The sequence below is a fragment of the Nicotiana sylvestris genome, chromosome 4 (genome assembly GCF_000393655.2).
Source record: "Nicotiana sylvestris chromosome 4, ASM39365v2, whole genome shotgun sequence".
NCBI lineage: Eukaryota > Viridiplantae > Streptophyta > Magnoliopsida > Solanales > Solanaceae > Nicotiana > Nicotiana sylvestris.
In genome coordinates this window covers 65,869,157-65,941,245 of record NC_091060.1, presented here as the reverse complement: position 1 = coordinate 65,941,245, position 72,089 = coordinate 65,869,157, and the positions used below count along the sequence as shown (strand labels likewise).

General features: G+C 40.5%; 3 protein-coding genes, 1 long non-coding RNA gene, 1 other non-coding gene and 1 pseudogene across 5 annotated transcripts; 4 read left to right on the top strand and 2 right to left on the bottom strand.

Annotated features, from left to right (window-relative positions):
- The first annotated feature begins 809 nt into the window (after nucleotides 1–809).
- Nucleotides 810–1,501, top strand: LOC138889009 (uncharacterized). Its single transcript, XR_011406552.1, has 3 exons — nucleotides 810–1,094; nucleotides 1,180–1,233; nucleotides 1,302–1,501. It is a non-coding gene; the product is annotated as an uncharacterized lncRNA (long non-coding RNA).
- Nucleotides 1,502–20,797: 19,296 nt separating this feature from the next.
- On the top strand, nucleotides 20,798–25,035 carry LOC104244007 (benzaldehyde dehydrogenase, mitochondrial-like; annotated as a pseudogene).
- Nucleotides 25,036–30,166: 5,131 nt separating this feature from the next.
- Nucleotides 30,167–33,413, bottom strand: LOC138889636 (uncharacterized). The gene is made up of 5 exons (XM_070172970.1): nucleotides 33,139–33,413; nucleotides 32,936–33,030; nucleotides 31,878–32,025; nucleotides 31,252–31,677; nucleotides 30,167–30,170 (listed from the first exon to the last, which is right to left on the bottom strand). The coding sequence occupies exons 1-5, from the start codon at nucleotides 33,411–33,413 to the stop codon at nucleotides 30,167–30,169; spliced, it is 948 nt and encodes a 315-aa protein (XP_070029071.1).
- Nucleotides 33,414–33,958: 545 nt separating this feature from the next.
- On the bottom strand, nucleotides 33,959–35,162 carry LOC138889635 (uncharacterized). Its single transcript, XM_070172969.1, has 3 exons — nucleotides 34,723–35,162; nucleotides 34,093–34,617; nucleotides 33,959–34,007 (listed from the first exon to the last, which is right to left on the bottom strand). Exons 1-3 carry the CDS (start codon nucleotides 35,160–35,162, stop codon nucleotides 33,959–33,961), a joined length of 1,014 nt encoding a protein of 337 aa, XP_070029070.1.
- A 962-nt stretch (nucleotides 35,163–36,124) lies between these two features.
- On the top strand, nucleotides 36,125–36,231 carry LOC138890939 (small nucleolar RNA R71). Its single transcript, XR_011407302.1, has one exon. It is a non-coding gene; the product is annotated as a small nucleolar RNA R71 (small nucleolar RNA).
- Nucleotides 36,232–46,764: 10,533 nt separating this feature from the next.
- LOC138889634 (uncharacterized) lies at nucleotides 46,765–49,311 on the top strand. Its single transcript, XM_070172967.1, has 3 exons — nucleotides 46,765–46,927; nucleotides 47,727–48,394; nucleotides 48,919–49,311. Exons 1-3 carry the CDS (start codon nucleotides 46,765–46,767, stop codon nucleotides 49,309–49,311), a joined length of 1,224 nt encoding a protein of 407 aa, XP_070029068.1.
- The last annotated feature ends 22,778 nt before the right edge of the window (nucleotides 49,312–72,089 follow it).

Sequence of the window (72,089 nt, the reverse complement as noted above, 5' to 3'; positions counted from 1 at the left end):
TACTAACGGTTTGTGTTATTATTTTGATAGTTCATCTGGACGCCGTACAACGAAGAGCTGATAGGTACCCTGCCAGCGTATTGCACGCACGGTCGCCATATTTGGAGGGCTTCCGTCCCTCTCACGTGCCTCGATATTGTTGAGCATCATGCCTCAAAGCGAGTATTTCGTCATTTTGGATTTTCGCAGTCTATACCGACTCAGCCTGCATGGGATCCTTTATATTATGAGAGGGATGATAGGATGAGAGTGGACGACACATTTATTGAGTGGCTGACAGCGCAGTTGGGTATTTGGGACAGCCGATGGGACTTGATCCCAGCTCCGCAACACTTTCCTATCGAAGTTTATATGGCATGGTACCGCATTGTTTCCCGACTTTTTATCGGGAACCCAGTTCATCAGGTAGATGGTCGGTACGTCTCATACGCCGGGAGACATGAGGCTCTGGTATGTTTTCTGTTATTATCAATTACATTAATAGTAATTTCTAGTCAAATACGTAGTTTATATTAAAAACTTTTGTGCAGGCGATTGGATTGCATACCGTATATCGTATGGGGCAGCAGATGCAGAGTTATGTCCACGACCCTGTGATCATGCATGACTATAGTCGTCGCTTAATGGATGTGGCTGCCCAGACACTGCAGCGAGGCCGATCGGATCAGCGTTTGGCACACCAGCCAGATTATGTTGACCCAGCCACATACCAGCGAGGTCGTGGTATGCCACGGGGTGGTGGCCGACGAGCTGCTGCTGCTCCACGACGACCTGCTGGTGTTGGACGACGTGGTCGTGGGCGGAGAGGAGGTCCCCAGCAAGGGGGCTTTGAGGCTCCTGCTGATGATGTTGCTGCTGATATGGGAGGTGGCATGCATGAGACCGACATGCCGTCTTACAGCCTTGGCATTTATGACACTCCAGGGACGTCGCAGGTGACCCCATCGGGTCAATTCTTGATCATGGGCTCGGATTTTCAAGGAGTGGAGTTGGGTAGATATTTCCCTGGCCCATCTACCACTGATGAGTCTTGACCGATCCGAGATTTTGATAGTGGGCACCGACTGAGTTATGGCAGCTCATCACATGCGCAGGTATGAGTTTATTAGTATTAATTTTATTACTGTTTTTACTATAACTTATTTATTTTGTTTTAACTTTATTAATTTACTTTTTTAGGCTTCATGCGATGCTGCGACAGATGACTACATTCAGGATCCAGACACGATTATGGTAAGACAATATAAATTTTTGTGAATTGTTATGTAGTTTTCTATACTAAGTTTGATATTATTATGTAGCCTTCTACTGGACCTGACAGCACCACCGATACATGTCATCCTGTGCCGCATCCGGCCATAAGGAGACGACTTGATGATGATGATCCTGATAGCGTACCCGGGCGGCAGGGGATGCGCCTCAGGCCAACGGCTACTTTGAGACACACCGGATGCGGGACACATTGATTCGGTCTTCCATATTTTTGTTTTTTTGGTGTAAATAATATTTTTGTATACATTAACAACAATATTTAGTCGAATATTACACGCCAATGCTCCATCCTCAGTTGTCATTTATTCTTCGCTCCAACCACTTAAATCGTTCTTCCATTTGTTCTTTTTCTTCTTCTAACTCTTTCACTCTCGCCTTCACCTCCGCAAGTTCCCGTTTATATTTTTCGTTGCGTTCCTTGTGTGCTTCACAATTCCATTCTGCTCTCCATTTTTTATCTTCCACCTCCTTCAGTTTCTCCCTCATTTCTGTAATAATTCTATCTCCCTCCTTTTGTATTCTATGCTGGTATAACAACATATTATGAAATTCCTGTAATCTATCCCTGTAGCTTTCCTGATAACATGGTTCCTCAGCCCATTCATCAAATTCACAAGTAGGTTCGTCGGGTTGCTTGTACAACTTGTTCATACAGCACCAATAGCGGCGTCCAACGTTAGCACCTTCCCACCCACAATCCATCATGCATGGTTTTCCACATAAGCAAATTGGTGGACGACCAGGTTGAGCCATTTGTGAACTATTTGCTTATAATAAAAACCTTACTTACTTTTAATGAAATATTTCTTGGGGGAAATTTTTAGCACACAAAATAACTACAATGACCCCATTATTTATAGGCTAAACAAGACACATATAGCGCCATATCTAATGGCGCTATATTAGATAGCGCCATATCTAATGGCGCCATATCATGATGTTGACGAGACGACTTTATGTCAGCCGGTCACACATATCTAATGGCGCCATATCATGATGTTTTCAGCTTTTTCAGTTCGACAAGACAAGACACACATAGCGCCATATGTATATTTTGTGTATTAAATATCGTGATAGCGACAAGACAACACACATAATAAATATACCGATAATTATATTAAATTATTATTTAAATAGGTAAAAAGGGAAAGTACAAATCATAATTAACAAACAAGAAAATATTATTTCATAAATACTTAAATCGTATACATAACAACTAATTATTACAACATGAACTCATGGGTAGTTAGGTACAATAGAAGAACACCCGCCCTGAGCTTGATTATTGTTGCCACCCAAAGGACATTTTCTACGGTCGTGGCCTGTTTGCGAGCATATACCACATTTGCGTGCATATACGATATCACTAACATCCATTTGGTTCCGTATACGCGTTCTCTTCTGCACCTGTCTTTTACGCAAATAGGACTTGTTACACACCATTTTAAATGGTTCTGGGGGCCAGTAATGCTCAGAACCCACTGGTTGCAACTGACCACTATATGTGTTTAGGTATTTGGAAACACTATATTGTTGATCAATATAGTTGGTCTCCGCATAACCAACACGTTGAAAACACTTGATGGCATGTGAACAAGGCATGTGGTAGATTGACCATTTCCCACATGAGCATAACCTTGTGGATTCATTTACAGTATGTACATTATTACCCCGATTATTATGGATAGCGGTGCGAACTTCAAAAATACCTCGTTCGTTATCATATTGCAAAAAGGAATGCCAATGTGCTCGCCGTCTGTATTTCTCTAATCTCTTCATAGGCACTGGCATAAATTCAACACCCCTTTCCATCAATTCCGTTGCAGCTGCAGACCGTTGTACAAACCTCTCCGCCATCTGCTTGAACGACATACGCACCATGGCTGTGACGGGCAATCCTCTTGCCGACTTTAATAACCCGTTGAAGGATTCTGACACGTTTGTAGTAAGAATTCCCCAGCGTCTGCCACCATCTGCATGCAACGTCCACTTTTCAGGATCATGTCGCATTAACCAACGATATGCTGCATCGTCTTCTTGCCTGATAGAATCCATATGCCTCCGGAATTTATGTTGTTGGTGGTCTGTTGCTGCCATCCACATCAAATCATGTAGATCTTTTTTGGGATGTGCCTTCTTGAAATTGGCCTTAAAGTGCCTCACACAGTAACGGTGGTATGCATAAGGTTCTTGCCAGGCAGGAAGGTTCTCCACAGAACTTAATATACCCCCGTGCCGATCAGATATTAGACAAATACCTGAACGATGTTTGACAACGTGCTCTTTCAAGTGGTTCAAAAACATTGTCCACGTCTCTGTGCTTTCATTTGCACAAATAGCAAAGGCTAGAGGAAATATCTGTCCATTAGCATCCACTGCCACGGCTATCAATAGCTTGATATCGTACTTTCCATAGACATGAGTTCCGTCTATGGATATTACGGGCCGGCAATACGGAAAACCATCAATTGCTGGCTTAAACGCCCAGAACACGTAATTGAATATATATTCTGGTTTACCCGGACTCCGCTCAAGCTTCCATTCAATAACTGTTCCGGGGTTAAAGTGCTGCAGTGCAGCCATGTAGCTAGGCAGATCTGCAAATGACTTATCCCAGTTACCATAGACTATTTCAAACGCTCTTTTGCGCCCAAGATATGCCTTTCTTTTAGTAATTGTGTGGCCATATTCCTGGTAGACTGCTGTAATGCACTCTTTGATTTTATACCTTATGGACGCTTCGATGTGCGGAATAAGTACAAGAGATATCAAGTCAATATCCAAGTTGAAGTGATTCCCGTTGAAAGTGTCCATTTCGCATGTGTGGGTGGGAATGTATTTACCCACTTTCCACATACCTGTTTTCTTCTTCGACGCACGCAACATCCAATTACATGGCCAAAACCACCTGCGGCAAATAGCCTTGTATACCGTCGGACTTGACTCCGATACCTGCATCTCACGACACTCTTTAACATTGTGCATTTTACAAGCCCTGCTTACGCGTGCTTTATCAGGAAAAAGCATCCCCTTTGCAAGCACCGTTGGTCTAGACTCATCCCACATTGCTGTTCGGATTTTATCAAATTCCCTTGTGAGAGCTTCCACATCCGGCACGGCTGGAAAGTTATCAATATAAGGAATCTCCCTTGAATGAAACGGCACTTCAGACTCGTTCACTTTCGTCTATGGGGGGCTCTCTTCAAATCGGGTCCTTCCTCCTCGTCCTCTTCATCACCATCCTCACGAGCAAATGGTGTCTCGTCTACCGATTCATCGGCATTGTTATCGTAATCGCTGTTCTCTTCCTCACTCTGTTCATCTGCCAGATCCTGATATAATACGTCGTTTTCGGGCAATTGAGTGAGTACGGGTAGTTCAACTTGCTCGTTTTCACTGCACATTTCAACAAAAATATAAGCTACTAAATTAATAAATGCTTTATATATGGCTGTAGCTTTTCACTTACAAGTTGTAATGTGATGACATTCCATGATGGACGTTTTCAGTTAGGTGATGACTACCGGATGGGCCACTTGTAAAATTCATATCCGGCCGGTACCCCTATTAAATAAATGAGCGTTAAAATTAATTCAATACGCAAAAATATACATAATTAACACAAATGAAATTGAAGTTTACCACTCTTCTTGTGAATTATGGAAAGCAGGGTATAAAATATTTTCTCGCTGCTCATTCGCCGACGGTGATAAATTTAAATCAAGAAAAATTCTTTCATCTGGAACATGTCCGGCAAAAACTGATCCAGAATAACCACCCGATGACTGGGGGTTATCTCTACTACGCACAACCTCATTTTTTGGAACGTCTTCGACCTTCACGTACATCTCCAACATTGTGATTACAAGAAATTCCCGGCATTCGTCCGGAGTCCTCAAGAAATCACTCAAAGTGTCATCATCGTCGATGTTAAACTCTGAGTAAAAAGCAACCCCTTGCGGCGTAACGGAATACGGATATCTTCCGGTTACTTTGAGTATCACTGAACGTTTTCTCACACTCATTTTTTTGCATAACAACGATATCAATGTTTCGTACTCCATTGAAAGTGGCAATTTAACATTACACTTAGCAGGTAAACTGTAGCTCACAGAGTTATTCTCCATCACAACCTCACTCCCCCAGTATAATGATACTCTTATTCTATGTTCTTCAGACATAATGAAAAAATGCTGGAGAATTTAACGACAATAGAAACCAACAAGAGTTAAAAAAATTTTTGAATGAAGTTGTGGCGATTCTACGATGTTTATATAGAAAATGGCTAGCCGGGTTTTTTTTTTTTTTGTATATAGCGCCACAAAAAGTGGCTTTATACGCATTTAAATTATTGAACCCAGAAATTATTGGTGGGGGTCAGGTAATAAGGCATATAGCGCCACTATTAATGGCGCTATGTAAGGTTTGTCAGTATAACGCCACTAATAGTGGCGCTATACAGTAACGGTACAGTTAACGTTACTGTATAGCGCCACTATTAGTGGCGTTATATATAGTTTGGTAACTTTTTTTTTTACACTTATTTGAGTATTTTGAGTAAAAATAAACCATATTTTGGTTCCGCACTCTATAAATATCTATTGTATTGTAATTTATAAATATTACTTAAACTTTTTCACAATTTTATCTTTTAACGTATTATTTTAAATTTGGACTTAACATTCTTCAATGGTAAATAAATTTATAGCCCATAAACGTAGTAACTCAAACAAAGATCAAATCAATACTAATGCTAACAAAAGAAATTCAATTCAATACTAGGAATAATGATAGTGTTGGATATCTAATTTTTAGTGTCATTTGGTTTATAATGAAAATGCATAACTTAGTTTATCCTTTTTTTAGTGCTTAGTTATGTAATTAATAGTACTTATTAGCTATACTTATTTTAGCATAACCTATATAGTATTTTTAGATTATGTTATTATGACTTATTAATTAGCAATATTTGCTTTAAGTAATTTCATTATCTTTGTTATTGAATATTTTAGTATAATGCTATGACTTATCTCATATTATTGTGTTATTTTCTTGGAAAAGACATTATATAGTTGTATCTTACTAGGACTAAAGAAATATTTAGAGCTCAAGTTACATATTTTGTGCTATGAAGACTTTACCGGAAAAAAAATTAAAAATTCGAAGAAAATCAAAAAAACCAGAGAAAAACCGAGATTGAAAAACCCGACTTTGTTAGTTTGGTTTGGTTTGGTTTATAGATTTAAGGGAAAAGGGCCAAAATTGTACCTCTACTATTGAAAATTAGTCACGTTAATACGCGTTTCTACTTTCCATCCAAAAGCATACCTGATGTTAGTAAAGTATATAAATTTGTCCCTAACCCTAACAGATTTCCTATGTGGCACCGGGGACCACAAAATAACTTGCCAAATAGGCAAATTTTGACCCGTTTATTTTAGAAACCTGCCCCACTAAAATTTGCCTAAAAGATGGTGGTGTTAAGAGTTGTTCAAGGAGGAATCAGGTGAAATTTAAACCATTGCTAGTGACTGCCATTGCTGGCGCTGAAAGCTTTGAAGGTCCACTAAATAAATTGCTGCAGATTTTCTTTTTTTTTCTTATTCAAATATTATATTATATTTTTATCTAAACCTAAAGCAAAACCAACGAAAAATCCACCATGCCTCCACCTCTGTTCATCTTAATCATTCAGTCTAAAATTTACCACCTTCACCTTCACCCATCACCATAAAAAGGAAAACAACCAGTTACCTCTCATTACTTTCGAGGGGCCAAGACTATTCCCAAAAATTTCACTTCTCCCTCATTTATGAGACCAACCCTCACCATCTCTATTATCTAAAATTATTTTCAAAGGAGTAGAGATACCCCTTCTGTCCGATAGAATTTCTCTTTCACATCCCCTATCGAAAGTTATCACAAGAAAAAGGATGAAAGTGGAACGACCTCTGTTGAGGTTTTCAGTTTGGGCATCAGTTGGGGGTCTTCTTCTTTTTTGTTGATTAAGGCTGGGAGTTGTTGATTATCCGATGTACAGGTGAATTGATGGCAGATGGCTGGCGTTGTAATGGAGTTCCACCAGTGGGTTTTTTTTGGATGATTGTTGGAGGATAGGTCACTGCTATGTCTAAAAGATGGTGGTGTTAGAGTTGTTCAAGGAGGAATCAGGTGTTTGGAAGGTTCTGATTTTTTAGGCTGTTTCACGTGGTACTCCGTTAGGCAAGTTATTTTGTGGTCCCCGGTGCCACATAGGAAATCTGTCAGGGTTAGGGACAAATTTATATACGTTACTAACGGCAGGTATGCTTTTGGATGGAAAGTAGAAACGGGTATTAACGTGACTAATTTTCAATAGTAGAGGTACAATTTTGTCCCTTTTTCCTAGATTTAAAAATCCGACACCATTAGTTTGGTAAGGTAATTGAAAAATTCGAACCAACCCAATATATATATATATATAAAAAACCCTAAGCTGGCGCATAATATACTAAATTAACTTTTCCAAACTCTGATTTCCATCGGATCAATTCGCTCCCATTTTAGTGAGATATCTCACATCACATGCTTGAAGTAAATTTCTCTTCTAGCATAATGCCTTTCCGTTGAATGTGTAGGTCTACATAAAAATGTAAATTTAAAACGCAAATCCCAATACCAATCACTAGCCTATAAACTAATTGAGATCGAGGGACTAGACCACATAAATCATCTCTCTCTCTCTTTTTTATTAATTTTCAAGTCGATCTTTTAATTTTTACCTGCACAAGTAAGCAAATTATCTCTCTCATTATTTTATTATAGCATATCTTGACGAAAGAGGTAGGTTTATGATCAATTTTACTTAGCTTGTTTCCTTTTTGTGATAAAGGCTTACATAGTTGTGCACTCGAACAAACTCCGAGTTCAAAACTTATTTAAAGGCTTGGAGGATGAAACAGTGTCGTCTTACTCGGAACTCCAAATATATATGCCTTATTCTAATACAAAGTTTTCGTCACTTCAAGAAAGTTTAATAAATAAAATGTTAAATTTGAAATTGACACCAATTTGGGGTCTATTTTATTGCCCCTTCTGGCCTTTCGTTGATTGAAACGTTAAAAGAACGGTGTCTCCAAGTTTATATTATCTTCACTCCTTTTTCTTGTTCGAGGCTCAGTGGAATTGTTATTAGGGTTACTCTTATTTTTAAAAGCAAACGGATAATGCTACTTGATTGTGAATTATAATACAGGATTCTTAAGTTAGAAGTGCATATCTTTTCATTATACGTATCGTTTTTCTTACATAGAAAAATCAAAAGATCAGATGCCATGGAGCCGGTGCTGCGGTTCCAAATCTTCAAAACTCAAATGATATTTATATATATCAAAAATAAAAGAAAACAAAATGCAAAAGATGACAAGTACTAGAACATCCACAAGTACAATTTGAGGGAATGATGTATACACCATATTCTTAATAGTTTATGGAAATATTAATTAAGCTCAAGAGTAATCAAACAAAACCATAAATAGGGGTTGGAGAAAAAGTAAAAGTCTGTTCTTTGTTATGTAGTGTACACATAGACATTAAAGATTAAGATAATCAAACATTACGCCTTTATCTTGTACAGCTCATGAACTTGAACTCTAAAATTTTAGCTTGGTCAATCAATGACCATTGAAGACTCTTCTGATGTAAAAAGTTTCAATGGCAGGATCTTTCATGGGTGACATGATTGCATAAGGATGTCACCAGCAGAACCTTCACAGCTTCACCATCCTGGGTGATCTGTTCATCTGTGGGAAAAAGATCTGTTCACTGATATGAAAAAAGAAAAAGAAATAGAAAAACCAAGTTCTCTTCACTGACTCGCTCCTTAGACTCTCAGCAGTGTTTTGTTTATTCATATTGTATTATGGGGTAAAATTGGTTAGTAATAGATGGACAAATGGCAGAATGACACGTGGAACTAAAGACAGGTGGGACGTGAGTTGGTAAACAGCTGGCACCGGTTGTAAGCATGCAATCGGTGCTAAACGAATCTCGAAGACAGAGTAGCCGGTAACAAAGATTCAAAGCATTGTCATCGGATAGCATTCAATGAGCAGCCGTTACAGAGAATATCTGCATTTATAGCCAATCGTTATGCAGCCATCAATGACGGTTTTATTCTCGTTCAAGAGAAGCTTGATTTTGGGATGTTGTCTCCCTGAATAGAGCTATAAATAGGAGGATTAGCATCCAATATTGTAGAGACGAAACATTTTGTACACAAAAAAGCTATACTCTGCTCTTATTTGATAATATTTCTCAGTCGTTGTTCTTGAATATTGTTCTCGCTTTTGCCACCGGAGAGGCTAAATTCATACCCATGCTTGTGTTTCCCTTAATTTTATTTTGTATTATTATTTCTATTATTATTCATTTCATACTTTATCATGAAATCGATTCATTTGTCTATAAATTATGTGACAAATTCAATTGAACGTTATACAGATAAACAGTTTGGCGCCCACCGTGGGGCATAGACAATTGTGTAATTGCTTTGATCCATTCTTTTGTTACTAACAAGTTTTGATTTTCTCCTCAGTAAAAGAAAAATCGGATATGGCAGCTAATGATGTCAACAATGTCTACAATGTTGGAGCACACAATGAACATGAAGATGAGTTCCAGCGTGATGATTCAGCGAGCGAAACTCGCAACGAATGAGATGAGAAACCCCAGTACGCGAAGGCCAGTATCCTCGATATGTGAAGGGCCCAACTCCTGATGATGCAGAGAATGATCACGTTGTTGAAATAATCAAAATATTGACACAACAACAAAAAGCGATTATGGATTACCTCTTAAGGAAAGATCATATGATGACGGAGTTGAAGTATGCATTATCGGGTGCTTCAAATAATACTAATGGAAGGGCTCTGGTTTCTCCCAGTGTTCCCGAAAATCAAATGGCTCAAAGAACCGATAACAATACTCCAATTGACGAGGTCGGTTTCGACGAGGCCAGAGGGACCGGTAGTAGATCTAGGAACAACAACTTAAATGACCCTTTCAAAACTGAGCTCATGAGATTCATGAGAGAAATGAATGAACGAATGGATTAGAATGCAAAAGAGTTTCATACTCGAATGGATCAGATCCTGGGTATGCCGCTAGTGTTAAAGGGTCCAGATTCAAAGAAGTATATGCAGCTGCAGTTTAAACCAAGTGCGACACTGGAGTTGATCCTGAAAAGGTTTAAGATGTCAGATATAACAAAATACGATGGGACTTCAGATACACAAGAACGCATCACGACCTACACTATGGCAGTGAAGGAAAACAACTTGGCCTAGCATGAGATTGAATCGGTTTTGTTGAAGAAGTTTGGAGAAACCTTTACGAAGGGTATCTTAACTTGGTATTCCTCTTACCTGATCATTCTATTGATTCTTTAGAAATGCTTGCAGATTCATTTACCAAAGCTCATGCTGAAGCAAGGAAGGTCCAGGCCAGGAAGGCGGATATATTCAGAATTTCTCAAGGAGAACCCGCGTTGTTGCGAGAGTTCGTGATCCGGTTTCAGAAAGAAAGGATGCTATTACCAGCTGTACCGGACGAGTGGGCACAGAAGCTTTTACAAAGGGTCTCAATCCGCTAAGTTCTAATGCCTCCCGGAAATTGAAAGAGAGCTTGCTCGAGTTTGGCAACCACATGGGCAGATGTTCACAATCGCTACGAGTCAAAAATAAGAATAGAAGATGATCAACTTGGTTCCTCGATGTCCTCTAAAGGACAGAATCATGATCAAAATCAGGATAAATTCAAAAATAATTTTGATATGGATAGTAGACCCACTAGAAGTCGTTTTCAGCCTTATGAGAGGGTCGATGGGCATGGCAATAAAGGATTTGGGTCATTGGATAGGTCCACTTTCGATAGAAAGACGGATTGTGGTCAGAGTAGCATATCATTGCAGGAGAAAAAGGTGTCGGGGTCCTGAGACTCAGCGTCTCACAGGTTATCCGATTACAACTTTAATATCAGCCTGGTAGAATTGGTGTCGGCGATGAGGAATATTAAAGAAGCTAGGTTCCATAAACCAATCCGATCGAATCCTAGCCAAAGAGACCCCAATCTATGGTGTGAATTCCATGGGACTCACGGCCATAGCACTAGGGACTGCCGACATCTTCATGAAGAGGTGGCGATATTTTTGAAGAATGGTCACCATAGAGTTTTTCAGCGACCGCACCAAGAACAACTATGGAAGAAACCGGGATAATGCAGAATCATCAATACCGATAGTATGGTTACCTCAGATGACAATCAACACGATCTTTGAAAGAAACGAAGTAAATAGGGTGACATTTTCGGCAACAAAAAAAGATGAAGATATCAATAACTCATGTCAAGAGGATCTGAGAGATTTTAGAAGATCAAGGATGTTGATGGACTTCTCCTACCACACAACAACGATTTGGTAATTTCTCTTAATATTTTAGATTTAAAATTAAATATGTGTTGGTGGATCCAGGAAGATCGGCCAATCTCATATAATGGAGAGTTTTAGAGCAAGCGAAGCTGACCGGAAACATAGTTCCGACAACAAGCTCTTGGCCGGGTTCAACTTAACAAGTGTCACGACACGAGGGGAACTTTTGCTATCCGCACACGCTGAAGGAGTAACGAAGACCTCTTTGTTCGAAGTGGTACATGGAGACATGAGTTATAATGTAATCCTTGGAAGACCATGGATACATGTGATGAAGGTTGTGTGCTCAACCTATCATTAATTGTTGAAGTTTCCGACACCAGAAGGGAACAAGCAGATCAGAGGAGAATAGAGGAGATCAACCGGCTAAGAGGGAGATGAACGCAGTAACCATTTCCAGTAGCAAGGGCAAAGAAACCAGCAAACAACAATTACAGCAACTGGTGCCTTCTCCCATCCCAATTGAAGATGATAAATATAAGGAGTCATCAGAATTATATGAAGTACCTAGGTCTTTCTAGGTATTGGAGGAGATAGATACGACCAAGTCAACCGTATAAGAGCTCAAAATAGTGGCTTTCTTTGAAGATTTTCTAGAAAGAAAATTTCATTTAGAAACGGGGTTGAGTCCCGAACTCAGGTTAAAACTTATGGATTTTCTTAAATTTAATGTTGATTGCTTTTCATGGTCGCATTCAGATATGACAGGCATTCCTTTGGAGGTGGCGGTCCACAAACTAAGTATGGATCCAAACTTCACTTCGGTAAGGCAAAAACAACGACCGATAGTAGAGGTCAGAAACAGGTTTGTTAACGAAGAGGTAACCCGATTACTTAACATCGGTTCAATTCGAGAAGTAAAGTACCCGCCATGGCTAGATAACGTAGTAGTAGTGCCTAAAAAGAATAACAAATTTAAGATGTGTGTAGATTATAAGGATTTAAATAAGGTGTGCCCCAAAGACTCTTTCCCATTGCCAAACATTGATCAAATGATCGATGCTATGATCGGGCACGAGTTAATGAGTTTTCTTGACGCGTATTCCGGGTATAATCAAATTAGGATGAACCCGGAAGATCAAGAGAAGACTTCTTTCATCACAAATATTAGCACATATTGCTATAATGTGTTCGTTTGGGCTTAAAAATGCCGGAGCCACTTATCAGAGGCTTGTTAATAAGATGATTGAGAAATAGATAGGTAATATGATGGAAGTTTATATTGACGACATGTTAGTTAAATCTCTTAATGTAGGAGATTAGCTAAAACATCTCCAAGAGACATTTGACATTTTGAGGAAGTACAACATGAAGCTCAACTCGGAGAAGTGTGCCTTCAGAGTGGGTTCTAGTAAGTTCCTGGGATTTTTGACCTCTCAAAGAGGAATTAAGGTAAACCCCAATAAAATCGAAGCCATCGAGGATATCCCAAACCAGCTGACAAGCGTGAAGATAGTACAGAGGTTGACCAGTAGGTTGGCGGTTTTAAGCAGCTTCATCTCGAGATCTTCAGAAAAGTGCCATCACTTCTTTTCGCTTTTGAAAAAGAAGAAAGACTTTGTATGGACTCTGGAATGCCAACATGCACTGAAAGACCTAAAAAGGTACTTATCTAGCCCTCCGTTATAGTCAAAATCGGGAGAAGGTGAGCAACTGTTGATTTATCTGGCAGTCTCGAAAGTAGCGATAAGTGTTGTCTAGGTCAGGAAAGAAAAAGGTACGCAATTTCCCTTTGATTACGTTAGTAAAATATTATCAGGAGCAGAGATACGCTATCTGCACCTTGAAAAACTGGCCATAGCTCTCGTACTTGCCTCTCAAAAGCTTAGGACTCATTTTCAATGCCATCCAATAGCCGTTGTGACAACCTTTCCCGTAAGGAATATCCTTCATAAGCCTAAGTTGTCAAAACATTTCGCTAAGTGGCCACTCGAAGTTACCAAACTCAACATTGAATACAAGCCCAAAAGTGCAATTAAGTCACAAGTTCTGGCCGACTTCATGACCGATTTTAGTTCGAGATTAATGCCTTTAGCTTCTAAAGAAGTAGTGTTGGTATTTGGAATGGTATCAGGAGTTTGGACCTTGTTTACAGATGGAGCCTCCAACGTAAAATGGTCCGATCTTGGGGTAGTTTTAATCAATTTTTCGGGGGAAATCCTAAGGCAGGCCATTAGAACTATACCATTAACTAACAATAAAGTCAAGTACAAGGCTTTGGTTGCAGGGCTTGAACTAGCTCAGGGACTGGGTTTCTAGGTCATCGAGATAAAATACGACTCACAGCTGGTGGTAAACTAAGTGTATGGAATTTTTTACACCAAGGAGGAGCACATGCAACAGTACTTGAACAAGGTTCAAGCATTACTTGTACAGTTCTGATAATGGTCAATCATCCACATTTTAAGGGAGGAAAATATGGAGGTAGACGCATTGGCTAATTTGGGTTCATCCACAGAGATGAAAGGGTCTGATTCCGGTTCGGTCGTTTAATTATTGTATTCAGTGTTGGATGTGGACGACTATTGTGAAGTTAATTCAACCAACTTAATCTGGAATTGGAGGAACGAGTTCATTGAATATCTAAGACATGGAAAACTACCCTAAGACCCAAAAGCATCCTAAGCACTATGGACCAAGATGGCCCGTTACTGTCTTATGAATATACAGTTATCACGAGGTCATTTCAATAACCATTGGCTCGGTGTCTAGGGTCCTCGAAGTCTGACTACGTGATGAAGAAAGTTCATGAAAGAGTATGCGGGAACTATTCCGGTGCAGACCCATTGGTTCTCAAGTTAGTCAGAGCTGGCTACTATTGGCCCCAGATGGAGCAAGACACGAAGACATTTGTACAAAAGTGCGATAAATTTCAACACCATGCACAGTTAGTGCATCAACCGGCAAAACTTTTGCATTAGGTGGTATCACCATGACCATTCATGAAATGGGGGATGGACATAGTCGGTTCCTTGCCATAGGGACCTGGTAAGGTAAAATTTCATTTGGTTTTAACTGATTATTTTACTAAATGGGTTGAAGCAGGTGCTTACCAAAAGATTTGAGAACGAGAGGTGATCAATTTTTTATGTGACCACATCGTCTGTAGATTCGGAATACCAAAAAAAAATTCTTGTGACAACGGGCCACAGTTCATAGGTTCCAAAGTCACAAAGTTTTTGGAAGGATTGAAGATCAAATGAATTACATCTTCACCATACAACCTTAGTACTAATGGATAGCCGAAGTCAACCAATAAGGTAATTATTCAAAACCTTAAAAAGAAGTTAGAGAATGCTAAAGGTAGGTGTCCAGATGAGCTACTGGGTGTGTTATGGGCATACCGAACCATGGTAAAGTCGAACACGGGTGAAACACCTTTTTCACTTTTATACGGTTCAGATGCGTTGATACCGGTGGAAGTGGGGGGAACCGACCTTAAGATTTTCCCGAGCAAATGAAGAAATAAAAAATGAGGCACTGTTGGTTAAGCTAGATTTGCTGGAAGAGAATCAGGATCTGGCATATGTGAGGATGGTGACACAAAAGCAAATGATGGAAAGATACTACAATCGGAGAGAAAATTTCCAATATTTTGAAGTTGGGGATTTGGTATTGATTAAAGTCACTCAAAGCACTCGGGAAGTTAACGTCGGGAAGCTGGGATCGACATAGGAAGGACCTTACCGAATTTCAGCTATAATAGGTAAAGGTTCATACGAATTGAAAAAATAAGATGGAGTTAAATTGCCAAGAAATTGGAATGTGACTCACCTCAAAGGTATTACTGCTGAAGATTCTTGCTGGTACTGAAAGTATGTGTTGCATTATTTTTTCTTTAGGCCAGTTTTTCTCTCAATTAGGTTTTTCTGGCAAGGGTTTTAACGAGGTAGTGATGTAAAGCATACTACGAAGGAAGGATCATCGGCAAGCTGGTGAATCAACAACTGAAATCTCTATTGCCTTCACTTTAGCATGAGTATAGACAGCTTTGTGTGGATTAACTCGTATGCCAATCACCTGTGGATGGTTAAATAAACTTTGGCTCGATAACATAAATCATCTCCCAAGACTCTCATTGTTTCTATTGGTCTCTAGGAACAGATTATTTACCCATCCACAAGTTGTTTCCATTAATGAGGAAGCAATGCAAAAACACATTACGAAGGAAGGGTCATCAGTGAATGCAAGACTTCCAATGTCCAAATTCTTATACTTGGCCATCGAACACCAGGGGGGATAATACATGATAAGGTACTAAAAGTGTTACGAAGACCGGGGATGGTTAGAACCAGGATCAATGTCTTATCAGGACCGGGGACTGCATGATCAGTCCCGTAGAAATAAGTTGTACAAGTTAGCCACATGTATTGGCAACTTTATTTACTTAAAAAAATGAATATGTAAATGTACTTTTAAAGACAAAGAGAATAAATCAAAGTCCTTTTATTTTTATCTTATTTCTTTTCCAAATGGTAAGTTAATTTATTTTATCATTTGAAAGTTAACAAAAACTTCAAATGCTTGTTATGAAATGAACAGGAGACATCCTCTTCAAGAGCACTGTAAACATAAGGGCCCTCTCTTATGATACCCTCATAGTAAAGGGTTGATTCTGGAAGTGTTTATGCCGGAATCAAAAGCTATCAGATGTGAAAAGATTCCCGAAGCTTTGTCAGTTTAATGAATAAGAATATATTTTGCACAACACTTAAGCAAAGGGTATCTTTTATTAATTTAAAGGCCAAACTTAGTAAGAAAGTTTTGACATAATTAATTCTTGCTACTAGAACCAGAAGGGAGAGAAGAGTCTTCATTTGCTTTATCATAAGAGGATTGTTCCGCTTCCGGTTCGAGGCCTTCATCTTCTTTAGTTTGTCCCTCGGTTTCCGAATACTCGGAGTTAGTATTCGAAGAATCAGAAGAACCGGGCTGAGCAGGGAGGTTCTCATGAGCAGTTGTCTCCAGCTCCTGGGCCTTGGCAATACATTCATCAATGTTAGCAATGCCCTCTTCATCCTTCTCCATGGTATTCCTCTACGTATGATAAATGACATATGTTTTCTCGAAGACGATGAATCCTCTTGGTCTTAGAGTTTAGCTTGGAGTTTTTCAATCTTGGATGAATATTTTCATTATCAGCTTTCATAATGCTAATTTTGGAGTTGAGCTCGACATTGGTTCTTGAATGGAATTAATTCTGATCCATGACCCTTTTGAGTCTTTACTCCATCCTCTCCTTCTTCTCCTTGGAAGCAGTGGCCTCCTCGGTTTCAGAGCGTAAGTTAGCCTCCAAGTTATTAACTTGTTCTATGAAGGTAGACTCACGCTTGGCAACAACAATCACTATATCATGAAGTTCAACCCACTTAGTCGTTGCTTCCTTAAGGTTTTTGTGTAGCTAGGAAGATTTCTAGATATGAGCCATCCTATATTGTCCGGACTACTGCAACAGAGCTTGAGGTTATCGGTTTAAGAAATTTTTGCCTCCAGCACAAGGAGACTTGGCAAGCTGATTCCTTTCAGTCGAAAGTTGATCTCGTTCTGAAGTAAGCTCTTGCTTATCCGGAATAAACCTTTACAGGACCTCGGAAGCAAGAAGGTTGGCCTGAAAAAGGTTATGTATAAAGTTATTAAAGCAAAGTACCAATTAAAATAGGGTAGAAGGAAATTATAGTGCTACCTGTGTCGAGCAATACATGTTGTTGTTTATCAAAAACTCCGCAGAAAGAGAGTCCATCTTTCTCCAATCTTTCTATGAGGCCAATGGCTTCAGATAATTGGTAAGCTCCACCATCTTGAAAGGTATATGGCACTCCTTCAAAATAGAAAGAATGGCACTTTGTTTTTCATGAGGGTCTTGAGAGGGTGACGAATAAGTATTTCCCATGTTTCCATGGTCGAGTGACGGTGGATAAGGGGCATTTCCTGCTTTTTCAGCTGGGGCCGGTGGAGAAGAAACAACTGGTGTAGGTGGAGAAGAAGTTGTTATCAGTTCAGAAAATAGCGGTAGAGGGATGTTAGGAATTGAACTCCTCTAACCAGAAACAACTCTAGGGATTAGAAAATGGGATGAGCATTTTCGAATATGTCCATTTCTCCCCGGAGTTCTAGGATGTTCTCTGGTGGGGGAGTTTGAAGCTCTCCCGGTTGAGCATCCGGTTGAGCTGATGAATATCTTTTCCTTCTTTGAAGGGGAGCCTCTTCATCATCATCTTCTTCTTTGTTATCTAGGACCATTATGGTCGGTCCGGTTGGTATTTTGTTCCCTTTCTTCTCCTGAGTCCCCACCGAAGAGATATGTTTTCTCTTTGGTTTTTTATCCTTGGGTTGGGGATTGCGAGAGGAGGCACCTTCACCAGAAGGTAGAGAGGATTCACTAGTTCTCCTCCGTTAAGGGCATTTTACAACACTCGTTGAGCTTCCACGGGGTCATCGGGAGCCTCGATATCGGGGCAAATAACGAATCCCTTTGGAAGTCCTATGTAGTACAGAAAGAGAAGTCAGTGAACTGTTTCTAAGCTATCTAGTAAGATAGGAGGAAGAAAGGAAGAATATTTATTTACCATGATTTTTGGCTTTTCACCCATATTTGGGAGCCATCTCTTTCCACCTTTGGGATTTTGGCATAGTGATATCCAGAATTTTCTATACCCATCGGTTATCCCGAACCCGTGGAGGATCTAGTGAGTGGCAGGAATGAAGAAAATAAAAGTTAGCAAATAAAGAAACTTTATTTTTACAAGGAAAGGAAACAAATACCCGAAAAACTTACGAAAAAGATTCCATGATTCAGGAAAAGTTGGTGCTGTGGTCGGGATGATGTCTCTAGTAGCGATGATAATGAACTGTTCCACCACCCACGATCATTGTCTTCGTCAATGCTGGTAAGTAGGGCATGATGACCGTATTTGTTAAGATTGTGCACACCCCCACGAAAAATCTTTGGGGAGTAGAGGTTCATCATATGTGCGAGAGTTAGAGTTTTCCCGGTCTCAGAGAACAATTGGCGGAGGCAAGCCACTGTACGCCACACATAAGGGCCTATTTGTGCCAAACAGACTTGGTACCAGTGACAAAACTCTAAGATTATTGGGTCAGTACATTCACACAATCCTAAAGTGAAAGGTCCTAAAGTGAAAGAATATGTATAAACATATGTGAAATCTGGCTTGGTGAAGGTAAATCTTTCTACTTCATTATGGGTGAGGATTTCAACATCGTTCCAATTACATTCCTCCTTCACGACAGGGACGCTAGGAGCACGAGTGTAAGAAGGGTACCTATGAACATGCCAGAACCTGTTGCTTTTGGAACTTACAGGTGGTTTTTATTCTTGAAGGTCAGATTTCGTACTAAGTTTAAGAGGTATGATGGAGTTAACGATAAGAGGTTCAGACTTGACTTCGACTTCCTTTCTTTTGGTTTTCTTTGGGTCACCTCTAAAGAAAAGGCTAGAAATTTCAAGGGCGGCAGTGTTTGAAGACATGTTTATGAAGAAAAATTTACTGAGAGAGTTGAATGTTGCAGAAGAGCTTTATGGAGATTCAAAGAAGAAGAAGGATTTGTGAAAGTAATCAGTTAAAATGAGGTGTAATGGAGAAGTTATAGACGTCAAAAATTGTGTTCATGATTAACTCAAAATCTGGTGAAAATATTTGCTGAATCACAGAGCAACACGTGTTCGGGTCAATAATACGAAAAGACGTGCATCCTTTCAAGTGTTAGAGGTCGTTCAGGAACATTCCCGCCAAGAAAGTAACTCTTATCTTCTTCCCGGTAACACTAAGTTGCGTCACCGAAAAGTAGCGTAACTATCTGTATGGGATAAAATTAGTTAGTAACAGTTGGGCAAATGACAGAATGACATGTGGAACTAAAGACATGTGGGATGTGAGTCAACAAACGGCTGGCACCGAATGTAAGCATGCAAGCTGTGCTGAATGAATGAGTAGCCGGTAACAAAGATTCAAAGCATTGTCATCGGATATCTTTCATTGGGCAACCATTACACATAATATTTGCATTTATAGACAACCTTTATGCAACCATCAATAACAGTTTTATTCTCATTCAAGATGAACTTGATTTGGGGATCTTGTCTCCCTGAATAGAGCTATAAATAGGAGGATTAACATCCAATATTGTAGAGACGAAACATTTTGTACACAAAAAAGCTATACTCTGCTCTCGTTTGATAATATTGTTCTCAGCCTTTGTTCTTGAATATTGTTCTCGCTTTTGCCACCGGAGAGGCTAAATTCATACCGAGGCTTGTGTTTCCCTCAATTTTATTTTGTATTCTTGTTTATGTTATTATTTATTTCGTACTTTAGGATCAAAACCGATTCACTTGTATATAAACCATGTTACAAATTTAACTGTACCGTTTATGGGTAAATACATATAACATTCCTTATACTTTTTCTGTTTGTGTATTCAGTTTCCTAAAAAGTTCACTACTTGTATATATCGAGTCAAACAATAATTAAGAATTTAAGTTCTATGCATGATATAAATAATATTTATAGGATATAAATCAGTTATAAGGTATTTACAAGCAAATCTCATTTTAAGCATTAATTGGTTACCTAGTAGAAGTGGTAACTGACATATTAAAATATAATGATTGTGTAATAGTGTCTTGCTCATTAAAGGAGGAGTACTTCTTAAGTACTAGGGATTTCTTTATTTCTGGTTAAGGGCGAGTAAATCTTATCTATTAATACTAACTCCCAGAAAGAAATAAGTATTTTGACTAAATTATCTTAATTAAAATTTGCATATTGTTAACTTGACATATTGTGATATGTAAATAAGGGCAAATTTGTAAAACTAAAGGTAATTCATCCTTGATTATGTAAAAATGACAATTATTTTGAACCAAAATAAAAAGGCCAAATAATCACTTATTATGGACCGGAGGGAAAGAGAGTACTTTTTGTTTTCTTTTTTTCATCCACTTTCTGATTTTTCCAATTTCTATTAATTATTTGTTGGTTGACTTTTCACCAACTACCTTGTATAACCTTATATCAGCAACAATCATGTCTTCAGACTTCAGTATAGTGTACGTTCCTCTATATTTTGTTATAGTTGTGATTGTCATTCGCTTTAGTGGCCATGGCAGCTCGAATGATTACATCTCTTGTCCCTCGCTCTTTCACTTCTCCATCCTCTTTTGCTTTCCGATCTCTTGGTATGTGTCTCTTTTACAATTCTTGAATGTATATGTGTGAAAGTTGCTGACAGCAAGTTTTTTCCTTTATAATGATTGTTTCTGTTAAACTTGTTGCACATGGTTGCGGGATGTGGACTTGATCTTCTTATATAATTTTAGGCAATCCTCAACTCATGAGCTAACATTTTCGGTAGAGTTAGCCTCAAGGTCTATTTCTTATCATGATATAGAGCCAACAGATTTTGATTTATCCGATATTGTGTCACCATATTATATATGTTGTCCGCGCTGGAGTTGGCAGACCTGGTTATGCGGACATTGTTAAGTTGGCCCACACTAGTTGTGGGATGTGGACTTGATCTCCTTACATAGTTTCGAACAATCCTCATGTCATTAGCTTGTTTTTGGAGTTGCATTTCTTATTGGTTTCTTTGGTAATTCGGGCTTCCATTTCCCGTTTTTTCCTTTATCTGTTTTCTGATCAGTAACTAGAAAGAATATTCAGAGGTATAATCTTTTTCTATTTTGACCAATTACATCTGTGAAAGTTTATTGTCCATCTTATATTTAAACTACTCAAAGGCTGGATCGGACATGATGAAGAGGAGTTTAAGATCTGTGAGTTTTCTATGAAGTACTAATACTTGTTGAATTTTCTTACAGATTTTAACAAGTATGTGATGCTATATAAATTAACAATGCAAAATGTGGTTTTACAACTTTGTCCGATACTCTATCACATCAACAAAGGTGGAACTAAGATTTAGAGTAAGCGAGTGGGGGTGGGTACAACTCTCGCCGTATATATGTTTTGCTCTAAGTATGCAATGATTCAAGCTGAAGTCGTGTATTTTTTTCAGTCGTGATATGCTTTTTATTTCTTGTATCTGCAATGTATAGTAGATTTGTATTTCTCTCTGTTTGGTCAGAATTGGAGGCTGTCAGATGTTAACAATTTTTGGTGAATTATTCTGTATATTGTTTCTTTCAGGAAGAAACTCCCGTGTGGCCGCTGCAGCTTATCAATACAGCACAGGAGCTGCCATTGAGGACCCGATCAAGCCTTCTGTCAGTGTAGAATATACTAAACTTTTTATCAATGGACAATTTGTTGATTCTGCATCAGGTAATTTTCGTTAATCCGTGAAATCGTTTCTCTTTTCCCCATATACTAAAATTTTGACCATTTGAGTGTTTTTTATGTGAACGAAGTCATTTTCATAGAAAATAATATTTTTGGAAAATTATTTTTGGTATTTGGTTGATGATTGAAAAATAAAATAAAATTGATATATATAAAAGATAATAATGATATTAGCTAATTAGAGAGCGTTTGATTAAATTTTCTAGTAATAAAGATTAATAATGTCTAAGTGATAGATGGAGCAAGTAATATTAAGTTGAAGGTTAAGATAGTTGTAAGCAAAAATGACTTCCTGAAGTCATTTTCCCCCCTTTGATGTAATTCGGATAACCAAATAGAAAATGACTTTCATTGAACATGTTTGTTTATTTTTTATTTTTTTTCCGAAAATGACTTTCTGGAAAATGCACAATGGAGCTAATTCCTTGAGCTTTCTGCAATGTAGGTAAAACTTTTCCGACACTTGACCCTAGGACAGGGGAGGTGATTGCACATGTTGCCGAGGGTGATGCTGAAGATATTAACCGAGCAGTAACTGCAGCTCGTAAAGCTTTTGATGAAGGACCATGGCCTAAAATGAGTGCTTATGTATCCACTTCTCGTCTCAGTATAGTGAACTTATGCTTCTGCTTCAAGATCACACGTAATTCTCCTTGGTTCATAATTGCAGGAAAGATCAAAGATATTGCTGCGCATTGCTGATTTGATTGAAAAACATAATGATGAAATTGCAACACTTGAGACTTGGGACAATGGGAAGCCATATGAACAGGCTGCTAACATTGAAATACCGTTGATTGTTCGTCTACTCCGTTATTATGCTGGTAGGTCAAGAGACCTGTGAATGGTGAATATTTATTTGTACTTCATCACTGCTTTCATCTATGATTCTTCAACCGGATTTTCAGGTTGGGCAGATAAAATTCATGGTATGACTATTCCTGCTGATAGACCATAGCATGTTCAGACTTTGCATGAGCCAATTGGGGTTGTTGGTCAGAGCATCCCATGGAACTTTCCTCTTCTCATGTTTGCTTGGAAGATTGGACCTGCTTTAGCTTGTGGTAACACTGTTGTTCTAAAGACAGCAGAGCAGACCCCTTTATCTGCTCTCTACGTATCAAAGCTATTACAGGAGGTAGCACCAATTGTTTCTTCTTATATTGCTTTCTGGTACTGTTGTTATTTTCATCATATCTAAGTAAAATTTATCGCATGTTTCTTAAACTTTGTGACAATAAATACATCTGATTCAGATGGTGTTGCAGCACCTATAATGTTGTATTAACTCTATTGCCAAGTCCTAGCTGACTGATACTTACTCTTTGAAGGATAGCTGAATTACCATTTCATTTTTGAATTTTTGTTGCTATAATCTGTCTATGTTATTGGATATTTCTCATATTCTGACGTATCTGGAACAGGCTGGCTTGCCTGAAGGTGTTTTGAATGTCATTTTTGGTTATGGTAACAGCTGGTGCTGCTCTTTGTAGTCATATGGACGTGGACAAGGTGAAAGTCTCCAAAATTAGTCCCTACTGTACTAGTTATGTGGCCATCTTCTCCATGAAAGTAGAGGATTATGGATGCTTAATCCTCTACTTAACCATTTCCATCCATATCTGTGTGCGCCTACAGATTGGCAACTGAATTAATTTTGTTTTACGCTGCAGCTTGCTTTTACTGGATCGACAGATACAGGGAAAACTATACTGTCATTGGCTGCTAACAGCAATCTTAAATCTGTCACTTTGGAACTTGGAGGGAAATCCCCTTTCATTGTGTGTGAGGATGCTGATATTGATCAGGCTGTTGAGCAAGCTCACTTCGCTCTCTTCTTTAATCAGGTATTTCCTGTCTGTACTTGCGCATAGGATGTAATTGGTCAGGTTCGAAATGACATAATGGACTCTAATTTCGTCGATTCTGAAGGGACAATGCTGCTGTGCTGGATCTCGGACATATGTTCATGAGAGTATTTACGATGAGTTTGTTGCAAAGTCCAAGGCACGTGCATTGAAACGCACAGTTGGTGATCCATTTAAATCAGGAAATGAACAAGGTCCTCAGGTATTCATGACTTTTATGCCTTTCCTGACCAAACATTTGCATCATTGTGTTCAGACAGGTTGCTTTTGTTGTTTGCAAGACCTAATAGCATGCATGTTTTTGTTCTTAACAAACTTGGAGGGATGGCATTCCTTGCCTTTTTCTTTTCTTCACTTTGAGAAAATGCTAAACAAAAGATTTTTATGAAACACCAGATTGATACAGAACAGTTTGAAAAGATCCTGAAGTATATCGGATCTGGTGTTGAAAGTGGAGCTACCCTTGAAACTGGAGGCGATAGACTTGGTACACAGGGCTACTATATTAAGCCCAAAGTTTTCTCCAACGTTCAGGACGATATGCAGATAGCAAAGGATGAGATCTTTGGTCCAGTGCAGTCCATCTTAAAATTCAAGTACGTATAAGACAATCTAATACGATATTCTTTCCCTGTACAATCATCATTTTTATCATACTCCTTTAGTAGTATTTTGGTTACAGGGATCTAGATGAAGTTATAAGGAGATCTAATGCCACCCATTATGGTCTAGCTGCTGGAGTGTTTACGAAAAACATTGACACTGCAAACACATTGATGCGAGGATTGAGAGTTGGAACCGTATGGATTAATTGCTTTGATATCTTTGATGCTGCAATTCCTTTTGGTGGCTATAAGATGAGTGTGCAAGGAAGAGAAAAGGGAGAATACAGTCTCAAGCAGTACTTGCAAGTAAAGGCTGTCGTAACCCCATTGAAGAATCCGGCTTGGATATAAGTCTCCCCTCTATTTATGATTAATCGTCATATTTATTCTGTCATATTGTTTTTTATGACGTAACTTTTGATTCTCTTTGAATAGTCTATCATGTTGAGGGTGATGAGCAAACTGCAATTGATGTGCAATTGATAGCAAGTTATATTTTATTCAGTTGTTGAAACATCATTTCTTAATGTTACCCTTCTTATTGGATTTAAAGAAGTTCAATGCAGCTAAGCGATGTAGTAGAAATCATTCCTTAGCACAACAACTTTAGCAAGACTTGTTTTAAAGCCTAATAGACCTGATAATCTGATAATAGTTTGCGGAAGTTAAGGTACAGGGGAAAAAGTAATTTATTCAATTACAAGTAACAATCTAAAGCGGATACATTCCATGCGAAGCATAGCGAAAACAGTAAAGCAAAACAATAACAAAACTTGACTGATTCTAGACCTTATAAGGAATGATTCTAGAATACAGAATTGAACCGACAACTGATAATCAAACTATATATAGTAGTAAAAAAATGTATTGGAGACGTCGATATCTCATCAGTATCAATCATGGTTATCACTTCTTTTTAGTGTTCTTGATAAGGGAAACAATAGACTGTCCAATCTTCTCACCCATCATGGTAGAAACATGCTTCTTCTCTTTAGGAACTATACTTCCTTTTTTTGGCGTGAACGGGAATATCCCGTTGCTGCTGCTCTCTGCCATCTCTTCATTTCCCTTGTCTGCCATCTCTTTTTCACTCTCTTCATGTTCTTTCAGTATTTTTGATGATAACAGAGTTTGTTTGTTTGTTGTGTCTCTTCCATCAAGGGACTAAAGGCTTTATATAGACCTAAGTAATCAATTCTCATTTTACCATTTTCAGTATTAATGTATTTTGTGTGTGTCTGTGTGTGTGGAGGAAGAGAAACTTCTAGTTACGTGCAAAATTTCCTTTGTGTGTAAGGGTGTGTGTGTTCAATACCAAAAGTTCAGCTTAAATTTGATGCTTTGTGAGTCCTAATTGTTCAGTCAAAATACTGCAATTGGGATGTCTTACCATTTTCATCACTAATGTCTTTTATGTGTGTGTGCGCGCAGTTTTATAGTCTAGGGAAAAATCATCCAGTGTTGTGTTTGTGTTGAGGAAGAGAACATGTAGGTACGTACCAAATTTCTTTTTGTGTGAGGTGTTGTATGTGTTCAACACAAAGCTTCATCAAAGCTTCAGTTAACATTTCATGCTGTGTGCTCCTGAGTGTCCGACTGTTGACAAGCTCAGAGTATAAGTTCCTCATTGAACCTATTCAATATGAATTTTGTAATATCGGATAGGTGTGAACTTAACAAAAAAGATATATTTTCAAACATGTCCGCATACTTTTGTATGCCCAACTATGCCTTATAAAAGGACAATGCGGACGTTGCAAATATAACCTGAGTATTTATGCCCAAAGTCGAATCCACAGAGAATTAACCTATCGATTACTTTCGTTGGACTTATTAAATTCTTTAGAATCAACTTCCCCAAACGTTGTGAATAACAGTTGATGATATATTTAATAACTAAGATTGAAAGTCAATAAACAGTTGTAAACTAATATGCTTAAGTTGTTAACAATAATGAGAAGGTTCTAAGGTAGTGATTTCCCCTATTGATGGAATCCCTTCTGTTTATGTTTCATATAGATTTACCAACACCTCTCTATCAACCATGAACACTCTTTTTACCGTGAATCTCTCCCGAGTAATCACGATAGTTTACTAGACGCACTCTCCCGAGATACGCTAGCTGGCTTTGTTTATTACAGTTCACTTTAGATTGCACCCAAGACTTCGTTATCCCTAATCCCGCCTTTAAACCCGCAGTTATAGATCCTCTTAAACTTTGGGAGTGATGTTGTTCAACAATTACCTAAATATGCACTCTCTCCCGAGTTATGCATACTAAATAGGCACAACTAATTGAGGATCCTGTCAATTAACTACAACAAACACGTATTTGAACAAATAGAGATTAAACTGACAAACTATATTAACATAATCAAGAAGTTCATCCTTCAAAAGGTTCTATCAAAACCCTAGACAAAGGATTTAGCTACTCATGACAATGGGTAAATAAACTATGAAAATATTCATGATCAAAATTGCAAGAAAAATAAAGAGAAGAAGAAAATATGATATTTTGGGTGATCTCTCACACTTGTTTCTCTTGCCAAAGTACTTTCTAAAACATTACATGCCTCCCTTGGGCGAGTTCAATTGCTTAATATAGGGTTTTGGGCTAAAAATCCCGTGTTTTGCACTTCAATCCCTCAATTTTCCGCTTCCTATCGCGGTCCTACCGCGGTTACGCCAGGACCGAGGCCAACTAGCCTCTCAGAATCCGCAACAGCCTTCTGCCGCGGTCCGACCGCGGTTATGCCGGGACCGCGGCAGTCCATCTCCAGTTCTGGTTTTGCGGCCTTCGCGTGGTGCACTTAGCGGATATTGTAAGATTGGCCTCTTTTTCTCCGTAATTGATCCCAAAAGTACTCCATAGACTTTTTTTATTGTATATAGCCTGCAAAGCATGAAAATCACTAATCAGAGCATTTTGTTATCACTTTTTACCATAAAAACTATACAAGAAGGTGGTTCTTTAGGGCCTAATTATAGTCCAATTCACCTATTATCAACACCCCACACTTAAATCTTTGCTCGTCCTCGAGTAAGTTGAACCACACTTCTAGGCCTAATCGTTCGATGCATTACCCAGTTTATGTCACACCCGCCATTATGAAAGAACAACCTAAGCAGTGCAACAGCCACACCTCAGATGAAGACTCTAATGCCATGCCACACTCGTGCTTACTCTAGTTACTCTAAACAGAGGTGAAAACTTGCTTTTTCTTCCTGAGTCACATGCCCTCACATCACATTTCTGAGAGAAGTTCCACACACATAAAATCAAGCAACAAGGAACTATAGATAGAACGAATCCACTCACTCTCAGCAAAGAACATTCACATGCCACACAGATACGCCATAAGCTTGCCCTTAGTGTAATACTCTACTAATCGAGTTGTTCAGTCCAAGATCAAGAGGTCTTTATTTGGTCATAATGTAGGCTAAGGGACGGGTAGGATATATTTAGATATAGTGACTAACCTCCCTAAGCACTTTTAATACAATCGTTCCCTTTATTCTAATTTCCCTGTTCAACCCAATCATTCTTCCACACTTGTTTCATAGGCTACCCCCACTTTTCTTTAGGTGCAACTGGCCTCTTTTTTTCATATCCATTGCACCATTCAAGTATTTTCCTGATTTTCCTTTTCCCACTCCATTACTACCCCACACTTTGACTTTTATATGCTCTTTAACGATTCAAGTGCTTCTAGGAGGTACAGGTTCAAACAGTCAAACTATTCAAACACATGGATATAGGTTATTGTAAGGTTATCAAAGAACAGGCTTCATGCTCGAAGGGGTTAACTATGGCAATATACACAGGTGGATTCATAATTATACAGGCTACACAAGGAACTGCCTCAATCATCTCTAAGGCCAAACAACTTCTATTTCGCTTTGCAAACACACAGGGCAAGTTCTAGGTATCGCATACAAGCACAAAATACAAGTATTATCTCACACACACTTGGCATGTAACTCATTCCGAATTAGTTTGTCAACACACTCACGTGAGCATTCAAGAAATACAAGGTGTGCAGAATTAAGGCATAAAATTACGAGTCTACAAACGAGCCTAGACGTCGCACCATCAAGTTCATTTTCGTTATTTGCAGGTGTGTACATTACGGGTTGCATTCTTGCCTTCACCCATCTTGGTCCAATAGAGTCCTAAGGGTCCTAAAATATTAAAGAAAAATCTACCTAACCCGGTTCAAGAAAAGCCCTTGGAAAAGAACCGTGGTCAAAAGAAAAATCAAGGAGGAATTACTACACTACCTAAAAAGAAAAAAAAAAGAAAAAAAAATCTGAATGGACTACTTCCCTCAAGAGTACTGTCCAAGTGGTCCGTCCTCAGGAAGAGTCTCCTACATTTATTTATTTTACAACCAATGTATATGTACACTAACAATACACCACTAAAGCAAGTCTCCCACCCCACACAAAAAGAATATGGCATGTCCCCATGTCATAACACAAATAAAGTGCAGAAGGGTAAGAAGACTTCCCTGAGCGTCACTCGGAGTCAGAGACGGTGCTGGGATCCACATGACAAGCCCTGCCCAAAGCACGGAACCAAGCTATCATCCAGCTCTCAGACCTGGCATGCCGTTGAGACATGGCATCCATACGCACATGCAGGCCATCCACCGATGAGCGAAGATCTGCCACCTCTTCCTCCAAAGAATGCAACATAGGTCGGCTGGACTGTGATCTAGAGAACCCTGCCCTAGTATGGGGTTGCTGAGAGGATCCGGCTCCATCATAGGATCTTTTGGATGGTTCCATGGGTGCTGGGGCATCATCCTCATCATCAAGCTCAATGGTTGTGGGTGCATCTCTGCCCACTGTGATCTTTAAAGCTCTGAATGCCGCTTTTGTGGGCAAAGCTCCATCTGTAGGATTGGTGGGGTCACCATCCAGCAGACACAACCTCGTCACAAGTAAGGGGAAGTAAAACCCCTTAGATAGCAGAGGTGACCGAAGGATCATTTCATCTCCAATAATTCTCGCCACATCAAAGTCTTTCTTGGTGACGAAGCACCACACCAATAGAGCCCGTAGGTGGTTCACATCTGTCGTGTTGCCCATGGGCAATAACCGGCTGCAAATAATGGTGAACCAGCACTTAGCCTCATGTGTGAACGACTTGGAGTGAAGGGTAATGTTTTCCTGTAGCCAGATTGGTCGACCCCCAGCGCAGATTGTCTCAATCATAGTGTCCCAAGTGACCCCTTGGGTGTCGTGGTAATGATCAATGTCACCAGTGAACTGGGTCAGCTGCAAGACCTGGCGAATCTTCAGAATTGAGGCATCTACCACCCCGTCCCGCACAATCACAGACCGGCGCAAATTTTCCGGGCAGTTCGCGTAGAACTCCCGGACTATCATCGGGTTTGCCGTCTCAGGTTCATCAAACAAGAACTCTATCTCCCTCCGTCTGATTTCCTTATACATGTCTTCTTTTTCCATACGGAGGGCAGCCCTGTCAACAGGAATCTCAGGGATAAAGCTTTTGGTGGCCTTAGCATGAAACGCGTCCTCTGCCTCCTGTGACTGGAATCTGGTGGCATCATATATTGGCATTCAGAAGTGCTTGCCGAGCTCTTTCGCCTTTTTCGGGCCATATTACCTGCAGACAATTCAGGGTAACAATCAGATGCATCCTAACATGTGCCAGTCGGATGGGTACTCAGACTTCGCCACCCGATGACACCAAACAATTTCCTTTTGTCAAATAATGCTAGTATACCCAATTAGTAAGGTGCCCAAAGTTGACAACCTCCACTATTGCCCTCACACCACTATTAATTCTACAATTCCTCCATATAATACCCCACACAATCTCCCACAAGTGAATCATGTCAAATGCTACCACCACCACAAACTAAGAAGGGCACAAAGTGCTCTAAAATTTTACAACACACCCCCAATTTTCGGCCATTTAGACCCCTCCACCAAGCTTCACCCTAAAAAATTTGTTTAGGCCTCCAAACCTTCTAAAAATTGCCCCCAAGTTAAGCACAATGAAAACTCAACCATTTAAACATCAATCATGGCCAAAAGAAGCAAATAATGGAGAAAAGGAAAGAAAAGAAATAAAGAAAAAAATATTTACACTAAAACACTACACTAAGTTATGTAAAAGAAAGAGAAAAGAATAGAGAAGCTTACCTTGAGGATGAATAGAAGGGATAGGTGGTGGAGAGAAGAGAGATAGAGAAGAAAGGAGGGGCAACAATGGGGGTTTGAGGGATAAGAGAGTGTGAAAGAGAGAAGAGAAGAAAGAAGGGGATGGGGGAATAGTGGGGGGTTAGGTTTATTAAAAAGGGGGGGAAAAGGAAAAAAAAATTCTGCACTTACCTGGCCCGCGCTGGTATGCCGCGGTCCTACCGCGGTTACGTTGGGACCGCGATAGACCTCTTTCAGAGGGGGTATTTGGCCGCGGTCATACCGCGGTTACGCTGGGACCGCGGTAAACTTCTTTTAGAGGAGGTCCTTGACCGCGGTCCGACCGCGGTTATGCTGGGACCGCGGTCTGGGCGTGTTCTTGCTACTTTTTATTTTTATTTTTTATGAAGTTATGCATTACACTTACAACACATTCGTGGGTTGCCTCCCACGCAGCGCCTGATTTAACATCGTGGCACGACGCAGATGAGCGCATTTAAGGATCGCTCGACCTCTGTGGTTCAGTCAGGTGTAGCTCAGACACTTCCTTTGGTTCGCTCATGCCCACATATAGTTTCAATCTCTGCCCATTGACTCTAAATGTACGAGAGTCTTTCTCTGTGGCAATCTCGACAACACCTGAAGGGAAAACCTCGACCACTCTAAATGGTCCAGACCATTGTGACCTGAGTTTACCCGGAAATAGCCTTAATCGTGAGTTATAAAGCAACACCATATCTCCAGGATTGAAATTTCGCTCCACAATGTTCTTGTCATGCAACCTCTTCATTCTTTCCTTGTACAACCTTGTGCTCTCAAAAGCAAGATGTCTGAACTCGTCGAGCTCATGCAATTCTGTGATCCTCCTTGTGCCTGCAGCCTCGATGTCTAGATTCAGCTGTTTCAGTGCCCACCACGCTCTATGTTCAAGTTCCACTGGCAAAATGGTAGGCCTTCCCGAACACCAGCTTATATGGTGACATACCAATCAGTGTTTTAAAAGCAGTTCTATAGGCCCAGAGTGCATCATCTAACTTTTTCGCCCAATCAGTTCTTGTGGCGTTCACAGTCTTGGTTAGCACACTCTTTATCTCTCTGTTGGATACTTCAACCTGCCTACTAGTTTGCGGGTGATAAAGGGGTAGCCACCTTATGGCGTACATCATACTTTGCAAGCAACTTCTCAAAAGCTCTATTACAGAAGTGAGTGTCTCCGTCACTGATAATCGCGCTTGGTGTCCTAAATCTGGTGAATATGTTCTTCTTCAAAAACCCCACCACCAATCTTGCATCATTAGTGGGCAACGCTGCAGCTTCTACCCATTTGGACACGTAATCCACAGCAACAAGTATGTACTTATTGCCATAGGAGCTGACGAAGGGACCCATGAAGTCAATCCCCCAGACATCAAACACTTCCACCTCTTGAATTGGGTTCATGGGCATCTCATGGCGACGGGAATGTTCCCGGTCCACTGACATTCATTGCATCCCTTCACCCATTGGTGCACATCTTTAAACACTGTTGGCCAAATAAATCCGGCCTCAAGCACTTTCGCAGCTGTCCTGACCCCTCCAAAATGTCCTCCATAAGCCGATGCGTGACAAGCCTGCAAAACAAAAGATTGTTCTATCTCGGGGACACACCTCCGGATCATATTGTCAACACAAATTCTAAACAGGTAAGGCTCATCCCAATAATACATGCGGCAGTCATGATAAAACTTTTTCTTTTGTACAGATGAAAGGTCATAGGGAACTATACCGCATGCCAAGTAATTTGCAAAATCTGCATACATGGTGCTTTCTCAAGATTAGTAGCGAGCAGTTGCTCGTATGGAAAGGTTTCCAGAATATCTTCAACCTCTACTGCATTTTCAGCTCCCTCAAGTCGTGATAGATGATCAGCGACTTGGTTCTCTGTGCCCTTACGGTCACGAATTTCAAGGTCGAATTCTTGCAGCAGCAACACCCAACGAATCAGGCGCAGCTTAGACTCCTTCTTCTTAATCAAGTACCTGAGAGCTGCATGATCAGTGTATACAATTACCTTAGAACCAATCAGATATGATCTGAACTTGTCGAAAGCAAACACCACAGCCAACATCTCCTTCTCGGTCACCGTATAGTTCAGCTGGGCTCCACTCAGCGTTCTACTTGCATAGTAGATTGGATGCATCAGCTTGTCCTTCCACTATCCCAGCACTGCCCCCACTGCGTAGTCACTGGCATCACACATGAGTTCGAATGGTTGCTCCCAGTTGGGGGCAACAATGATAGGTGCTGTGACCAGTCTCTTTTTTAGCTCCTCAAATGCTACCCTGCAATCATCAGAAAACAAGAAAGGGTGATCTTTTTCTAACAACTTACAGAGAGGGTTGGCAATTTTTGAGAAGTCTTTTATGAATCTCCGGGAGAAACCGGCATGCCCAAGGAAGCTTCTGATTTCTTTGACTGAAGTTGGAGGAGGTAGCTTTGCTATTACATCCACTTTAGCACAATCCACCTCAATTCCTTTGCTTGACACTCGGTGCCCCAAGACTATGCCTTCTTGTACCATGAAGTGGCACTTCTCCCAGTTCAGAACCAAGTTAATCTCGATACACCGTTTCAGCACACGCATCAGATTTATCAGGCACTCATCAAATGAATTCCCCACCACTGAGAAGTCATCCATGAACACCTCCATTATGTCCTCTACCATGTCAGTGAATATACCCATCATGCACCGTTGGAATGTGGCGGGTGCGTTGCATAGGCCAAAGGGCATCCTCCGAAAGGCATAAATGCCATAAGGGCAAGTGAAAGAGGTCTTCTCTCTATCCTCCGGCGCAATGGAAATCTGGTTGTATCCTGAGTACCCGCCCAGAAAACAGAAGTGTGACCTCCCTGCCAGTCTGTCTAACATCTGATCAATGAAGGGAAGTGGGAAGTGGTCTTTCCGGGTGGCTAGATTTAGCTTTCTATAATCCATGCAAATTCTCCAGCCCGTGATTGTTTTTGTAGAGATCAATTCATTGTTATCATTCTTAACTACCGTCATGCCACCCTTTTTAGGTACACATTGAACTGGGCTAACCCAGCTGCTGTCAGAGATTGGGAAGATAATTCCCGCATCTAACCACTTTATTACTTCCTTCTTCACCACTTCCTTCATGTTACGGTTCAGCCTTCTTTGGTGTTCCCTGGAAGGTTTGTGTCCTTCTTCTAGTAGAATTTTGTGCATACAATAGGCGGGGCTGATCCCTTTTATGTCTGCCATGGTCCACCCAATGGCAGTCTTGCACTTTTTAAGTACCTGCAAGAGTTGTTGTGCCGACACATCTAACAAACTAGATGAGATAATAACAGGTAATGTGGAGTTAGGTCCAAGGAATTCATACCTGAGATGGTTGGGCAATGGCTTTAACTCCAGCTTTGGTGGTTCTTCGATAGATGGCTTGGCTGGAGGAGTCTCTCGATTTTCCAAGTGCAAGGGCTCAAATTCTAGAGTTCTATCCCAGAACCCTCTACCCTCTAATGCCAACACCCATTCCGCCAGTTCCTCTCCATTCACCTCATCCAAATTCATTAAACATGCAGCAAGGGGGTCCTCAATGGTTAGCACCTCATCATCAGTCTCCACGATTACATCCACGACATCAATAAGAGAACAATTGGCGAATTCACTTGGTCGCCTCATAGATTTCTGCACATTGAATGTTATCTCCTCATCGTTCAATCTTATCTTGAGCTCCCCTGTTTCACAATCAATGAGAGCTCTCCCTGTGGCCAAGAATGGTCTTCCCAAAATTATGGGAATCTCTTCATCCACTCTGCAGTCTAAGATCACAAAATCTGCAGGGAACACAAATTTCCCTACCTGAACTAGCACATCATCCAGTATACCAGAGGGTCGTTTCACTGTCCTGTCAGCCAGCTGCAACAACATAGAGGTGGGTCTAGCTCTTCCAATGCCCAGCCTCTTATAAATCGCCAGGGGCATAAGATTGATGCTGGCCCCTAGATCACACATTGCTTTAGCAAAAGCAAAATTACCAATAGTGCATGGAATTGTAAAGCTCCCTAGGTCAGACAACTTTTCTGCAATTGGTCTAGTTACCACTGCACTATATGTCTGAGTACGAGTAACTGTGGCCAAGTCTTGGAAATCAAACTTTCGGGATATCAAGTCCTTCATCATTTTTGCATACCCAGACATCTCCTTCAAAGCTTCAATCAATGGTATGTTTACCTGGATTTGTTTCAGCATTTCGAAGAACTTCTTGTATTGCTCCTCCTTTTGGTACTTAGCCAACCTCTGAGGGAAAGGTGCAGGAGGTCTCTTCTTCCCAATCAACTGGGATTGATCCTTATCGGCTGCTACATCAACTACTGGTTCCTGGACTGTCTCAGCTTCTTTCTCGGACGCATTCTGAATGCTATTATCTTCCTGGGCAGGTTGGACTGACATCTCCTTCAATTTTGTTGACTCATCCAGCTCAATGGGCACTGGTATAAGTGTCTCAGCTTCTCTAGTTTCTCAAGCCCTCTCTTGCTCTACATCCAGATCTCTGCCATTACGTAGACTTACAACCATCAGCTGCTTTGGGCCTTGATCTTTTGGATTTATCTGGGTGTCTGCAGGTAGTGTCCCATGAGGACGATTGTTCAGAGACATAGAAATTTGGCCCACCTGCACTTCAATATTCTTGATTGCTACATCATGTGCATCCACTCTCTCATTAATCTTTGCATTAGACCCAATAACTTGCTGCATCATTGCCTCAAGTCTAGCAAACCCATCTTCCTGCCTTCCACCATGCTGCTGCTGAGGAGGGTGATACCCCTGCTGCTGATTCTGATTATTATATCCTTGTGGCCTTGGATAAGGTGCCATATTGTTAGGGGGTCTCATACCTCCCATGTTTCCATTGTTGAACTGTGGATGGACTGGCCTGTATTGCTGATTTTGCTGGCCCCAATTCTGACCACCCTGTCTCTGGCCTCCATAATTAGACACATAATTCATGTCTTCAGGGTAGTGGTGATGATCATGTTCTGCATTCCATTGGTTACCGATTGGCTGACTAATGCAAGATGCTCACAAGCCCCCATTGGTAGTATCTACGATGTGTACCTGCTGCTTCTGCCCTGACTCTTCCACCTTTTTGGTGAGTATACTTATCTGTGTCAATAAGGTGGCCATATTTTTCAGCCATAGAGTTGGATGGATCTAAGGGTATTGAATGAACCACTGGAGTGATAGGTGCATTCCTGGTTGTCCATCCCGAATTTTGTGCCATCTTGTCAAGTAGACTCTGGCCTTCTCTCTATGTTTTGCTTAAAAATGCTCTACCAGCTGAAGCATCAACAATGTTCTTCACGCTATCTGACAATCCCATGTAAAACCGCTACCCCAACATCAGATCTGGAATACCATGGTGCGGGCATATAACCAGCATCCCTTTAAAGCGCTCCCATGTTTCATGCAGTGTCTCCATTGGTCTTTGTTTAAAACTCAAAATTTCATCAATTTGTTGAGCAGTCTTATTGGGTGGGTAGAACTTGTTATGGAATTTCCTGACTAACTCATCCCAAGTTGTTATAGAATTTATGGGAAGTGAGTTTAGCCAAGTCTGGGCAGCTCCTGTCACTGAGAATGGAAACAATAACAGCTTGATTGCTTCAGGAGTTACGTTGGGCTGCCTTTGGGTTTTGCAGATAGAGAGGAAGTTCTTCAAGTGTTGCTGAGGATCTTCGACTTGCGACCCCGAAAATAGTCCCTTGTTTAGCAACAAGTGCAACATGTTATTCGTAATTTGGAATGACTCAGCCTGTATCTGCGGAACTACAATGGTTGTGGACAGATATTCAGCTGTGGGTTGTGCCCAGTCATAGAGAGCAGCCTCTGGCACTATTGGTACCGCTGGGTTTTCCTCGTGATCCCCCATGACTGTTTCGAATTGTGCAGTTGTTGGTTGTTGTTTGTTTTTTCGATTAGCCCGATTCAAGGCCTTGAAAACTTTCTCGGGATCTGATAATGCTTCAAATACTTCACCAGATCTCGATGAGTTTCTAGGTATGCACCTGTGCAACCAAGTCAATAAACGTTAAAATTTCAATGTAAAAATTGGGTATATAGAAAAAATGACTACAATAAGAATTTTTGTACTTCTTTCAATTGTAATTGATAACACCGTTAATTCCCCGGCAACGACGCAAAAATTTGATCACGCCCAACTATGCCTTATAAAAGGACAATGCGGACGTTACAAATATAACCTGAGTATTTATGCCCAGAGTCGAATCCACAGAGAATTAACCTATCAATTACATTCGTTGGACTTACTAAATTCTTTAGAATCAACTTCCCCAAACGTTGTGAATAATAGTTGATGGTATATTTAATAACTAAGATTGAAAGCCAATAAACAGTTGTAAACTAATATGCGTAAGTTGTGAACAATAATGAGAAGGTTCTAAGGTAGTGATTTCCCCTATTGATGAAATCCCTTCTGTTTATGTTTCATATAGATTTACCAACACCTCTCTATCAACCATGAACAATCTTTTTACCGTGAATCTCTCCCGAGTAATCACGATAGTTTACTAGACGCACTCTCCCGAGATACGCTAGCTAGCTTTGTTTATTACAGTTCACTTTAGATTACACCCAAGACTTCGTTATCCCTAATCCCGCCTTTAAACTCGCAGTTATAGATCCCTTTTATACTTTGGGAGTGATGTTGTTCAACAATTACCTAAATATGCACTCTCTTCCGAGTTATGCATACTAAATAGGCACAGCTAATTGAGGATCCTGTCAATTAACTACAACAAACACGTAGTTGAACAAATAGAGATTAAACTGGCAAACTATATTAACATAATCAAGAAGTTCATCCTTCAATAGGTTCCATCAAAACCCTAGACAAAGGATTTAGCTACTCATGACAATGGGTAAATAAACTATGAAAATATTCATGATCAAAATTGCAAGAAAAATAAAGAGAATAAGAAAATATGATGTTTTGGGTGATCTCTCACACTTGTTTCTCTTGCCAAAGTACTTTCTAAAACATTACATGCCCCCCTTGGGCGAGTTCAATTATTTAATATAGGGTTTTGGGCTAAAAATCTCGTGTTTTGCACTTCAATCCCTCAATTTTCCGCTTCCTATCGCGGTCCTACCGCGGTTACGCCAAGACCGCGGCCAACTAGACTCTCAGAATCCGCAACAGCCTTCTGCCGCGGTCCGACCGCGGTTACGCCGGGACCGCGGCAGTCCATCTCCAGTTCTGGTTTTGCGGCCTTCGCGTGGTGCACTTAGCGGATATTGCAAGATTGGCCTCTTTTTCTCCGTAATTGATCCCAAAAGTACTCCATAGACTTCTTTTATTGTATATAGTCTGCAAAGCATGAAAAGCACTAATCAGAGCATTTTGTTATCACTTTTTACCATAAAAACTATACAAGAAGGTGATTCTTTAGGGCCTAATTATAGTCCAGTTCACCTATTATCAATATATTTTCAAACATGTCCGCATACTTTTTCTTAAGTGATTAAAAAGTTTAAGTTCTGTGTAATAACGATATAAAAAATATTTAGATTAATAGGTCATTTAAAAGATAATTACAAATAAATTCAAATAATAAATAACTTATAACAGGTTGAAAATAACCTATAACAGGTTGAATTGTATTGATGACTTAAATCCGTACAATACTGTATAACTCCTCTAAAAATAATAGTCGAAAAAATATATTATTTTTTATATTTTTTTGTATATATATATACATTCTGTATGTTATATACAAAATTATATAAATTTTATTTACTTTTTCGATTATCGAGTATAAATTGTTTTTAACGTGGGGTTAAAAGTGAAAAAAGCCTACTGCAATTAGGATGTGTGGCCTTGTGAGACTGAGAGTGTTGGGTTTTGTACCCAACCTAAACACTATGTGGAAGATTGGGATAGAGCTCTCTATTATACTCTTTCCTATCTAAAAACAAGAAATTGCCACAATAGATATAGTTATAAGCTTTAGTTTAAACGGAAAATGGCCAAAAATATCCCTATCGTATGGTAAATGGTTTATAAAAGCTCCCCCTCCCCCCCCCGTCCATCTATTCATCTGAAAATATAATGGACGTTATTTCTAATTTCAAATTTACCCTCGCGACTAACGGAATTCCATATTTGCATCTCATTAACTGATCTGGCCTTATTTCATTTGTCCACGTGGATCAGTGGGGCTAACATTATCTTCGGGTATTTTTTACCTATTAAACCGATCCGACCCATTTCTTTTACCTATGGGTCAGTCTTTTAACCCTAAACTCACCGACAAAATACTTACTTTTTACCATTTCTCTCATTTCTTCTATCTAATCTATCAATGGCAATTTTAGGGCTTCGTTAGGGTTCATTGTCTGGTCCGATTTGGTGCGCTCAAAATAGGAAGACCTTTGATTTCCAGCGATATCTTGCATTATTATCTGATTAAAGTAAGTATTTACAGCTTAAAGTTATTAAGAGTTGGGGAATATTTGGGAACTGATAGGTTTATGTCTGCTGCATGTGATGTTTTTATCTTTTCTAAGCTATTTTTTGTACCTTTCTAGAATTTTTTATGTTACTTTTGTTTTTGGTGGTCCTTATTGTATTGGTCCTACATATTAAAGCTATAGTTTTTGTCGATTTATATATTTAATTGATGGTGGGGTTTCATATCTTTATATTTTTATTGTCGCTTTGTATTATACAACTGATGTGGTCCCATTTTGGCCTTTTTTATTGTTGTTGCATGTGATTTTATCCGAAGTATTGTGGATAAAGTGAACTTATATTTTAATTATGGGGGGTGAGTGGGTATTGGAACCTACATTGTCTTATACTAAGAGAGATGTGCACATATTTAGTGGTTATGAAGTATACCATCTCTCTTATATTGATTTGTGTAAAGAATACACTGAAGTGATAGGATATGTTGAGATACAACAGCTGATATTTCTTGACCCTTCTGGGAGGTATTTTTTGTTATATGGGGATGAAGGGATTAGGAAGATTCAAGCCCTAATTAATGATGTTTTCACTAATGTACAATTATTTGGTGTTGGCCTGTTGGATGATACTGTAAATGTTCCTGTATTTACCTAATTTACAGCAATAATAGATAGTGTACCTGTTGTTGTAGCTTCTGAATGTGATAGTGGTGAAGATGATACAGTATTGAAAGTGTTGATAATGATTATGATAGTGATGCCTTAGGTTTATTTGAGAGGCAGAAGAAGTGTGAGGTAACTGACAACCTTGATAGGTATAAAACATTGGAAAAAGGGTATGATTTTCAAAGATCTTGCTGAAGCTAAGGAGGTTATTGGTTATTATGTTGTGTCTAATAAGAGAAGGTAGATAAGAGTGATAAGAGAAGACTTAGATACAAGTGTCAGATTGGTTGTCCTTTTAAATGTCTTATTTCTAAGGATGGCAAAGATCAATGGGTAAAGATAAAAACTTGGAGGGATGAACATGACTGTGGTGAAGTCTTTGAGAACATAAGAGCTACTCCTGCTGCTTTAGCATATTATTTTAAGAGAAATATTCAAAATAATCCTAAGTTTAAGATTAAAGAGATGGAGGTTAATTTAGAGGATAGATTTAGTTTGAATGTGAGTGACTCAAAGTTAAAAAGGGTAAAGAGAATGGTTTTAAAGAAATTGGAGGGTTCTTACTTGGAAGAGTACAACAAATTGGAGGCATATGCTCAAAAGTTGAGAGAAACAAGCCTTGGTACTGATGTGGTGATACAGATATCCAAGGATGCAATGGAGGAAGGTAAGAGAAGATTTTTGAGGATGTATGTCTGTTTCCAGGCCCTCAAGAGTGGATTCAAAGTAGGTTTGAGACCTTTTATAGGTCTAGATGGAACATTTTTAAAAGGCAAATGCAAAGGGATGTTGTTAGTTGCTGTTGCTCAAGATTATTGCAAGCATGTGTATCCACTAGCTTGGGCTGTAGTGGATAAGGAAACAAAGATAACCTGGCAATGGTTCATGGAGAACTTGAAGGCTTCTTTGGACTTGAAAGATGGTGAAGGGTACACATTCATGTCAGACATGCCGAAGGTATGTTACCATATGCAGATTTTTACATTCAGTAGATTTTTACATTTAGCACATTCTTTGTTGATGTAGTGTTTCTTCATGTGTAGGGTGTGTTAGATGTTGTGAGGAATGTATGTCCACAATCATATCACAGATATTGTGCAAGGCATATTGAAGCAAATTGGAGCAAAAAATGGAATACTGATGAGATGAAAAAGTTAATGTGGTGGTGTTCTTGGAGCACATATGAGGAGGAATTTAAGGACATGTTGAAACAGTTAGGTGAAGTTTCTGAGGATGCTGTTAGGGACTTGCTGAATTATCCTCCAGTAACCTGGTGTAGAGCTTACTTTGATACCCAATGTAAGAACCCAATAATGGACAACAACTTTACAGAGTCCTTCAACTCTTGGATTCTTGAAGCTAGACATAAGCCAATAGTGAAGATGCTTGAGGATATAAGAGTGAAGGTGAAGTTAACTACTTTGACTAACTGCTTGTTTACTGATTTACTACTGTTGATTAACTACTGATTTACTACTGTTGACTAACTACTATGTAAATGATTTCATACTGTTGATTAACTATTGATTTACTATGTTATTGATTAACTATTGAAGGTGATGAATCAACTAAAGGATAGAGTAGAAGAAGTTAACAGTTGGAGAGGTGAATACAACCCATATGCAATGGAGTTATACAATGATTATAGGGAGATGACTTCAAAGTGCAAGGAAAATTTTAATGTAGAGAGGGGTTTTAAAATAAGTGAAGGTGAAGACAAGCACACAGTGATTTTGGAGCAACAAAGGTGCACATGCAGGCTTTGAAACTTGTTTGGAATCCCTTGTGCTCATGCTATCAGGGCATATTTATATAAGAAACAAGACTCAACACTTGGGATTCACTGGTGGTATTCCAAACAAGCCTGGCAGTTGGTGTCTCAGCACAAACTGCAACATGTTAGAGGTGAAAGATTCTGGAAAGTTGAGCCGCACCAAGCCATGGATCCACCACCACTAGCAAAGATGGTTGGTAAACTTAAAAGTGAAAAGGTCAAGAGAGAAGGATGAAGCTAGGAAAATGCAAGGACAATGGTCAACATCTAGGAAGGGTCTTCAGATGACTTGCAGTTTTTGTGGCCAGTCAAATCATAATAAAAGAAGTTGTCCATTAGCCAACAAGGTATTCTTTCGATCTATTGTTTGTACTCACAATCTGTTTTTTTACTCACAAGATAACATGTATATTTGATTATAGTTATAGTCAAAGAAAGTGCAAGACCACACTCAGACAAGTGAAGACCAAGAATCAGAATTTTTTATGGTCCCTACTCCAGGTTTTAAAGCACAAGACCAACATTCTAGTCAGAACACTCAGCAGCCAACTAAGCCATCCAGTCATGACACTCAGCAGCCAAGTCATCAATCCAGTTAGAACACTCAGTAGCCAACTCATCCATCCAATCATGACACTCAGCAGCCAAGTCATCAATCCAGTTAAAACACTCAGCAGCCAAGTCAACAATTCTGTCATGACACCCAGGCAACTAAGATGCCAAGTCAAAGTATTCAGACCAGAAGAAGGCTTATTCAAGCAGAATTTGGTGCAGAAGCTAACCCAGTTTTGAGGCCTAAGGTTGTCTCTGATATTAAGACTAGACTTCAGCGTAGGAATCAACAAAATTCTAGCACTAGGAAGATACCATTCACAGGTGATCACACTAGTAGCTCACAACCAACAAAACTGCCATACTCCCCAAAGAAAACTACCTGGAAGGGGAAGGAAGTAATGACAACAGCTCAATTGTTGGGTGTGAAAGAGAAAAAGATTGGCAAACTTAAAGCTAGAAGAGGCAAGGGTAGGGGCAAGGGGGAGTAATGTAGCAAGAAATGATGAATGTAATATACATTAAAATCCTTTTTTTGCATGACTGTTCGAGTACATATTGTTTGTTTATGTTCTAGGTTTTTTTTGACAAGTAAATGTTGTGACAACGGTACAGGTTTTTGGATCACACATTTACTTGTATAATAGAAATACTTTGTTGGGCTTAAATCTTGAAACAATGTAAATTTACTACTCGATTAATGGCAATGTTCTTCTTGTCTATCTTGTCTATCTATAAGAGATTTCTATTCGTTATTGTGATTGTCTGTGCATGTGCACCTTTACAAATGCAGAATTTAAATGTTGTATGAGAGTGAAGAGAATGGTAACAAACTTCATTTCATACCAAAAGAGAACTATTACAAATGCAGAATTACAAAAGGAAACATAATACATAAACATTACAAATGCAGAAAAAGGAAAAAATCAGAACCTAATACATAAACATCTGCAAACTTCATATTTCAATTTTGGGGGTTTAGCTTCAAACTTCATCAAAACATAATACATAAATTTCAAACTTCTGCATCATAACATAACTACACCATAACATAACTACACTACATCATCGTGAAAACTAGTAATAACACAAAGACAATACAAGAAAACACAATAAACAACTTCATATTTTGTAGTTGAGCCTCCATCCTAGCAATCTTCTGTAATTTTGCTGAATTAATTCCGTCGACCTCTTCCATTATTTTCTCCATTTTCAGTCTTTCAGCAGAAATAACAACTTCCAAGTTAGTCACCATCTTCTTCAGATAATTTCTTTCAACTCCAACTGACTTCAGTGAAGTATTCAAGTTATGGATTAGCATCGTCACATGTGGTGGCATCTCTTCATCCCGCCATTCCCACAAACCACATGAAGAGGCCTCGTCAAAATGAGGACATTTGTAGAATCGACGACTACCGTTCAATTGAGTCTTAGCCACAAAATGATTTGCAGTTAAATCACAATCACAAAAACGCGACAAATCAGAATAGACAGAATTTTCAGATATTTCAAAGGAAAAAAGACAAGATTTAATTAGTTGTAAAAGAGAAATTATGGGGAAGACGAAAGGGGAATAGGGGAACTGATGACCTATGTTCTAAATTGGGGAAGAAGACGAGTAAAAAATGTGGGTTTAGGGTTAAAAGATTGACCCATAGGTAAAAGAAATGGGTTGGATCGGTTTAATGAGTAAGAAAATACCCAAAGATAATGTTAGCCCCACTGATCTACGTGGAAAAATGAAATAAGGCCACATCAGTTAATGAGATGACATGGAATTTCGTTAGTCGCGGGGGTAAATTTGAAATTAGAAATAACGTTCTATATATTTTTCAGACGGATAGATGGACGGGGGGCTTTTATAAACCATTTACCATACGATAGGGATACTTTTGGCCCTTTTCCGTAGTTTAAATAACAATTATGCAAAATTAAGGCATACAATTTTAGTACAGAGAGATCAAGTTTTAGATTGATTATTGGAGGAGAATTTTTTGAACTAAACAACATTAATGTTATAAGTTTAATTTAGTCGATTAGATTAAACCAGCTGCACAACCTCTTATAGTATGCTAATAAAAACTTGATATGGTAAGGTTGAACACATCGTTTCAAAACCAATGTGGAGTGACGCCATTTGCTTATCACAAGATTAGTACTAAAGCATAAGCTCTAAGCTTTATCTATTAAAAGGAGTCTTGTGCACATATAAAAGTTGTCGCTATATGATTATGAGGTCATATATTCAAATCATAAATACATCCTCTTGTAGAAATGCAAGATAATATTGCGTATAATATGTCAATGTGGTCTGATCCTTCCTTGACCAACATATATAGCAAGAACTTAGTGCATCGAGCTATCTTTTAGTATCGTATAAAAGTTAAAATAAAGAAGTTTAAAAATAGCAAAGTATGAGACAATATACAAAATGAATGAAACAATGAAGAAATTCAGAAAAAATTACAAAAAGATGTTGAAAAATTAAATTAAGTATCTAAACATGTTTTTGATGTTGAAAAAATTAAAGGGAAAATGCATAAGTACCCCCCTGACCTATACTCGGATTTCCAACTACACACTTTTTTTTTGCGAGAATCCTATTACCCCCTAAACTATTTTAAAGTAGAATTATTTGCACCCTTAAAGTTGACGTGGCAGAGTGTGTGTATTTCACTCTCCTAGAAGCAAGAAAAAACGATTTTCAGATTTTCTTTTTGCTTTTTTACCATTTTTTCTTACTTTTTTTCCCTTTTCCTTTTCCTTTTTCTTTGTCTTTTTCTTTTACTTCTTTTTTCGTTTCTTCTCTAATTCCGGCGGATATTCATTCACCGACGACTTTATCTTACCGTTTTTCTTCCATTTATTCTATTTTTATTTTTTATTTTTCTATCCTTTTCACACACAAATTAAACTCTAAAAAAGATCTATTCATAAGCAAAGCAAAATATACTCAGATCGGGATAAAAATCTGTCGCCGGAAAAAATGGTGTTCTTGAAATTCCGACGACTACCATTTTATGCCGCCGGTGACCAAAACTAAAAGAAAGAGAATGAAATAGCCAAAAAATTGAGAATAATAAGAAATAAGAAAAAGGATAAGAAAAAGAAGAAAGAATAAAAAAATATTAAAAATACATATGGCATCGCGTGTACTTCACCACTTGTCAAGAGTTTGGTTGTCTAGTTTTAGGGTGATATTTATTCCATTTAAAAATAGTTTAGAGGGTAATAGGATTCCCGCAAAGATAAAGTGTGTAGTTGGAAATCCAGGTATAGGTCAGGGAATACTTATGTATTTTTCCAAAATTAAATTAAGTATCTAAATATGTTTATGTACGTACATAGATTAGTCACTGAATTCCAAATTCTAAAGCAAAAATATGTCATAATGTCATAACTAAATATTTAAAAAGAATAAAAGATAATGTCTCAAACTTGTGCATGTGGTATGCTCCATCGGACTGTAGGTCCAATATTTGCCTTAGGACATACAAAATAAACCTTACCTCAGTACACTGTACACGCCCTTAATTGGGATTTTAGACATTGGTTAGGCATTAAGAAACCTATTGTTTACCTTAAAAATTTGATAACAATTAAATTTATAATGTGGTTATAAGGACACGTGATTTCACCTAATACCAATTGATGAATATAAAGATTAATAACAGAAAATAACAACGAGATAAAGCAAACCAGTGTTGAAATATAATTCAGCCCTCGAGCTTGAGTGCCCTCGAACTGATCAGTACCGACTAGTTAAGAAATAAGCAAACTGATGAACAAGAATATAAGCTAGATAGAAAGTATTGTATTGCTTTGATATGTGTCAATGTAAGGTCCTTACAAAGATTAGAACTCTATTTATATAGTAGAGGAATCCTATCTATGGTACAATTAGTAAATCCCATGATTAGCCTATCAACCGCCTTTGATTTGATATGTTCCGAGATTTTTGTCATGATCTTCGGCCAGTTATGGTTATCTCACTTTTCTGTTATTGCGCTTTCCTCGAAGTCTGCCCTATTTGGTCTCGATCACTACTGGCCTCGATCTCGACAGGCACCTCAATTCTCAAACTCAGTACCTTATCCTCGTACTTTGGTCTGATCCACTGTGGGCCGACCTTCGATGCAACTCCCTGGTCTCGATCAAATAGTAAAATCGGGTAGGCCCAGTTTTAACCATATACAGATAGTCCCCTCATTTTTTTGGAAGGTAATGAGAATAAACGAATTGAACCTTCGATTTTGTACCTCGACCTGTCATGATGTCATCCTCGTGACGTAAGCGACGGAAGTGACTGAAACATCCCATCGGTACAGTTCCCCAAGTCATTAATGAGCATCAGTTGGTGGTCGGCCACCAGTGCCTTTGAACCGTCACCGTGAATCCCTTAAATAGGCCCCTTCTTTGATTGATTCAATCTTTACTTTCACTTTCTTCTATTCTCTTAAGTTGTTACATCTCTTAAGAGCTTCCTCTCTTCAAAATCTCCAGGGTTTGTTGTTAATCCCCTTTCAAACACCAAATCCTATCATCTCCCTATCTCTTTAAACTCACACAAAAATGGCAAAAACGTCAAAAACTATTCCTCAAAAGGAAAACGCTTCTTCATCGTGGACGGCCGGCGATAAAACACCAGTGGAGCCGTGCCCTGAGGAGTGTGTTCCCGAGTGGGGGGGTGTCCTTACTTCTGACTTCAAGGTCGAGAAAACTTCGTCGGTCCTTGGTCAATGCGAGCCAATGTCGAGATATATATGCTCGATAACTGAGAGCGACATTAAGCAGATAAAGGAAGACTGCCATTGGGAAGACAAAGAGGTGGTGATTTCGGCCCCTCAAGAAGACATCACTACCCATGTGGAAGGATTTCTAAGTGTTTACACTTACCCTTTCACGCTGGGCCCTCTCGATCCCGTCATTGTCGATTTTTGCTGCCAATATCAAATAACCCTAGGTCAAATACATCCCTCTTTTTGGCGGATTATTATTCTGCTCTGATTCTTTGCGAGAAAAGTCGAAGGGATGTCTTTCACCCTCGACCATCTCATCAGGTTGTATAGCCCCCGTCTCTATCGAGGCGAGTTAATAAGACTTCAGCATCGGGCCACCAAGGTTCTGTTCTCGAGCATAGATGAGGACAAGGATCAAGGGTGGATGGGCCGGTTTGTTCGAGTGAAGACTTCCGACCTAATTCCGGCCGAGAAGATGCGATTTCCCCGAGAAATGGAATATGAAGCGTAAGTACAATCCCACATATAGCTTCCATTTATTGTTTTGTTTCCTTTGTTCTTCTCATCGACATCCCTTTCTATGATGTAGCGATCTCTTGGATACCCGGTGCAATTCCTAACCTCAAGAGTTGGGTTCGGGACTTGGCTTTGACATCTTCGTATGTTGAGCGCTCATGGCGTGATTTGGCAAGGGGCCGATGGGAGGCCAAAAATCATGGTAAGCCCCTTTTCACGTATTTGATGATTTTCGCTAAAATGTTTCTTTTTATACTCACTTGATTTGCTTTCGTACAGTCCTCGGACAAGATGCTGTCATGAGGCCCCCATCCAGGGAGGAGGAGGTTTCGCCCCTGGCCCCGAAACCAGCGAAGGATAAAAAGAGAAAAAGGGTCTCGACCTCCAAGGATCCAAAGCCCAAGAAAAGTAAGGCTTGTAAGCCGAAGAAAGATACCGTCCCTTTGCCTACTAAGGTAGCTCAGCGACTAAGAGAGGAAGAAGAAGAAGATGAAGACGACGACTCCAAACTGGTTGCCCGAGTGAAGAAAAACACCGAGGCCCCAAAGGCTGCTGAGTCGGTGAGGGTTGAAGATATTCAGCCTCGAATCGAGGAGGTCTTGGAAGAGGGCTCAAGCAAAGTCCCCGAGTCGTTGGAGACTGAAGATGCCTCCTGCCGAAATGAGCAATCAGTGGGTATGCCTGAAGGGGCCGGCTCCGAGGCCCTTCGAAATGAAGTGAACGCCCCAAGTGACTCGATTGGGGCAATAATAATTGGATATTCGCTAACCCTCCCTACATTTTCTGAGGAGGCAATTCAGGAAGCCCAAGCCATGGGGACCCCCGATGTGGAAGGAGCCCATAGAGGGGAGGACCTCTTCCATGGATGTTTTATCGGGGTCGAAGATGTTGCCGACCTGATTGAAGCATCGAGTCTCTTCGATGAGACTGAACAAGCCTTGAGTCGGGTAAGTCTCAATTCCCTTCGATGACATCGCACTTGTATTTATTTCTTCTTTTCTTGTCTAATTTTCCTTCTTCTTTCCGCATAGGCCTTGGCACTTTATAAGGAGACGTTTTTCAAATCCCCAAACAGAGCTGAGCTGATGTGAGGCCGATCTTCAAAGGCTCACGAAGGAGAGAAATTCCCTCAAACTTCTCTACGGGCAAAAAGAAGGACCAAGGGCCTCCAGGCCGAATTAGCCTCGGCTCATAAAGAGCAGACAGACTTGATTGAGCAGGTAATGAAAATCTTAGAAGATCAATGTATTTGTTCGGGGACAATGACTAATACTTCGATCTTACAAGTTCATCAGAAGGCCAAAAAGATCGAATAGCTCCGTGAGGAGGTTAACATGATGAGGGCGGAGACCTTGGGGTGGAAACAAAACATGGACCGCCTCGTCTCAAAGAAAGATGCTACTAAAGCCCCACTGTCATCGGCCAAAATCAGCTTCAAGGCATGAAAGAGTAAAGCTCAGCTCAAGCAAAGAAAATAGAGGAGCTCAAGGCTCGGTTGGCCGCCGAACTTGCAAAGTTTAAATCTGAGGCAGAAAAAGCAAAGGCTGGCGTGGAGGCGATCGTGGCCGTCGACCAGTCTGATGCTGAAGCTTCTCAAGCCCAAGTAAGAGAATCTGTCGAGGCCACTGAAAATCGAGCTTTTTGGATTGCCGAGCTCGCCAAGTGCCAATCTCGGAGGGAAACTCTCAAGGAGATCCATGCTCGAGGTTTCGGTCTTACTGACGATATAAGGAAAGCCAAAGAGCTTGAAGATGATGCCAAAGAATTGACCTCCTCCGACAATGATGATAATGCCGGAAGCAAGAGCGGCTCCGAGAGTGGGGACGGCCACGATGGAGAGGGAGCTGCTCTTGAGAATAATTAGGAACCTTAGGATTTTTCTTTTTTGATCTTTTGTGTAGGGCTCTGATCGGTCTTTATAAATATCTTTATATATAAAAGACAACCTCTTTTCTCTCTGACTTGATTTCGTTTCAATTTCTTCCTTTTGTTTCATTCATGCCTTATGAAAATTTTGCTCACAAGTTCGAAGCTTAGGCAATTGGATCGAGGTCTGGCTAGTGTAGTCTTTATAATCAAGTGAGTAACTGCTCAAACTCAAAGTAGGATAACCTTTAGGTCGTAATTAAGTGGGGATGATCCCTCGAGCTCAATAATAACATGGCCCTTAGGCCTTTTGAATTAGGCTGGTATGGCCTTGAAACAATGGTTTTTTCCTTTTCGGCTCAAAAAAGTTAACTATATAGAAATTTGTTATGCCTTTATAACCCTTTAGGGTTCGAACAATCCGGTACCCTTTAGGGTTTTCGAGGGTTGATGTTATCGAAACCCTTTATAATTTTACCGAGGGTAGCCCTTTTAACCGATTTTGTGAAGATATTAGAAGGCCTGTTTTATTACGGAATTTGGACGTCTCCGAACCGTGTTATTTTGGTCGTAGCCTTTACCTTGGGGTTTGCCCCTTGGGCTTATTTCCCGATTACACTTCAAACTTGTTCGAAGTGTCTGTCCCCGAGTGGGGTGGCCGTGGCCTATAAAAACGAGGGTTGCCTTTTTAAGGTCTTATGATCTCGAGATTTTAGTAGTTCGATTACATCGAATTTTCGGATGGCAGTCCCCGAGTACGGGGTAAGTTGTTTGAACTTCAGTTGTGATCGGCCCTTAAGACTGTTTTCACAACATACCAAAAGTATGAATTGTAAAGTAAAAATTTCTCTAAGGCATGAAATATTTGGTAAGAAAAAATACTTCTCTCAATAGATTATACATGCGTACATGTTTGACTTTAGGGCTCGAGTAATCTACATGGGCTCGTTTCATTTGACCGTTTGGCCCTTACAAAGTTTTACCTATCGAGACCCTGCTGATGCGAAGTATCTTCCTTGTAACAAAGTCGACATCCGAGGGTGATCCCCCCAGTATTCGAGATTAATTGTAAGGAAGCCTCGGATACTGTTGAATTGCTCTAAGTTAGCATGAACAATGGTTGCCTCGTTTAAAACCTTGCCGAAAAAACCCACTTGAGAAAAAAACCGGTCTAAGGGAAAAAGAGTACAACACGTGCTTTCAAACCTAAGGACTTTGTGATGAAGAATCCTTTGACATCTTCGATTGAACACCTGCAAATGGTTAGAACGAGAATGGGGAAGGTCATACCTCAATAGTAATATCATTTGAGGAGTGACACGTTCCAATTGTTTGGTAATTACTCGTCGTCCATGTGCCATGTTTATAAGATCCCTTTCTGATGATATCGAGGACCTGATTCGGTCCATCCTAGTTCGGGCCAAGTTTTCTTTTATTTGGATCTCGAGTATTGAGGGTGACCTTTCTCAGAACTAAGTTCCCGATTTTAAAGTGTCGAAGATTGGCTCTACGGTTGTAATACCTTTTGATCCGCTATTTCTATGCGGCCATTCGAACAAGGCGGCTTCCCGTATTTCATCTAGCAATTCGAGGCTCATATTTATAGCCTTGACTCTTCTGTTGCATACCAAAACCTGAAGCTAGGTTCCCCAACTTCGACTAGGATCAGAGCTTCGGCACCTTAGACCAAAGAGAATGGTGTTTCCCTCGTAATGGATTTCGACGTTGTTTGATACGCCCAAATGACCTCGGGCAATATTTCTCTCCATTTTCCTTTAGCTTCATTAAATCTTTTCTTCAGAATTTTTGATGACGGTCTTGTTTGTCGATTCGGCTTGTCCGTTCCCACTAGGATGATATGGGGTTGATAGGATCCTTTTTATTTTGTGGTCTTCAAAAAATTTTGTCGCTTTGCTGCCGACTAATTGTTTTCCATTGTCGCATGCTATCTCGGCAGGCATTTCGAATCGGCATATAATATGGTCCAAGATAAAGTCTATGACTTCTTTTTCTCTAGCTTTCTCGAAGGCATGTGCTTCAACCTACTTAGAGAAATAGTCAGTCATAAATAAAATGAATTTAGCTTTACCTGGGGCCGATGGTAGAGGGCCAACGATATCTATCCCCCATTTCATGAACGGACATAGGGATAGGACTGAGTGAAGTTACTCTTCAGACTGGTGGATCATCGATGCATACCTTTGATATTTGTCGCACTTTCGAACAAATTCATTAGTGTCCTTTTCCTTATCGGCCCAATAGTATCCTACTCTGATGACTCTGTGAACCAATGACTCTGCACCGGAATAATTTCCGCAAGTGCCCTCATGAATTTCGCGTAGAAAATTGTCGGTGTCTCCTGGTCCTAAAAATTTTGCTAACAGTCCATCGAACATTCTCCTATACAGTGTTCCATCCTCGGCCAATGTGAACCATGCGACCTTCGTGCTTAGAGTCCTTAATTCTTTAGGATCCGATGCTAGCTTCCCATTATTTAGGTATTCGATGCACTTATTCCTCCAATCCCAAGTTAGACTTATGGAGATTATTTTAGCGTGTCCTTCTTCGATTATTGACCTTGAAAGTTGCACGACAGTCCCCGAGTTAATCTCATCATCTTCGATCGACGACCCCAAATTTGCAAGGGCATTGGCCTCATTATTTTGTTCTCGAGGTACGTGCTGCAGGGTCCATTCTTTAAATCGATGTAGAGACATTTGTAGTTTGTCCAAGTACCTCTGCATTCGATCTTTTCCAGCCTCGAAAGTTCTATTGACTTGATTTACCACAAGTTGGGAGTCGCAATTGGCTTCGATGACCTCCGCTCCCAAGATCTTAGCTAGCTCGAGACCTACAATCATGGCCTCATACTCGGCCTCATTGTTAGTTAATTTTGAAGTTTTGATAAACTGTCTAATTGTATAACTTATGGGTGGATTCAAAATGATGCCTAGCCCGGACCCCTTCACGTTCGAAGCGCCGTCTGTGAAGAGGGTACATACCCTCGATGATGTACCCGATTTTAATAATAGTTCCTTTTCAACCTCGGGTACGAGGGCTGGCATGAAGTCGGCCATGAAATCTGCCAGGATTTGAGACTTGATGGTTGTTTGGGGTTGATACTCAATATCGTACCCGCTGATCTCGACGGCCCATTTGGCCAATCGACCCAAGAGTTTGGCTTGTGAAAAATGTTGCGAAGGGGGTAGGTGGTTACAACACAAATTGGGTGACATTGAAAATATGGTTTTAATTTCCTAGAGGCGCTTATTAAAGCAAGCGCTAATTTCTCTAAGTGTGGGTACCGGGTCTCGGCTTCACCTAAGATCCGACTAACATAATAAATAGGAAATTTTGTACCTTGCACTTCGAGTCTCGAACTAAGACCCCACTTACCGCTATCTCCGAGACTGCTAAGTAATAGTTAAGTTGTTCGTCTGTCTTAGGGGTGTGAAGCTATGGTAGGCTCGACAGGTATCGTTTGAGTTCCTCCAAGGCCTGTTGACATTCCGGGGTCCATGCAAAATTGCTCTTTTTCTTTAGTAGTGAGAAGAAACGGTGGCTCCTATCTGAGGACCCCAAAATAAATCGACACAGGGAGGCTATGCGTCCTGTTAACCTTTGTACATCCTCGACATTATCAACAACTGTAATGTCTTTGATTGCCTTGATTTGATACCATAAAACCGAGGAACTTTCCCGAACCGACCCCGAATGCACATTTCTCCGGGTTAAGCTTCATGTTGTACTTTCTCAATATGTCGAAGGTCTCCTACACATGTTTTAAATGGTCCTCTGCTTGCAGGGACTTAACTACTATATCATCAATATAAACATCCATTGATTTAACTATTTGTTCTTCGAACATTCGATTTACTAGGCGTTGATAAGTAGCACCAGCATTTTTTAGTCTGAATGGGATTACATTATAGCAATATGTGTCGTATTTAGTGATAAATGAAGTCTTTTCCTGATCCTCTGCGTTCATTTGTATTTGATTGTACCTGGAGTAGGCATCGAGAAAACTAAGAATTTCATGACCGTGGCATCGATCATGTGATTGATATTCGGCAAAGGAAAAGTATCTTTAGGGCATGCCTTGTTTAAATCCTTATAGTCTACACACATTCTAAGTTTGTTTCCCTTTTTAGGGACTACAACTATGTTTGCTAACCATTCGGGATATTTTACCTCCCGAATGGATCCTATATTGAGAAGTTTTGTTACCTTGTCCTTAATGAATGCATGTTTTACCTCGGACTGGGGTTTTCTCTTTTGCTTTACTGGGCGAAACTTTAGGTCCACACTTAGTCAATGCATAGTGATCTCAGGTGAGATCCCTGTCATATCTAGGTGGGACCAAGCAAAACAATCTATGTTATTTAAAAGGAATTGAACGAGTTTTTTCCTGAGCTCAGGAGTTAACCCCGTGCCCGGGTATACCTTTCGATCGAGCAGATGCTTGATTAGTACGATTTGTTCCAGCTCTTCGACCATTGACTTTGTTGCATCAGAATCATCGGGGATTATGAAGGTGTGAGGTATCATATAATTATCATCCTCGAAAGTTTCCTGTTCCTTCGATCAGGCCGAGGCTGGTGACTGTGGTTGCTATTTGACTTCTTGTTTTACCTTCGACTCTAATTCCTTTATTGATGACAATGTCGATACTAGTATTACTTCATCGATTACAAACATTTCTTTGGTGGCGGGTTGTTAACCGTACACCATTTTGATTCCTTCTAATGTTGGGAATTTCAAGACTTGATGAAGCATCGAGGGCACTGCTCTCATGTTATGAATCCAAGGCCTTCCAAACAGTTGTACCTTATGTCACCTTCGATCATATGGAACTTTATTTCCTGGATAATCCTGACCACATTTACCGGCAAAATGATTTCCCCTTTGGTGGTTTCACTTGCCATGTTGAAGTCGTTGAGTACTCGGGCTGCGGGCATGATTTGATCTTGGAGACCGAGTTGTTCTACAACTGTCACGCCGAACCTCGGGGAGCGCGACCAACGCATGACCGAGTGAACCCGGTCGAGCAAGCCTATCCATCCTTTCCTACCCGACGTATTCAATATACGAAAAAGGAAACGCATCACCAATTGTTAAACACGGGAGAGATCAATTATATAAATATATAAATGTTGCTAGTTCATTTTTACTTAAACACAATATGCCATAGTTAATTTTCCAAAAGTACATATAGTTGACAATCTAGTGGAGAAGAGTTTCAAAATACAACGTGATCCAACAACCACCCCGATACCCATACATGACCTACATAAACATCTACGGAGCCTCTAAGGATACAAAAGACCAATATGACAATGCCGGCAACAACGCCCTGAATATACCTCAAAATATGGAAATTTATACAAAGGAAGAACTACATAACCCCCAGGAGAAATAGGGGCTCACTAAGACTGCTGTAAGGAGAGAAAAAGAGCACCATTATCTGCGATCGGCGCTATCTGCGATGGAACCACCTACATCCATTCAAAGATATAGCGCCCCCGGCAAAAGGAATGTTAGTACTGTCGAATTGTACTAGTATATAAGGCAAACACAAATCTTAGTAGGATGAATAGTGAACAAATAGGAGGCAGTTATAAAAAAATCAACAAGTACTTCACAGGATTACAAGGAAACACCCAATTAAGGATCACATAGTTCTGGTTAAATCTTTCCATCTCTTTAGGTTAATAATCTTTAGTGACAAGTGCCACAACCCGTAATGCCACTGTATTTTTTACATGGAGTCCGGTCTCGGTCCGATCGGCTAAGGCATCCCAAGTGAGACATATCCAAGTTCACAATGATAATTAAAAATCCAACATAAATGCCACCATGTGTACAGCATGGCGTCCGATCTCGGCCCGATTGACTAAGCTATCTTACTTGGGACATAACCTCTTTCAATTATTCATTTAATTCACATTTATTTCCATCTTCCATTACATGGCACAAACAACCCCATTTATTTAGTAGATTCTTGGCACTTGGACACACTTTATAATTCAAGCCTTTCCCTTTTCATTTGTCCAAATAACTTCATCATCCATGTCAATAAGTGCTATCATATAAGGCATGCGCACAATAGGAAGGAAAAAGCTTGGAGAACACAATCACATTTTCAAATAGCATGATTTCAGGGTAAACACTTAGGACAATTACGGAACATAAATATTTCAACCCAACACATTAAGGTAATCAATCTAGTATGATCAACTCGAAACGCACGCCAATTATTCGGAAACTAAGAGTTCAATTCTAAGAAGAACAGGGTTAGCCATACATACCTTAATTGAGTCATTCCCTAATTCCTATGACAAGTTTCGGAACCTTTAGCACCTTCAATATATTTAATAATGTAGCACAATTGAACTCATTATTAGGAAATTGACCACAACCCTAGCTCACTTGAGCATTATATCAAACATTATGTGTTTGTTAGAGTCTCATGGCCCCTTTTTAGTGGACGATTCCCCCAACCCATTCCACATTCTTTCCTATCTTTGTTTTATCACTCCCCCACATACCTTAGGATCACATGCATGCAAGTAAACCACCCTAATCCCCATGAATTACCTCACTAATGATCCATTTTAGCTACAATATGGAATTGAGAGCTTGGGTGATAGAAGCTTACCTCTTGGAAGGAAGACCTAGGTGCCTTGTTTGTTAATCTTCAAGATATTTTAGCTAGGATTAGATGAGCAATTGATAGAGACCCCTTCCTCTCTCTTTTATCCTTCTCTCTTACTCTAATTATCGGAGAAAATGTGCTGAAAATGGCCTAAGGGGGTGTTTTAACGAAATGGGGGTCGTGTTTTAAATTAAGAAAATGGGTTCCCCGACACAGGTTTGTGGTTGCATATGCGACGCATAATGGTTATGCGGTCCGCAAAGTGACCGCAGAAAGAGACTCAGGAAGTTAAGTTTTCTGACTGAGTATGCGATCGGTATGCGGTTCGCATATCTGTTCTGCGGTCGCATAATGCACCGCAAAACTTCCCTTCACAAAACTTCAAGGCAGATATGCGATCAACATGCGTCCCACATAGCGATTATGCAATCGCACAATTGGACCGCATAACTAGCCTCAAAATTGGCCAACTTTCTGTTTCACTCTACGGCTATTATGCGGCCCGCAGAGTGATTATGCGACCTCATAATGGGTCGCAGAAATGCGTTCTTCTGTGAAATATTTCCCTCTATGTCTATAGGGTACTGTTCAACTTGACACCACGAAATATCAAGATTTTGGTTAAGAATTTTACGGGTCTTTACAACAACCCTTGATTGAATAAAGTTTGTTGAGCTACCTAGATCAATCAACACACGTTTAACTTGAATTTTATTCATAAGGATAGATATTACCAGTTTGTCGTTGTGAGGTTGTTCGATCCCTTCTGTATCCTCGTCATTAAAAGACAAGGTTTTTTCCGGTGAGTAGTCTCGAGTTCGCTTTTACCTTGTGATCATCACCTTGGTGTGTCTAAATACCGGCCCTTGAGGAATATCTACCCCTCCAACGATCATATGAATCATATGTTGTGGCTCTTCCTACTCGTTCTACCTGTTCGAGTCCTATTTTTGAAGTGATTCTTGGCACGATCACTTAAGAATTCTCGAAGGTGACCCTCGCTAAATAAACGGGCTACCTCCTCCCTCAGCTATCTACAGTCTTCTGTTTTGTGTCCATGGGTGCCATGGTATTTGCATATTTGATTAGGGTTCCTTTGAGCTGGATCGGTCTGTAGGGGTCTAGGCCATCTAGTATCCTTGATCCGTCTAATGGCTGACACAATACCCGATGCATCGATGCTGAAGTTGTATTCTAATAGTTGTGGTGCTTCTGTGGGCTCGACATGTTTATCAAAACCACTTTTACTCATGAGCCCTCGGGAGCTCTATCCTCAATCATTCCTTCGATCGTTTTGAATGGGTTACGACCTGGGCTACTATTTTTATGATCTGCGCTATATAGTTGATATCGGGGTTCTCTGTCGATGTCCCTTTGAATTCTGCCTACGGGGCCTGTTAGAATAAACAGAACTGGAAGGGGTTCCCAGTTGATCATCCTCGACCCTGATCTTTGACTGGTATCGATTATGTACATTGGCCCAGGTCACTGCTGGATATTCAATTAAGTTCTGCTTTGGTTGTCGTGACGCTGTTGATAACTAGGGATTTTGACGCATTTTATACCCCTTCTTGCTTATGCTTTGATTATAAATTCATACAAAATAGTCCCAAAAGGCTCATAAGTTGTGCTTGATTGCAGGTTTGATCAACAAAGTGACAAGATGTCAAAGATCAGCTCAAAATGAGTCAAACTTGCACAAGTACCAAAGACAAGACAAACTCAGGAAAAATAGGCCTAGTGCGGTCGCAATACACTTTGTGCGGTCCGCACTAGGGAGATTCAGAGAGCTGATATTTCAGGCATTAAGGCAGTGCGGCCGCAGAAGGTTTTGTGCGGTCCGCACTAAAGGCAATGTGGCCGCACTACCATTCTGTGCGGTCCGCAGAGCCAAGGTTCAGAGAGGGCGAAGTTGGAGCTTTCAAGCCTGTGTGGTCCACGGTCCAGTTTGTGCGGACCGCACTAGAAGCCTCCGCGGCCGCAGTCCATTCTGTGCGGTCCGTGGAGCCTGAGTTTAGAGAGTCAAGTTTTCAAGTTCAAGAGCCTAGTACGGCCGCACACCATTTTGTGTTGTCCGCACTAACCCCGTAGGGGCATTTTTGTCCAGATTTTCCAGCTTAGTATAAATAGATCCTTTTTCCATTTTTAGGGTATCAGATATTGTAATATAGTAGTTGCGCTCGTGAGACGACTCTTCTTAGCCATTTTGGGCATTTTTACTTAGTTTTCATCATTGAATCTTTGTATTTAACTTAGCAATTAATTAATATGTGTTTATCTTCATCAATTTCTCTACTTTTCTCTTCAAGTATGAGTAGCTAGACCCATTAGCTAAGGTTGTGGCTCAACTCTAGTATGGGAAATTGGTGGGTGTTGCAATTTAGGGTTAGATTGACTATGGGTGTTTGTTATTTGGGTTAATTTCATGGTTTAATTACTGAATTAGTGGTTGCAAATACTAGTTTGTGCTAAGTTGACTTGGGCTCTTCTTGAAAAAGAGAGCCTAAGTCTCCGAAATTGATCAAAAAAGGAATTGGGATGGACTCAAGAGAATTGATAGTCTCAATTAAAGGGTTAACCTCGAGAGAGTAATACCCGACTTGAACCCTAAGTTGCTTGAGCAAATTTGCATACCCATTGGTCTTGAGAAAGTCAATTGGGCAAAATCACTTGAACCACCGAGAGGTGTAGAGTGGGTAAAGTAGTGCAACGGTTATATCATACTCCCCAATCATGTCAATAGAGCCTTAGTTTCAAGTACCCGTCAATTGGCCACCTAGGTGGATGCCACTACCCTAGTGCTTTTAGAATATTTGAACAACCCGTAGCATTTAACTCTTAACTTAATTTACAATTTTGTAGTTTGTTAAAAGTAGAATTATAACAGAAAACCCCAAAAATTATGAGAAGTGCAATTTGGAACGCTACGCAATCCTAGGCTAAATAGACACTCAATTCCAATTCTAGCTCTCTGTGGATATCGATCCCGACCCAAAATCGGGTAAAAGCTATTGCGACCCTCTCTCGCTACATATTAGTGGTGCGGAGTTGGTTGTGATCACTTTTTGGCACTGTTGCCGGGGAGCTAACATTTTTGGCTATCTATTTTGTTAGTTTTGTGTATTGTTCTTCTTTCCTTCTTTGTTACTTACTTGTTTGTGTCACTACTCAGGTACTAAAATGGCATTGAACAATGCAAATGACCCTTTTGGAAATGTGATTGCAGGGGAGGAGGAAGATGATGTTGAACAAGATGAGGTGCCTCTTGTACCTCAAGGACAACGTAGAGGCCGCAATGCAATGCTAATCCAAATGACAATATTCCAGACCCTCCTCCGCCACCTCCAAGAGTTGTTCCCAGATACTTTCGAACCAAGGTTATGCAAGTGCTATTGTCCCACCTAGAATCGGGGCGGGCAACTTTTAGATAACCAATGTGATGTTGACCTTACTTGAGCAGCGTGGGTACTTCACGGGCACTGCGAATCAAAATGCCTACAAACATCTCAAGGGGTTTGTGAATACATGTTGGGGGAGCAAACAGACGAATGTGTCCGAGGATGCTCTTAGGTTGAGACTTTTCCCATTCTCACTTCGGGGGAAGGCATTAGATTGCCTCGAGAGACTTCCCAACCATTCCATCACAACTTGGGATGAGTTGGCAGATAAATTCATTGCTAAATTTTTTTCACCCGGGCATATGGAGGCACTTCGAGATGAGATATTGGCTTTCAAGAAAGAGTCCACGGAACCTTTGCATGAGATTTGGGAGCGGTATAGAACGATGGTGAAAGAATTCCCCAACAATGATATGACCGACGCTATGATCCAACAAACTTTCTACCGGGGCATCAATACAACAAATCAATGCATAGTAAACTAACTTGCCGGGGGCAACTTTTAGAAGTTGTCATATGATGAGGCATGTGATGTACTTGATGAGATGGCTGACACTTCTTCTTCATGGCAAAGTAGAGCCAATGTGCCTCAAGGTGACCCTATGGTTATTCATTTGCACAAGGAATTACATGACCATGGGCAAGCTATAGCGGAGTTGACAACTACTATGAATCAATTGGCTAAGGCACAATTGCAACAAGTCCAAAATCTTCGCCAAGTGAATGCTATGGAGGGTGTTAATATACTTGTCAACAAGAGAAGACAACAAAACCAAGGGAATTCTGAGCAATATGATGATGCATGTGATGAGTTTCAAAATGATGGTTATGATGACCAAAGTGAAGAGATTCAATATGTCAACAACTATCAAGGCCAACGGGGCAACTCTTCCAACCAACAACAGTGGCGACCTCAAGGCAATTAGGGCAATCAACAACAAAACAGTGGTAATTGGGGGAACAACAACCAAAACAACAACTGGGGCAATCAGAACAACAATCAAGGCAACCAAGGGAATTAGAATGGTAATAACAATATTTGGGTGGCAATAATAATCAAGGAGGATGGAACAATGGAAACCAAGGAAACCGGGGGCAAGGCTTTCAAAGGCCCCTAATGTACCAACAACCGAACAATCCACCACCATTTCCATCTCAATGTCCTAGTTCTTCAAGTAATGATATAGGTATAATTGAAATGATGTTCGAGCAGATAATGAAGAAGAATGCGGATTCTAATGCACAGTTAGCTTCTCATAACACCTCTATCCGAAACTTGGAGGTGCAATTAGGCTAAATCTCTCAGTCATTGAATACTCGCCCGAAGGGTGCTCTAGCAAGTGATACGGTAGTGAACCCAAAGGGTGGGAACAATCATGTTATGGCGGTTACAACAAGAAGTGGGAGAGGCGGTAATGTGAATGCCTCTAAGAAAAAGCAAGTCATAGATGATTATGTTGAGTTGCAAGATGACGAAGTCCCTTTGGTAGTTGAAGATGTGGTTGATGAAAATGTGAACAATGAAGTGAGGATTGATATTCAAGAAGTCGAAGTGGAAACTCCAAATGATGTGAACCCGTCTAGGGAACATATAATTGACATGCCAGAGCCGGTTGTGCCTAAAGCTAAGGCACCTTTGCCAAGGACACCTCCACCTTATCCTCAAAGGCTTGCAAAGCAAAATAATGATAATCAGTTTAAAAAGTTCATTGATATGATGAAGAGCTTATCTATTAATGTGCCTTTGGTGGAGGCACTTGAACAAATGTCGGGCTATGCAAAATTCATGAAAGACTTGGTTACAAATAAGCGTTCTATGGATCGTGAAACTATAAAGATGACTCACCAAGTTAGTGCTATAGTGCATTCAATGGCCCCGAAGCTTGAGGATCCTGGTGCTTTCACTATTCCTTGCACCATTGGGAGTGAGGATTTTGCCAAGGCTTTATGTGACTTGGGAGCTAGTATCAATCTGATACCTTACTCAGGTTTCAAAACTTTGGGTATTGGGCAACCTAGACCGACTTCTATGAGGTTACAAATGGCAGATCGATCGATTCCTTTGGGCATTATTGATGACGTGCTTGTCCGGGTGGACAAATTTATATTTCCGGACAACTTTGTGATTTTGGACTGTGAAGTGGACTATAAGGTCCTTATCATTCTAGGGAGGCCTTTCCTTGCGACGGGTAAGGCATTGGTTGATGTTGAAGCGGGTGAGCTCATTTTTCGAGTGGGAGATGAAAAGGCCATCTTTCATGTTTGTAAATCTATGAAGCAACCCAATAGCACCGAGGTGTGCTCATTTGTAGACCTTGTCACAGCTGTGATTGTGGATGACACTAGTGCTATGATCAACGTGGAGCACCCCCTTGAGGTCGTGCTATTAAATCTTGATGTCAATGATGATGCAAGCAGAGTGGAGTGCATGAATGCCTTACATGGGATGGGCTCTTATTCCTATGAGCCTAAAAAATTGTCTTTGGATCTTGAAAACCAAAAAACTCCACCAACAAAACCATCAATTGAGGAGCCACCGGTGTTGGAATTGAAACTACTGCCTCCACACCTCAGGTATGGGTTCTTGGGCTCAAATTCTATTTTACCGGTTATTATTTATTCTTAACTAACTAACATGCAGGTTGAGGCCACTTTGGCGGTGCTTTAGAAGGAGAAAAAGCGTAATTGGATGGACTTTGGCTGACATTCGGGGAATAAGCCCCACATTCTGTATGCACAAAATTATTTTGGAGGATGATGCAAAACCTTCCTTGGAGCATCAAAGAAGATTGAACGAGGCAATGCAAGAGGTGGTGAAAAAAGAAGTTATCAAGTAGTTGGATGTCGGGGTTGTGTACCCCATTTCCGATAGCTCGTGGACTTCTCCGGTGCAATGTGTACCAAAAAAGGGTGGCATGACTGTGGTGACAAATGACAACAATGAACTTATTCCCACTCGAACAGTTACCGGATGGAGGGTATGCATGGACTACCGGAAGCTGAACAAGGTGACCCGTAAGGATCGCTTCCCATTGCCATTCCTTGACCAAATGCTTGATCGCCTTTCGGGGCGTGCCTTTTATTGCTTTTTGGATGGATACTCGGGGTATAATCAAATCTTAATCGCTCTAGAGGACCAGGAAAAGACCACCTTTACCTGTCTATATGGAACCTTCGCTTTCTCTCGGATGTCGTTCGGGTTGTGTAATGCCCCAGCGACATTCCAACGATGCATGATGGCTATTTTCACCAACATGGTGGAAGATATTTTGGAGGTCTTCATGGACGATTTCAGTGTGGTTGGAGATTCATTTGAAGATTGTTTGGGAAATTTGGATAGAGTTCTAGCCCGATGTGAAGACACAAATCTCGTACTTAATTGGGAAAAATGCCACTTTATGGTGGAGGAAGGCATAGTGTTGGGCCACAAGATTTCAAAGTGTGGGATTGAAGTTGACAAAGCCAAGATAGAGGTGATTTCAAGGCTTCCTCCCCCATTTCCGTCAAGGGGGTAAGGAGTTTTCTTGGGCACTCGGGATTCTATCGGAGGTTTATAAAAGATTTTTCAAAGGTGGTAAACCACTTGTGCAAGCTACTAGAAAAGGATGCAAAGTTTGTGTTCGATGAGGGATGTATGCAAGCATTTGAGCTTCTCAAGCTTAAGTTGACCACTACCCCAATCATTACCGCACCAAATTGGAGCTTGCCTTTCGAGCTCATGTGTGACGCAAGTGACGTTGCGGTTGGGGCTATCTTGGGTCAAAAGGTTAACAAGATGTTTCATCTGGTGTACTAAGTAAGCAAGACCATGAATGAGGCTCAAAGTAACTACACGGTTACCGAAAAAGAGTTGTTGGCCATAGTGTTTGCAATGAAAAATTTCCGACCGTATCTTATGGGGGCCAAGGTCATAGTGCACACCGATCATGCCGCCCTTAGGTACTTGATGACAAAGAAAGACTCCAAGGCAAGATTGATGCGATGGGTGTTACTTCAAGAGTTTGATCTAGAAATTGTGGACCGGAAAGGTAGTGAGAACCAAGTGGTGGACCACTTGTCCCATTTGGAGGAAGAGGGGAGGCCTTGTGATGGCCTTGATATCAATGATTCATTTCCAGATGAACAACTCCTTGCGGTGTCAATGAATGATATGCCATGGTTTGCCGATGTTGACAATTACCTTGTGACCGGATTAATCTTGTGTGAGCTCTCTTCTAACCAAAAGGAAGAAGCTCAAGCGGGATAGTTTGGATTTCTATTGGGATGAGCCATACTTGTTCAAGATTTTCACAAATGGTGTGATTCGTAAATGTGTCCCGAAGGAAGAACAATTGAGTATCTTACATGCTTACCATTCTTCACCTTATGGTGGCCATCACGGTGGGGTGAGGACCGCCTCAAAAGTTCTTAGTTGTGGATTCTATTGGCCAACCTTGTTCAAAGATATGGGTGATTTTGTGAAGAGGTGTGACGAATGCCAAAGAGCTGGTGGAATTTCTAGAAGGGATGAGATGCCTCTCAATACCATTCTTGAATTGGATATCTTTGATGTATGGGGCATCGATTTCATAGGTCCATTTGTTAGCTCTATACTTACATTTTTGTGGCGGTCGACTATGTCTCAAAGTGGGTTAAAGCCATGGCTTTGCCCAACAATGAAGCCCGGAGTGTTGTTGCATTTCTCAAGAAAAGCATTTTTACAAGGTTTGGTACTCCTCGTGCGGTTATTAGTGATGGCGGGTCTCACTTTTGCAATAGAACTTTCGACACGTTGCTTTCTAAGTACGGTGTCAATCACAAAGTTCTACCCCCTATCATCCTCAAGAAAGTGGTCAAGTGGAAGTATCCAACAGGGAAATCAAAAGCATATTGTCAAAAACAGTCAATGCAAATAGGACTGATTAGTCGAAGAAGTTGGATGACGCTCTATGGGCTTATAGGACGGCTTTCAAGACTCCGATTGGTATGTACCTGTATCGGTTTGTGTTTGGGAAAGCGTGCCATCACTCGGTTGAGTTAGAGCACAAGGCTATGTGGGCTTTGAGGAAGCTAAATCTTGAGTGGGATATTGCAGCCAATCTTCGTGTGGAGCAGCTCAATGAACTTGATGAATTCAGATTCCATGCCTACTCCAGTTCATCCTTATATAAGGATAAGATAAATTACTTTCATGATAAATATTCTCGTTTAAAGGAGTTCAAAGTAGGTGATTTTGTTCTCTTGTTCAACTCCCGGTTACGTCTGTTTCTGGGAAAGCTTAAATCAAAATGGAGTGGACCGTTTGAAGTTGTGTTTGTGACCCCTTTTGGTGCTCTTGATTTAAAGAACAAAAATGGTGAAGCCTTCAGAGTTAATGGGCACTGGGTCAAGCATTATCTTGGTAAAATTGATGACAGCCACGTGGTGGCACTTCTTCATTTCAAATGATGTGATGGTAACCTGCGTCGTGCCGCGACGTTATATCAGACGCTTCTTGAGAGGCAACCCATGTGTTTTTCGTCTTATTTCCTTTGATTTTCTTTGTAGTATAGGATTGATTTTTGGGCTAACTGGTTATGAGATGTTGCAGGGTTGTGTTGATGCAGTGTAAGACATGGTGGAAAAATGCACATTCTCTGAAGTTGCCAGTGCGGCCGCACTACATTTTGTGCGGTCCGCATTGGTGAAGGGTAAAGTGTAGCCTCTCTGAAGTTTGCCACTGCGGCCACACTACATTTTGTGCGGTCCGCGGTGGACCTCTGCGACCGCAGTTCATTTTGTGCAGACCACAGATTGTTGCCTTCTCAAGCTTGAACAAATCAGTGCAGTGCGGACCGCGGTCCATTTTGTGCGGTCCGCACTGGTTAATGAGACTTGGCCCCAACCCCTTTTTATAAATAGGGCTTGAGGGTCTCCTTTTACTCTTTTCACAATTTTAACTCTCAGAGCCGGAAAAACACCGTTCAAAACTTCTTCTGCTCGTAATTAATTGTTGGAATTGCTTAGCTTTATTTCATCTCACTATCTCGTACCATAATCTTCCTTTTACTTGTTTAATTTTGTTAATTTCATTTAATTTTCATTTTTCTTAGCTTTTTAGTTCTTCTACTTCCCGTATTTTCTTACTTGATTAGGTTAGAGTAGTTTAAATTTGGATTCATGTTGAATTAGTTAGCTTAATGAACTGGGTGGTCACTTAGAAACACTTATTAGGTGCAAAATTGGACTTACAAAGAAAACTTTCATGAACCCTAGCTTAGTGCCACTTCTGGGCACTCTGTGCGGACCGGGGTGATTTTTGTGCGGTCTGCAGTGCCCCAGTGCGGTCCGCGGTGCCATTTTGTGCGGACTACACTGAAGAACTTCTGGGAAGCTAAACTTTGGCCAGTGCGGCCGCACTACATTTTGTGCGGTCCGCACTGACCCCTCTGCTACCGCACTACCATTTTGTGCGGTCCGCACTGTCTAGATACAGAGGGTAGGCATTCTGAAACCGACCCCTATGCGGACCGCATGGCCATTTTGTGCAGTCCGCACTGGCCCCTATGCGGCCGCACCCCATTTTGTGCGGTCTGCACTGGGTAGTTTCTATGAACTTCTGCAACTCTGTTTCCCTATTCTGCAACACTAATTTCAATTGCTTCTTAATTACTACAATGATACTAACAAGTTTATATGATTGTGCTTGCAAATCAAGGTTAAACAACGAGGAAAAGACTCGAAACAACCCGCCAGAGGTGTATCCTCCGGGGTAGGAAGCAGAAAATGGTACGACTCACTGCCCAAGCGAGGCAAAACATTAAGAATATGAGAAAGGCCATAAAAGCAGCTGATAGGGCATGTAACATGTCGGGGAGTGAGTACGAGCCCTCCCGAGAAATTTCTTCGGATTCTATACCTAAATACATCCCTGACTGGCCGGAGTGGCATAGACTGAGAGACATTCCTCCACCATCACCCACTGGCCAAGTACCAACACATGTTTCTTCTGGGTCGTCTGATGGCTCAGTAGCCGGTAGTGGGGAATACTCCACCTCCCCTATAGCTTCATTATTCGGGGAAGGTGCAGGAGGAGGTGAGGAGGATATTCAGGGAGATGAGGAAGTAGAAGAAGGGGGTGTGCCTCAAGTGAGAGGCGTTGCTAGAAGTAGGAAACCCGAAGCTTGGGAGGATATATTTGTAAGTGAGGTAGCATACCATAAGTTTCGGGAGTGGTGGCCGGTGAGAAAAGTGATTCCGGAGAGGAGTTTCATAGATAGAGACCTACTACCCCACAACCCCAACGTGCAGAGACAGTTTAGGACTAGAGTGGGCTAGGAGCACTTCATGGATGACTGTGTAGAAGCCAACGAACACTTGGTCAAGGAATTTTATTGCAATGTAGCCCACATCAAAAAGGGCTCCAAAGTGACCAAGGTTCGGAACTTAAAAGTGTTGTTTGATGGGAAGTCGATCAATGAATACCTGGGCTTCAATGAGGAGGATGAGACTTTGTACATGGCAAAGATGGAAATGGGCGAGGAGGTCCGTCCATGGCTAGCACAGTACCTGGCAATCCCAGGTACCATCCCCGACCGGTTGACTGTTGGAGTCAAGATATTGAGAAGGAGCTTGAACTTTGAAGCAAGGGGATGGGAGACTTTTGTTTGCAGCCGGTTAGACCCTACCACTCATGACAACACCTTACCTCTCCACCGAGCTATATTAGTGGCTTCTATCATGGCAGGGTATCCCATCAACGTGGGGAATGTTATGTCCAGAATCATTACTGTTGTGGGCGCGGAGCATGACCAAAACTATCATTTCCCTAGTTTCCTCACAATGTACTTCTGGGACCTGAATGTGGACAAGAGGCCCTATGACATCAAGGTCAAGGCGAGGGCCCCGTTTTCCTGGTATAGCATGCAGGGGGATGACAACCCCAAAAGCAAGAACTTCAAAGGTACCGCTACTGCTCAAACTAGCCAGTCTGAAGAGCCAGTTGTGATAGTGGCTCCTGCTGAGCCTACCTCCACTTCTACAGACATCTCTCCCGGTCCTTCCACATCCACAGCCACTCCTACCGGTCCATCCACCTCAGTAGGCACGGGATTCCATCTTCTCAGGCCCATCCTATTACTGCTCACCGACTGAGCCAGGCGCTTCTTAGCATAAATAACTGGATGCAGATTGCCTCATCCAAGTTGTCCACACTCACCACTGTGGTAGAGTCTCAGTCGTCACCTCAGCCATCACAGGTTCCACAATCGATAGAGGATGCACTCAAGGAGATACTTGACAACCAAAAGAAGATCCTCGACACTCAAGCAGTGCTCTCAAAGGTAGTTGATTCACATAGCAAGACTCTCAAGGAGCTTGCTCGGGAGCACAAGAAACTGAGGAAGACACGGGCCTCCAAAGAGTCTGTGAAGGTGTTGAGAGCTAATGAAGATAGACTGAAGGCGGATCACCTGCCTTTAGATTTATTGCTCCAGGACCCAGCACCAGCAGTTCATCTAGAGCAGGAGCAACCACAGAGGCCTCCCAAGAGGAAGAGGATGATCCCTCGAGCTGATGATGTAGTCATCCAGCTGGCTGACCCACAGGAGACCTCTTCCAGTCAGCCACAGGGTGCACTACCTACAGAACCTATCCAGGTCCAGGCCTAGGTCCCAGTAGCAGCGCATCAGGCCACAGGGGACCGGTCTAAGGTCCCCGAGCACACAGAGGACCCAGGGACCATAACTGAGCCTATGCAGACAGACGGGCCATAGGGAGTCTTCGATATCCTTTTTCCTCTTACCTTTTTATGCTTTATTTAGACTAGTTGGCATTGGGGACAATGCCAGATTTCATTTGAGAGGGTAGGCCCTAGTATTCATTTGGATGATTTTATATATATTTGATACATTTTTATGCTTTCTTTATCTTTTTATCTTTGGTCTATATATAATTTTGATATTTTGTTACATTTATCATATTTTTATTTTACTTTGGGTCTGTATATAAAGTTATGCTACATTGTACATATTCATCCCCATCTATTGTATATTCGACAAATCCCCTCTTGTATATACTCATTCTATTTTCCGCAAATTTTTCGTTCTTAGCTTCTTATTTGTGATTCGTAGGTTCTTGTTTTCAAAGTTTGCAATAAGCCTTTGGTTTTCTTAATGCCACAGTTCTTTCCAAAGGTGGAGTGTTGTGTGAACCGGGTGGCTCTTCCCAATGATGGATGGCGTGACAACCTTCTTAAGGGTTTGAGTCCATTTTTTTTCTTTTCGCTTTTAGTAGATTGGTAGTTAAAGGTACATCAAGCAAAGCTTCACTTGGGCCTAGCACATTTGCCTTTGATATCATGGTCAAAAACAAATTTTTGTGTTTAGGATAGTGAAAGTCATGACCTTAAGACTCTTGTGTTGACCGATAATTATCAAGTGGGTTTTCGGGACAATTGTGTGCTCAAATCGTATCCGAGGTCTTTGTGGGCTTCCGACTCTATGTCTTTAGCAATCCCTTAGCTTGTGTGGTGAGTAATTGAATTGCAAGTCCAAGTCCCGAACCATTGATCTAGAACTTGCCCTGAATGTTTGTTGAGGCGAAATCATAAGTGAATTTTGACTTGAGACATGATTATAGACTCTCCTTGATCCAAATGATAGTTTGAACAATTCCATAGCCTACCAATGATAAGATCCCTAGTTAACCCTTTTGAGCCTTAGACCTTTTTTTTTCAAGAACCATAATACAAGCCTATACCCGTTCAAAAAGATACCCTTTCTTGGAACCCAATCTTTCCTTTAGCACATGGCAAAAGTAAAAGTTTGGGGGGAGAGACGAGGATTGCGACAAAGTGGTAAAAAGACACAAAAATGAAGAAAAGGAAAGGCAATAAAAAAGAAAGAAAAGAAAAAAGACAAAAAGAATGATCAATGTGAAAAAGAATAAAAAGGGATTCAAGAAAAACAAAGAATGAAAGGTGTGGAAAGTTGAAAAGGTTTGAAGTGCATAAGAAAGAGTGACAATGTGTCTCTCTAACCCCTTAGAAAGAAGTGAAAATGACTCAAAAAGTCAAATGAATGGATGCCTAATGAATCAAAAGAAGTGCTTAAGGGAAGTTGGAACCCACTTAGACCAAAACATTTCATATCCTGAACCAAAAGTTTCATAATGTCTCCACAAAAGCCCTATATGATCTTGAGTTGAATGAAGCTTACATTAGTGGATACTCACATAAGGGGAAAGCATATGGTACCTAGAGCCGGACTTGTGACTTTTTCTTGAGAGAGATGAGTGAATTTTCATTAGCCTCATTTTGTGTGCCAATATTCTAAAGGTGAGGTTTGTTTAGGGAGAGTTGAGGATGTGTGAGTTTGGGTTCCACAATGACCAAAGTAATTGAAAGAGTTCTTTGATGTGTTGAGTCAACTCTTGACGCTCTTGTGTCGCACTTAATCGATGATGTTTCAAAGGTTAAATGTTGTTAATGACTCATGTGTGTTGAGGGCAATTGTTAGTCCCAATTGATGCTAGTTGAGGTTGCTTTAGGACAGCTGAAAATTTCTTGTATTTTCCCTTAAAGGGTGGGTCTTATTTTGTTTGCTTGAGGACAAGCAAAAGCTTAAGTTTGGGGGAGTTGAAAACTAGGGATTTTGACGCATTTTATACCCCTTCTTGCTTACGCTTTGATTATAAATTCATACAAAATAGTCTTAAAAGGCTCATAAGTTGTGCTTGATTGCAGGTTTGATCAACAAAGTGACAAGATGTCAAAGATCAGCTCAAAAGGAGTGAAACTTGCACAAGTACCAAAGACAAGACAAACTTAGGAAAAACAGGCCTAGTGTGGCCGCACTACACTTTGTGCGGTCCGCACTAGGGAGATTCAGAGAGCTGGTATTTCAGGCATTAAGGCAGTGCGGCCGTATAAGGTTTTGTACAATCCGCACTGAAGGCAATGAGGCCGCACTACCATTCTATGTAGTCCACAGAGCCAAGGTTCAGAGAATGTGAAGTTGGAGCTTTCAAGCCTGTGCGGTCCACGGTCCAGTTTGTGCGGACCGCACTAGAAGCCTCCGCGGCCGCAGTCTATTCTGTGCGGTTCGCGGAGCCTGAGTTCAGAGAGTCAAGTTTTCAAGTTCAAGAACCTAGTGCGGTCGCACGCCATTTTGTGCGGTCCGCACTAACCCTGCAGGGGCATTTTTGTCCAGATTTTCTAGCTTAGTATAAATAGATTCTTTTTTCATTTTTAGGGTATCAGATATTGTAGTACAGTAGCTGCGCTCGTGAGACGACTCTTCTTAGCCATTTTGGGCATTTTTACTTAGTTTTCATCATTGAATCTTTGTATTTAACTTAGCAATTAATTAATATGTGTTTATATTCATCTATTTCTTTGTTTTTCTCTTCAAGTATGAGTAGCTAGACCCATTAGCTAGGGTTGTGGCTCAACCCTAGTGTGGGCAATTGATGGGTGTTGCAATTTAGGGTTAGATTGCAATGGGTGTTTGTTATTTGGGTCAATTTCATAGTTTAATTACTAAATTAGTGGTTGCAAACACTAGTTTGTGCTAAGTTGACTTGGGCTCTTATTAAGAAAGAGAGCCTAAGTCTCCGAAATTGATCCAACAAGGAATTGGGATGGACTGAAGAGAATTGATAGTCCCAATTAAAGAGTTAAACCTCGAGAGAGTAATACCCGACTTGAACCCTAAGTTGCTTGAGCTAATTTGCATACCCTTTGGTCTTGAGAAAGTCAATTGGGCAAAATCACTTGAACCACCGAGAGGTGTAGAGTGTGTAAAGTAGTGCAACGGTTATATCATATTCCCCAATCATGCCAATAGAGCCTTAGTTTCAAGTACGTATAACGGGAATCGAACCTCATCCGCTGCTGGCGGGCAGATGTATAATGTACTACTTCGATCCAGCAACTTGTTAGGAGTAGGTTTTGGTTTGCCATTTTCTTCCTGTTTAAGTTGGAGTTTCCTATGGAAAAGGAAAAATTTACTATGATTAAAGAGTTTCCATAACCAGGCCTAAGCGTGAACCTATCCAATTTCAGTGCCATATGTGTCAATTGACCACCTAAGTGGATGTCACTACCCTAGTGCTTTTAGAATATTTGAACAACCCGTAGCATTTAACTCTTAGCTTAATTTACAATTTGTTGTTTGTTAAAAGTAGAATTATAAAAGAAAACCCCAAAAATTATGAGAAGTGCAATTTGGAACGCTACACAATCCTAGGCTAAATAGACACTCAATTCCAATTCTAGCTCTCTATGGATATCGATCTCGATCCAAAATCGGGTAAAAACTATTGCGACCCTCTATCGCTACTTATTAGTGGTGTGGAGTTAGTTGCGATCAGCTATCGAACTTCGTTCGTTCAAACCTTGAGTAAAGGCTTGAACAACCCAATCATCTATGACCGGGGGTAGGTCCATGTGTTCCATCTGGAAACGAGATACGAATTCCCTTAACATTTCGTTGTCCTTTTGTCTCACTTTGAAAAGGTCCGACATCCTAGTAGCAACCTTTATTGCTCCGGTGTGTGCCTTTATGAAGGAATCCGTAAGAATGGCGAAGGAACCGATGGAATCGGGTGGAAAATTGTGGCACCATATCATCACCCTTTACGATAAAGTTTCTCCAAATTTTTTCAATTGAACGGATTTAATCTCATCATCTTCTAAGTCATTCCCCTTTATTACGCACGTATAAGAAGTGACATGCTCATCAGGATCTGTGGTCCCATTGTATT

Coding starts and splice junctions, on each gene's coding strand:
- LOC138889636 (XM_070172970.1), bottom strand. CDS start 33,413: ATGGTAGAGGACATAATGGAGGTGTTCATGGATGACTTCTCAGTGGTG. Junction 33,031..33,138: donor GAAATCAGAAGCTTCCTTGG/GCATGCCGGTTT, acceptor TGATGATTGCAG/GGTAGCATTTGAGGAGCTAA. Junction 32,026..32,935: donor CGAACTCATGTGTGATGCCA/GTGACTACGCAG, acceptor CCAAATGGGTAG/AAGCTGCAGCGTTGCCCACT.
- LOC138889635 (XM_070172969.1), bottom strand. CDS start 35,162: ATGTCAGTCCAACCTGCCCAGGAAGATAATAGCATTCAGAATGCGTCC. Junction 34,618..34,722: donor TTTGCTTTTGCTAAAGCAAT/GTGTGATCTAGG, acceptor GCTGGCTGACAG/GACAGTGAAACGACCCTCTG. Junction 34,008..34,092: donor CCATTGCCCAACCATCTCAG/GTATGAATTCCT, acceptor CAACTCTTGCAG/GTACTTAAAAAGTGCAAGAC.
- LOC138889634 (XM_070172967.1), top strand. CDS start 46,765: ATGGCAAAAACGTCAAAAACTATTCCTCAAAAGGAAAACGCTTCTTCA. Junction 46,928..47,726: donor GAAAACTTCGTCGGTCCTTG/GTCAATGCGAGC, acceptor GCTTTCGTACAG/TCCTCGGACAAGATGCTGTC. Junction 48,395..48,918: donor CTGAACAAGCCTTGAGTCGG/GTAAGTCTCAAT, acceptor GCTCAAGCAAAG/AAAATAGAGGAGCTCAAGGC.